Source organism: Pipra filicauda, unplaced genomic scaffold (genome assembly GCF_003945595.2).
Source record: "Pipra filicauda isolate LSUMZ 115617 unplaced genomic scaffold, ASM394559v2 scaffold1_size10287979_pilon, whole genome shotgun sequence".
NCBI classification, from domain to species: domain Eukaryota; kingdom Metazoa; phylum Chordata; class Aves; order Passeriformes; family Pipridae; genus Pipra; species Pipra filicauda.
This window is the reverse complement of record NW_024104310.1, coordinates 4,625,246-4,691,465: the sequence shown is the minus strand read 5'-3', so window position 1 is coordinate 4,691,465 and position 66,220 is coordinate 4,625,246. Positions and strand designations below refer to the sequence as shown.

The 66,220-nt window shown below is 43.2% G+C and overlaps 2 protein-coding genes across 6 annotated transcripts; one reads left to right on the top strand and one right to left on the bottom strand.

Annotated features, from left to right (window-relative positions):
- Positions 1–11,204: 11,204 nt before the first annotated feature.
- On the bottom strand, positions 11,205–17,135 carry PTCHD3 (patched domain containing 3). The gene is made up of 4 exons (XM_027717424.2): positions 16,255–17,135; positions 15,897–16,018; positions 14,761–14,906; positions 11,205–13,118 (listed from the first exon to the last, which is right to left on the bottom strand). The coding sequence occupies exons 1-4, from the start codon at positions 16,984–16,986 to the stop codon at positions 11,488–11,490; spliced, it is 2,631 nt and encodes an 876-aa protein (XP_027573225.2). The 5' UTR covers positions 16,987–17,135; the 3' UTR covers positions 11,205–11,487.
- On the top strand, positions 16,664–38,477 carry LOC113986044 (highly reducing polyketide synthase cm3B-like). Of its 5 annotated transcripts, none has more exons than XM_039380751.1 (10): positions 16,664–17,230; positions 18,708–18,790; positions 20,983–23,512; positions 25,529–25,645; positions 27,253–27,321; positions 28,045–28,198; positions 29,095–29,255; positions 31,644–31,847; positions 31,945–32,126; positions 32,419–38,477. In XM_039380751.1, the coding sequence occupies exons 5-10, from the start codon at positions 27,261–27,263 to the stop codon at positions 37,972–37,974; spliced, it is 6,318 nt and encodes a 2,105-aa protein (XP_039236685.1). In that variant the 5' UTR covers positions 16,664–17,230; positions 18,708–18,790; positions 20,983–23,512; positions 25,529–25,645; positions 27,253–27,260; the 3' UTR covers positions 37,975–38,477. The 5 variants fall into 5 exon arrangements, with proteins under 5 accessions (XP_039236685.1, XP_039236684.1, XP_039236683.1 ...); XM_039380750.1 differs by having other exon boundaries at positions 16,664–17,389; XM_039380749.1 differs by having other exon boundaries at positions 16,664–18,790; positions 20,983–21,105; positions 23,430–23,512.
- Positions 38,478–66,220: the final 27,743 nt, after the last annotated feature.

Here is a 66,220-nt window from a genome sequence, read left to right as displayed (position 1 = left end):
GTGGAGTCTCCATCCTTGGAGATATTCAAAAGCCCTTTGGACATGGTCCTGGGCAACAGATTCTCAGTGTCCTGGCTTGTGCAGGGAGTTAGTCCAGATGCCCCCTGGAGGTCTCTCCCAGCCTGCTGTGATTCTGTGAGATCCACTGGCAGATGGATTTGACCATTTCCATCAGTTCAAATCTTGGACAACGTTTGACACCACCACATTGCATAGAGCCTTGGGAAAAAAAAAAAGATCAGTTCAGAAGCCTGTGACTTATCTCCCTCTTTCCCCTTTACACTCCTTTTGACCACCCTTTATGCTCTAAGGGAAGACCTACCCCAAACTTTTGACTGAAGTGCCCAGAGAGACAAATTTAATGATACTTATGTATAAGAAAGCCAATTCTGGAAATTCCAGAGTACTTTTAAAAGTATCTTGGTTAAAAGTGAGAACATCATATTCCGTTTCACATCTGAGTGTAAGACATCATTTTATACTTTTAAGAAACCATTTTCTATTGCAAACTTAAAGTGAATCCTATGCATCAGTCAAACACAGAATACAGTTTCCATGCATGCAGTCATTACCTGTGACTTTATATACCACCTGGAGTTCATTAGATGACCGTCTTTTTTACTACTTCAAACACAGACCCTCTTCAGTTAGTTTCTTCAGCTCAGATCAAATCATTACAGATTAGTCTAGGGTGAGAATAGTACTTTATATTAAATCCCTAGCAGAGATGACAATAGCTGATATACCTCACAGAGCAGACAGGCTGCTCTTTACAGCTGCAGTGTTAGTTTTACTATTTTGATAACAGCATGTGAAACAGCAAGAAAGCAGTTGACTTGTTCTTCTATAATTTTCAAGGATGGATTTAGTAGAGTGTGACATCCTCGATGCAAAGTTAATCACACACACTCCACACACACACATACACACAAAAAAATCCCATCCAAGAAACAAAGATTCAATAAATTTGAATGAGGCCTGATGACTCCCCTCTCTAAAATACCTGCTTTACCACTGGCAGCAGGAGGAATCCAGGGTAGTTGATTCACATCATGCTCTCTTGGAGACAACCAAACTGATTTTGTTGAATATTCACAGAAATTCAACCTGCATAGGCATGGATGGAAAATTTGTATCCTTCTGGCCTGTATTTGGCAGATGTCTGTGCCACAGGACACAGGGCTGAGTATGGGAAATGTCAGACAAAATTCATTATGGTGTTACGTCAAGTCTATAAGTATCAGGCCACAGCAGAAGAGTAGCTTGTCTATGCTTGTGCCACAGATGACAACTGAAGAAACCACCTGAGCCACAGTGATGGTTTAGAAACACACCCTTGCATCTTTAATACAAGAGTAAAGGAGGACTTCATCCACGTGATGGGTTTCTTTTCAATACTCAGAACATGAAGAAGAGGCTCCTGGGCAGAAATGCAATTTCTTGTTATTGATACAATTTATTGCCAAACCATTAGGAAAGCCAGAGAATGCAATGTTTCATATTGACATAATGTACCTTTATTTCCATAGGTGAAGTGAGGAGGAAATAGCTGGTTTTTCTGCTTTTTAAGTAGTAAAGCCAATAGGTGGTGGAACTGATAATTTCTGGGAATGGACAAAAGTAATATGATGGAAACACTATTGGAAAGATTTGATATAAAAATATTATGTATACAGGGAAAAAGTTGCACAGTCTGAGCTGTCTTTCTGTTGAGTAAGTATGTTACTGCAGAATCTGAAACTTTAAATCAAACTTCTAGCATGGAGATTCTAATCCTGTTCTCCATGAAGTAAATAACATTGGTTTTCGTAAGTTGTGGAAGCCTGCCCAGTGAGCATGCAGTTGTTCCTTTGGTTTCCAGGAATTTACCCCATGTTTTGCCTTGTAAAGCTTCTTGGCTCTGTATCCTGGAAGTGCCATAGGTAGCAGTGGTGATGACTGGATTATATTTCCATGTAATCACGTGTAAAGTTTGCATGTAGAAACTTTCCTCGTCTATTTTTACTGTCATTTTCGGATTAGCAGTTCTTTAGCTGTCAGCTAAAGGCTCTGCTACAAAGGCAGAAGGGTACAGGGCAACATTATCTGTGCCTTCACCTCCTGCAGTGGGTACTGAGGCTGGATGTGGCTATGGGGACAGTGTGGAATCTCTTTGTAGCCAAGATCACACTGAGCAAATTCAGCAGAATGAATCTGCTTCTTTGGAAACTGCTCAAATCCACGTGGAACTTCCAGATGAAGACACTACCCACTAAGCAGCACCATAGTTGCTGTGTCAGCATGGTTTTAAGGGAGACCTATTTGAGAAAAGACAAGTTTTCAAGATAGGACTAGTACGCGTATGAGAAATATTTTTTGCCAAAAAATTTGTTCCCAACAATTTCAATGAATAAGGACTTCACTTGCCTTAAATGTTATTTAGAGAAAAACCTGTTTACAGTTTGCTGCCTGAAGCTGCATTCCAGCAAATTGAAGGCCTTAATAAACTGGTTAGACCTGCTGAAGCTAAGATTTTTACTCACAGCTAATGGTGTGAGTGAAAACTCCCCTGGACAGCTCACAAGGTTTAAAAACACAAGAGATGGCCTGTGATTAGCAACAAGGTATTTTTTTCACAGCAGCACAACAGCAAATAAAATAGCTCAGGTCTTCAAACATGAGGTTATGTTTTTAAAAAGGGGATTTAAAAGGGGGATTTAAAAAGGGAGGAGCTTAATGGTAAGCTCCTCATTAGCTGGTGTTTAGACTAGAAATGAATACGCAGCAATTCCCAGGGCACTCTCTGGTGGGAAGAAGATACTGTGGAAGTCATATATTTTTCTCATGTAGCCACAAGACATTTGGAATTCGTGACATGGGGGCAGAACACACATATCCAAATGTCGCTGGGTATCCATCGAAGGGTCTTGGCTTGAAAGGGGGAAGAAGGACAGACGACACATGAGGATGGTGAGACAAAGAGATGTCTGTCTGCTCAGCGCAGTAGGCAGCCTTTTATTAGGTTCTCCTACTTCTACTTTCCCCCACACACAACACAAACATATTTCCACAAAAACACTGAGGAATGCGCACCTGCACTTCAGCCACACAGCTCAAGGCTGTGTCCATGGGAACTATTTAGTTAGCTTCACTGCTCCCGTGGAAAACGGCCCAACACCCCGCAACACTCCACACTCCTCAAACTTCATTTGTGGGGCTGTGACTTCGCCCCACATCCAAATATTTTGGGGGTCATAAAGTCAGTAGTCTCAGGGTGAGGGACAGCGGTTTGTCATAACTTGAGACATGTATCTCCTCAGGTAGACAGAAGGACTTAAAATACATGGAAACACTAGAGTTACCGAACACTAGAGTTAAAGGTACCATGATAGGAACAGTTTTGATAACTCTTGTTGACATTTATGAGTGAGTACTATGGCTATATTTCATAGATTATATGCTATAAATACTAGTGTGGTAAATCAGAACAGATAGTCCATACTTTGGTTGCAAACCCAGCTCAGTTTTTTTGGTCTATTTACCAAGCTGATCATTCATCAGTTGAGCAGTCTTCATGAGTTTACTCAGAAGACTGACTTGGTTAAAAATCAATTGGGGTTAATTAAATTTGCTTCAGAGGATGTTTACATCACATCAGCAAAGAGACTGTTCGATATCTGTGCTCCTTAAATATATGCAGAATTATGAAGAAGTGAAACCTCCTGTTTTTATCATCTCTATGCAAATGAGAAGCAGCTGGTGAATTTGGGAACATATGGGGCAGAGGAGGGATAGGTTTATGAGAAACAAGGTCTCTAATGACTTATGCAAATACAGACTGCTCCTCCCTGTAGAGGAGGACTGGAATTACACCTCTTTTCTCCACTTGAAATGAATACCTCAAATTGTCCATAGAAAACACAGCTGAGCAGCTGAATAAAAGAAGTCAGTTGCTCTCTCTGGACTTGCCACGTTACCTGCCCATGAAATGTCAGCTTTGTTGGTGCTTTTCAGAAATGATTGATTTTAGCACTGTCATGGTTTAACTCCAGCTGGCCACTACCAGATAGCCACTTGCTAAATCCTCCCCACTTCCTTGGTGGGATGAGGATGAGAGTCAAAAAAAGGTAAAACTCATGGGTTGAGATAAAAACAGTTTAATAATTGAAATACAGTAAAGTATAGTAATAGTAATAATAATATAATTAATAGTAATGAAAAGAGGAGAGAGAGAGAGGGAAATAAAACCCAAGAAAAGCTAGTCACACACAGTACAGTTCCTCACCACTCTCTGACCTGTCCCATCCCTGAGCAGCAATCAGTGGCTCCAGGCCAATCCTCCCAGTTTGTATACTGAGCATCATGTTCTAGGGTATGGAACAATCTTTTGACTATTTCAGGTCAGCTCTCCTGGCCGTGATCTTCTTGTGCACCTGCTCACTGGCAGAGCATGGGGAACTGACAAGCCCTTGATTTAGAGTAAGGACCAGAAGCAACAACAAAAACATCAGTTTGTTATCAACTTTATTCTCATACCACATCCAAAACTGTACCAGCTACTAAGAAGAAAATTACCTCTATCTCAGCCAAAACCAGGACCAGCACGCAAAAGAAGGAATGTCTATCTTCATCTTTTAAATGTCCCAGTTGTGTTTCACAGCTTGAATCCACTGGTAGAAACCAAGGAAAAAATAGTATTGAATTTAAACCAACAGAAGTGGCTTCAACACTGCCTGGGATTGCTGCTTCTGGGGAGACCAATGAGCAATGAACAATAAACTTGAGGCTGTGTGTTTTTAGGCAAGAAATGGCAGAAAAAACCCCAAGAATTTGTAGAAACAGGTCCTCAAAGAGAGGTTAAGTGATATGTAGACACTTGGCACACTAACACTGGATATCACAAGCCTGTCTGACCTGGGATGTAATCCAGACTGGCAGCCCCTCTGTGCATCATTTGCTCTTTCCCTGAATCATTTATCTGAGTGTCCCAGAGCCCATTCCACAGTACCCATGTGACCACAAGAAACTCGTGGCCTGTCTGGACATATCTGCTGCTGAGAAGTTCTGAATCTGGAACTGTCAAAGGCTCTTTCATTGCTAGTTCTGGACTTCAAAGGCAGAGGCTGCAGCGACAAGAATACAAAAGCTAAATAAAACCTGGCATTTTTCTCAACTTAAATTCCATTACTATATTTGTCAAACAAAGAGAAAAAACAGGTGCAGCTACTGTGAAGAAAATGAACTCTATCCAAGCCAAAAGCAGCCCAACTGCTGAACACTGAAATAAAACTTATTAAACAGTTAGAGATGCTTTTATGGTACAGAACAGAAACCTGAAAGCAGTGCCTACAGTAATTGTAGCATCACCTACATTTGTCTCTTGAAAATTTTATTTCCCCCTGTAATTTTTATAGTGTTCACATAACAATGCAACTAGACCAGATAAACATGACAATATGAAAAAGGGCTGACAAGAATCAAACCAGTTAGGCCAAGGGCTAACTTCATGTGCCAGGGTTTGCACTGTGAGGAACCAGCTTTGCTGGTCATGGCATAGGGCTGTATGCAGGACCAAAGCTGAAAGCAGTAGAAGTATCACTTCTCTTCCAGTTCATACAACAAACTGTGACCTGTATCTTTATTTGTGACATTTCTGTAGAAGGGTGGGACAAGGAAGTGGTTTTGCTTGTACTCTAAAGGCATCAAGCTTCCCCATTCCTTTCAGTGGGGAACCCCCAGTACCAGAGCCATTCCTCAGAAATGGTACCTCCCGCACCCAAGGCTGACACCCCTGTGCTGGGCAGCTGGGCAGGGCAAAGCACTGTAGGAAGCCCTCTGCCCATCCTGCTCTGTCTCCAGGGCTGAGCACAGTGTCTTGTTTCCATTGACCACAGGAGGTCCATGCAGTACTGCAGTGGCTCAAAGTCTTCGAACCCTCAAAGTCTTCAAATCCTCAAAGTCTTCAGTCTTGGCCCCATGAGTGCCCTCAAGTTTACCCTGTCCCCTAACTCTTCCCAGCTGTTCTTTCTTTCTTACTTTCTTTCTTTCTTTCTTTCTCCATAGGAGCTGAGCAATGGGCTGCAGGAGGCAAAGACAAACTCCTCAGATAAACTTGTTTAGTCATGCAGCTTAATTCTTAACTCACTACTTGGTGACAAGTAATAAAGAAACCCTTCAGGGTTTCTATAGGCCAGTCTGACAAAGGCAGTCATGCACAGTGACACGACTCTAGTCCATGACATGACCACAGCCAGCAGTTCTTCCAAGTTTCTTGCCTTACAAGTTTCTAAGCCAAAGCCTGTGTGCCCCCTCCCTTCCCTACTCTCCATTGTTCTCACTCAAAAGTAAGCTTTGCGTGGGCCTGATGGGCTCATTTGACCAAGAACTGCACCTGGAACAAGCTTCCAGATTCCCTTCAGGGCATGGGAGGGATAACAACTTCTACAACAACCACCCACACATAAAGTCCAGTCCAAGCACACAGATAGGCAGAGGACTTGAAACGAAAACTCTTCTTTCTTTTCACTGAATATAAAAGGAGCATAATGTGATGCGCTCAATCATGCACATTTTCTCTTCCACCTCTGGGAAATTCTGTAGGCTTCTGCTGTTCTCCTGAACACCAGCTGGTGAACTATTTTCTGCTGACCTGTCCTCAGTAGAACCACCCATAAAACCCCAGTGAAAATGTCTCTGGAAGCCCTGGAACTCACATATTCCCCGTGGCACAGCAAGATTTTACTTCCTGCATGGTTCTGGACTGTCATGTAAGGAAAAGCAAATTCTTAAAATCTGATTTGCATCTGAAGCCTTAATCTGTTGGTTATCTGTCTAAAATGTATTTGGTTGACTTTTCTTTGTAAAGGACAAACCTCACAGAATGAAATGTTCAGAATGCAGTAGAAGGGCAGGTCTGTGAGAAAGGAGAGAGACAGATGAGTAGAGCAGCTTGCACTGCGAGCCACGTTAAACACAGCTAAAGCCATTTCCGACTACCAGCCCAATTGTCTGGAAAGATCTGTGCGATGGTGTCTCAGCTGCATGGCCAGAAGTCTCTGTCTTCCTTCAGCTTTCCGTGTTATCTTTCACTCGTGTTTTTTCCCAAGACTCCTTCATTCCCATCCCCTTCCCCAGGTGCCCTTAGCCCCATCCCGTCTCCGGGACCCCGTGCAGCCCTTGCCGCTGCCGGTGGTGGGTTGCGCGGGTCCCGCGGGGTCCCCGCGGGGCAGTGGCGGTGCGGGGCCAGCAGAGGCCGGGGCCAGGCCAGGCGGACCCCGCCGCGTTCCCCGCTCGGGAGCTCATGGATGGAGCTCTAAACCAGAGGGGGACGATGTCAGGTTTGCCCTTGGACAAGCTGTGGGATGACGTGCCCAGGCTAGAGGGATGGGATGCTAGTGAGGGAGCTCTCTGGTGGCTCTGAGATGCGCTGACCGCACTGGAGCACACTTGAAATCTTACGGAGATAAACCAGGGGCTCCCGAGGTAATAGATGCCACCAGGGAAGTATCTCAAAGGAATTAAGGGGTGCTCCTCTGAGAAGGTGACATGGCCAACAGCCCAGATGAAGTGCCTCTAGACTACTGCACGCAGCATGGGCAACTGACAGGAGGAGTTGGCAGCCACTGTGCTGCTAGAAAGCAGCAACCCAGTTGCCATTATTGAAACATGGTGGGCCAAATCCTATGACTAGAGTGCAGCTTTCGACGGCTACAGACTGTTCAGAAGGGACAGGAGAGGAAGGAGGGGTGAAGGGGTTGCCCTCAACATCAAGAGTTGGATTGAGTGTGAAGAGCTGTCTCTGAAAAACAGCCGTGAGCAGGTTGAAAGTCTGTGGACAAGAATCAGAGATTGAGGTAACAAAAGGAACTTCCTGGCTGGTGCCTACTCCAGGCCACTTGATCAAGGGGAGCCTATGAAAAAAAACTTCTTGCTCTGGCTACGGGAGGCATTGTGCTCACAGGCTCTTGTTCTGCTGGGACACTTCGACCACCCCTACGTCTGATGGGAAAGTAGCACGGTGATCTGTAAGCAATCCAGGAGACTCCTGGAATGCATAGAGGATAATCTCTTGAGCCAGCCAATAGATAGCTCTATCAGAGGGGATGCAATACTGGATCTGATGATTACCAATCCAAGTGAGGTAATAAGCAACCTGAGCTGCAGTGATCATGCATTGGTGGAGTTTGCAGTCCTGAGGGATATCAGTCAGGCAAAGAGTAAAGTCAGGACCCTGAACTTCAGGAAAGCAAACTCTTCAAGGAGTTAGTCAATAGGACCTCCCAGGAAACTGCCCTCAGGGACAAGGGAGAAGAACAGAGATGACAAGTCTTTAAGGATGTCTATCATACCTGCAAAAGCTAGTGATCCCCAGGTGAAAGAAATCAGGCAAGGAAGGCAAGAGACTGGCATGGCTGAGTTGGGACTTGCTGGTCAAAATAAAGGGCAAGAAGCAAATGCAGTGGAAGCAGTGACAGGTATCCTGGGAAGAGTATAGGGATGCAGTCTGGTTGTGTGGGTATGGGTTCAGAAAAGTGAAAGCACAGTTGGAGCTGAACTTGGCAAGGGATGCAAAGAATAACAAGAAGGACTTCTACAGGTATCTTAGCCAGAAAAGGAAGGTCAAAAAAACTGTACCTGCCCTGATAAGCAAGGCTGGCAAACTGGTAACAATGGACAATGAGAAGGTTGAGGTACTCAACTACCTTTTTGCCTTGGTCTTCAATGGCAACCTCTTTTCCCACACCTCCTGAGTGGGTGGACTGCAAGATGGGGACTATGGGAGCCAAGTCCCTCCCACAGTATGAGAAGAACAGGTTCACGACCACCGGAGGAACTTGAGCATACATTTATCTATGGGACCTGATGAGATACATCCCAGAGTCCTGAAGAAATTGGTTGATGTAGTTGCCAAGCCACTCTCCAGTCATTTGAAAAGTCATGGCAGTCAGGTGAAGTCCCAAGTGGCTGGAAAAAGGAAAACGTTGCACCCCATCTTTAAAAAGGGCAGAAAGGAGGACCCTGGGAAGTACCGACCTGTCAGCCTCACCTCTGTGCCTGAGATATCATGGAACTGATCCTCCTAGAGGAGGATCCTCCTATGGAGGACAGGGAGGTGATTTGGGATAGCCAGCACAGCTTCACCAAGGACAAGTCCTGCCTGACCAACCTAGCAGTCTTCTACAATGGAGTGATGACATCAGTGGACATGGGAAGGGCTACAGATATCATCTGGACTTCTGTAAGGCCTTTGACATTGTCCCCCAAAGCATCCTTCTCTCTAAATTACAGAGAGATGGGTTTGATGTGTGGACTACTAGGTGGATGAGGAATTGGTTGCATCCATGGTGATAAGTGGGGTCCCTCAAGGGTTCATACTGGGGTCAGAGCTATTTAATGACACAGACACATCAATGACATAGAGAAAGGGACCGAGTGCACCCTAGTCGAGTTTGCAGATGACCAAGCTGAGTGGTGTGGGTGACATGCCTGAGGGATGGGATTGCCATTCAGAAGGAGCTGGACAAGCACAAGAAGTGGGAACCTCATGAGGTTCAACAAGGCCAAGTGCGAAGTCCTGCACATGGGTTGGGGCAACCGCTGGTACCAATACAGGCTGGAGGATGAAGGGCTGAGAGCAGCCCTGCTGAGAACAGCTTGGGGGTACTGGTGGATGAGAGGCTGGACATGAGCTGGCAATGTGTGCTTGCAGCCCAGAAAGCCAACTGTGTCCTGGGCTGCATCAAAACAATTGCAGCCAGCAGGCTGAGAGAGGGGATTTCTGCCCCTCTGCTCTTGTGAGACCCCACCTGGAGTACTGCACCCAGCTCTGGGACCCCCAGTATAGGAAGAACGTGGACCTGCTGCAGTGAGTCTAGAGGAGGGCCACAAAGATGATCAGAGGGCTGAGCACCTCTCCTATGAAGACAGATGGTGAGAGACGGAGTTGTTCAGTCTGGAGAAGAAATAGCTCTGGGGAGAAAGGGACTAGTAAGAGTGATGGGGACAAATGTTTTAGCAGGGCCTGTTGCAATAGGACAAGTCGTAATGATTGTAAATTAAAGACAGTTTATTCAGATTAAATACAAAGAACTTCTTTCACAATTAGAGTGGTAAAAGCCTGGAACAGGTTGCCAGAGAGCTGGTAGATACCCCATCCCTGGAAACGTTAGTGGTCAGGTTGGATGGGGATCTGAGCAACCTGATCAAGTTGAAGATGTCCCTGCTCATCACAGGGGGTTGGACTAGATGACCTTTAAAAGGTCCTTTCCAACTCAAACTATTCTGTGACTCTATGAAATAGAAGGATCCTGCCCTGTCTACTGGTCTCATGCAACTGGCCAGAAATCCACAGGGGACAGAGGCAGACCCTGGCTTTATCCCACTTGTTCAATCTCTAAGAAAAAATATCTCCACAGCAACAGATTCGGACTAGAGCAATTTTTCCAAAATTACAAACATCAGTTACCATCATTCATTTGATTTCCAATTGGTTGTTCCTTATATTGGCAACAAATTATGAATTGACTTTTAACCCACTGTCTTGCCCCTACAGATTAGAAGACCACCTCATATTATTCAGTGAAAGTTCCTCTGCTCTATCAACATGTCACAGGATGGGCTGTCACTGATGAATACGGTGGAATTTACAAGTTTACAGTTTTAGGACTGACCTGTTTAAACCTGAATTGCTTTTTCACTTTGCCCTGAAACAGGACATGATTCTCCCTAGTGAATCCTTGTCCTGTCGTGTCATGGCACAGCATCTTCCATGGTGGTTACTCAGGAGATCCATACAACTTCAATAACCTACAGCACATCCCTTTGCAAACTGCAACCAACAGAAGCTACACACAATCTTCTTAAAGGTACCAGATGTTCAATCTTAGCTAGAAAACAGGACACCAAGAAAAGGTTTTGAACAGAAAATGTGAGCCAGTTTGTCTTCCCCAAGGGTTTCTTGTACTGCATTAGGAGCCTAAGCAGACTTTGTCTCCTGAAGGCTTAGGGGTCACTGCAGTCTGAGATAGTTGTGACCTCTTGTAATTTTGCTGGAATACATCCAGATTTGAGCCTCTTGGGCAAAAATTGTCTTCTGGCTCAGTGTTGGGCTGAGTTACAGCCTCAAGGGAAACAGACAGGCAATGAAAACCAGTGGGAGTTACTCTTCCCTGCTGTCAACATATCCTGACAAACATGTAATGTAGTCCATTAAGCTGATGCAGTGGTCAGTGTTTATAATAATTTTAATACATTCAGTAAACAAGTAACACAAAAAAGAAAATTAACAACATTAAGGTGGTAGTCAAGAACACACAAAGATAAGAAAATGCAAATCCATCCTGTGCGTTTTCTTATGTTATTTTTCTTGCCTGGCTTTGATGAAGCCTTTTTTTTCCCTGATGTATTTATTTTTCTCTCCTTTATTTTCTTCATGTCATATATTCCCTGACAGTCACTGCATTTGGAACTTGCATATAATAAATATATAATATTTTATGTCTAATTTATTCACGGACAGTCTTTATCATTTCTAAACCTATTCTCTAGCTTTTCAGACATGGTATTGTGAGGTGATCGGTTGTTGGATTTGGCATTGTGAGGTGATGTGCCAAATTTTCCAAAAAATGTTAAAAACACTGGAATGAAAACAAGACCATGAAGAGCGCCAAACAAAATGACAAGAAACATGATCTTGAAAAAGGTCCTAAAGATGTAGGTTTTTGCTGCAGCCAGGACAACAACTCCTAATATAGTAGAAACTGCACCTTGTAATACCGGGTAACCGAGCAGGGACAGCGCTTCGATTGCCCTTTTATTGGCTGATGACTCTCCACTCGTAACAAAGGCATAGGAAATATGAGCAGAAAAATCTACCGAAAACCCTATACAAATGACCAGGTTGATCATGGATATGGAATCGAGATTGACGTTCCAGAACGACATGAAACCCGTCACACCAACTATAACAGAAGCTATTGCAAAAGTCACCCACAGGCAGCACAACGGGTTGGGAATGAGCAGAAGGGAGACAACGAGCATTGCCCCGGCAGCAACGGCAACGTTCTGAACGGTGTTCTGCACTATTACCAGGTACTGGTCGTAGTAGATGAATGCCGGGTGATACACCTTCAGTGGAATACTGCACTGCCTGGCTGTCTCTCTTAACTGATTGAGAAGATTCTTCTCATCAACGGCTGAGGTCACGTTCACTGTCTGGAGGAAGAAACGTGAAGCTTCTATTTCATCCTGAGTCTTGTTTAAGTCCCACGCAAAACTGGAACGAATGCTGAACAGTACAGGTAAGTTATTAAAGAATTGAGTCTTATCGTTTATATTTATCGAACTGCTTTCAGCGAGTACTGTGTATACTCTCAGCCAGGACTCTGAGAGGTTCTTATCAACGTAGGAAATGTTCTCCAAATTCTGTGCACAGCTCTCAATGCCACGACGAACCGCCTCATTCCAGTAATCTACCCTCTCAGGAATGACAACCATGACCCTGGGTCCATACGTCGAGAAGTATTTCTCATCATCATCATAGTATGGAATAACGTAAGAGTCATCATTAGCCAGATTTCGAAGATCGATGCCTTCCCTGATCTGAGTACACCCATAAACACTGCCACCCAAATACGCTCCGTACAGCAACACCACGAGTAGCTTGACCCATTTATTTGTAAAAAAAGGCCCATAATACTCTTTAAAGAATATGCTCATTGGATGTTCCCCTTCTGGCTCAGAGGACTGCCTGGAACAGCTGCCGACACAGCAAGCGTTGTACAAGCAGGAGTTCTCAGCCTGATCTTTATCTACTCCCACACGCATACAAGTCAGCCAGTGTCGGTTTCCTTGCTCCCTTTTATGATTTAATACAAGAACTGCCCCAAAGAAGGTCAGGGTATATACATAGCAGAAGACAAAAGCAGTGCCTGTATAGAGGCAGAAAGCTCTCACGGAGGGAAAAGCAGTCCAGGTGCCAATGAAGAAGGCCAAAACATCCGTGAGAGTGGTGATGGTCACAGAAAGTGCTGCCTCTGAGTAAGTCTCAGCCAGCAGAGATTTAACACTGGATTTCTCTTTTTTCCTTGAACTTTGTTCCCAGGAAGCGATCATGATGAACATGTCATCAACGCCAACCCCTGCAAGAGGAGAAAAGGGTAACTCTGCATTGCAAATGGCAGCTTCCACTAACACCCAACAAAACTACAACATTAATCACATCTAAGTCCACATAAAATTTTGAAAAAGAAAGTTGGGCTATTAATATTGCTTTAGTGGTGATACAAGTTACAAGAGAATCAGGAAAACAGATCCTGTGTGTGTAGCTAAACGTAGTACCTTTCAGAAACTCCTGGTGACCTGATGGGTTGTTGATCCCTTACCCTACTCTGCTGAAAGTCTGAGCACACCTACTCCATCTCTGAAAAGTTCTTGTATCTGCTGTCCACATGTCCACTGATGCAGACAACACACATTCCAAAGCATTATGTATTCTGAAGCTCAGCTATCCTTACCACTGGAAGTGTCCTCCATTATCCCTGGAATCTCCTTCATCACTGCAGCAACTTAGACCAATAATTTCTTGCTCTGCCATCAGCACAAACGGAGAACAGTCGCGATCCCCATTTTCCAGTGGCTCACTTTTTTACGCTCTTTGCCCTCCACTTCTCTCCAGTTTCTCTTTCAGCACTTATTCACAATTCATTATTAATTTTTCTTCACATTTATACTGATCCACTCACAAATATTACCCACCAGAATCCTCCTAAACTCTGCCAGAAAGACTGGATACTGGGCTTGGGGGTTTTGCTAAGATACCAGTGTAAGTGAGCTGAAATTTGAAAAGGTACTAGTGGATGGCAGTGAGCCATGCTGCTTCCAGAAAGCAGGCAAGTACAAAGCAAATCATCTGATGTACTGAGAAGTTGTTTGCTTTAATGCAAGGAGGACAAAAGTCTACATGTTATTTCTGAAGACCTGAAGGGCTTCAGCCCTTTCCCAGGTATACAAAAGGGTTTTTCTGACCCTCTTCAGAGCCGCTGCAATTGATGAGCAAACAAAAACAAATACAAAATGCATTGGAATTATGCAGGAAACAAAGAAATGATGCGTGCCCTAAGGAGCATTTGCATTAGACAGCTAAGATGATGCACAGCCTCTATCAACCTGGAAATTCCACGAGCTTTCCTCAGCATGAGACCAAGCCCAAGCAAACTTCACATGAATTTATCCCATAGGAGAGCAGATAAGGATTTTAAAAGAAGTAATTTACTTGCAGCAACATTATCAAAGGGCATTTGGAAAGTTCAGCACTGCCTGTCAAGCAGTCTGTGCAAGAGTGATGTAATGATATCAACTTCCTTGGGTTTTTGTGGGGAGCTGCTTGCACAAATGGTGCATCACTTGTGTAGCTGAATGAGACTGGTTAGTACACAGTCATTATACTGCAGAGGATTAATCATCATGGCTACAGGGACACTAGAACAGTGCCAGAAGTATTAATCTTACCACTCTCTCATTTATAGTTTTCACACCAGAGCACTGGAACTAGAGCAGGCATTGTTTTCTGGGAAAAGCTGCCCTTGCTCCAGAACACAGCTGAGCTGAGCTGAGGGGCTCACCTGCCTGTAGGAGCTCTAAGGAGGCTGCACCTCCAGGTATCTGCTCCCCTCACTGCAGCACAGAATGTTGTATGATCTGATGCTCACATCATAAAAGACTGACACCATTAGGTTGTTTTAACTTTGCTTGTCTTTGATTCAGACTCACTTTTCTACTTACCCAGAATCAGGAACGGTGCGTTTGCTACAGTGACCACAAACGGCGCTCCACAGAAGAGCATCAATCCAAAGCTGCTAAACACAGCTAAGCCGGCAGAAACCACTCCACAGCAGGCAAGCCAGACATTATTTCTTATACAGCTGAGTCTGAAAATATTTCAAGGAATATCTTCATTACGTGTCAAATGTTTCACCAAGGTGTTTGGCATGACAAGTGCACAGGTACCAATGATACCCTGTCTGAAGAGAACTCCTTACGAAAGTTGCTAGGAGGGCTCCCAGGTGTCAGCATTGGAGAAGGTTAATTTCTCTAGGAGGTGCTAATGCATTATTACCACTGGCCAGCTATATTCAGAAGAGTAAAGATGTGTACTGCTCTTTGCATCAATAACAACAGAGATGCAAAATGAAGATACATTAGCTCTATCAGTGAGACTAGACTTAGGGTGACCCAAAAAATGAGGAATTTTTAGAAGCTCTTTGCTTTTACGTGGGTTCTTGGTGTATCACATCAGTGTAATACAGAAGCACCTCCCAGGCAGTAATGCCACACAGAGAAACTTTCTCTGCAGGCAGATTGGCTACCAGCTTTTTGCCAAGACACCCCTGAGGGCTGGCTCAAGGATTCCCCAAGAAATGTTCTAATGGGCATGATGCTTGATGCAAGTGCTAAACCAGACAGCCCACCATGCAAGCAGACCTTTTTTTCTCAATACAGTACACAAACACTGCTGTACAGCTCACCTTCCAATACCACAAAGAAAGGGCAGGTGAAGTTCTCTGTGGACAGCAGATAAGGCTCTAACTCTTCTATCAAGCAGAACACTTAGAGCTGTACCCAGATTTGCAGTAATCTATGAGGCTAGTGCTCATCCACCTGAACCTTAACTAAGCTCTGAATGCTTGTTCAGGTCTTCATCTGCTACTTATCATGAACCCCATCTAAGCAGTTGGGAAACATGCCCAGGTAGACAAGAAAGAGCAAAGAAATACATTTTGCCTGTTATGAAATGTCACAGTCTGCAGCTTCAAGAATGCTTTCACTCGACCAGAAGCAGAAACCAGAGCAGAAACCGAGGCAGGTAAAGAAGAGCAGAAGTCACTGCTCATTGAGCCATAGCTTAGAAGGCATTTTACCTTAAGCAAGAGAAGATTGCAAAGTTTATTGTCAAGAAATACGTTATGGAGAAGAGCGGGATCACGCTCTTGGTATTTCCTTCAAACTCCTGTTGTCTGGACAGCGACGTAAAGTAAGTCACCTGCCATTAAAAGAACAAGGAAAGAAACGATGAAGCACATTTTTTTCTCTTTGGTCTTTGTACACACGCACAGGCAAGGCTAAACATCACGCTGGCACTAAAGCAGTGCCGTGGCCCTCGCAAGCCGCAGGCCACCCGCCTTCTCCCCGCACCGTCTCCTTTCCTTTCCACGACGGGGCTGCCCGGACATTTCGGGGCTCGGCGGCTCCGCACGGCCGTACCCGCCCCTGCGTTACCTGAATGGAGCTGAGGTGCAACTCCCTCAGCTTCGACGAGATGTTCCGCAGGAAGCTGTGCAGCCACTGCCGGCTGTCCTCCGCCTCGGGGCCGTCCTCCCGCAGGTAATACACCAGCTTCAGGGCCCGCGCCGACAGCAGCCGCCCGCCGTCCGCGTCCACGCCGCCCAGCGCGGCCCCCAGGAAGACGCTGCCGTTGACGGGGAACTGGAGGCTCCCCGAGACGGGCGGTCGCTCATCGCCCCTCGGCGACAGCAGCGGGTTGGGGCTGGCGCAGCTGCCGTCGCTGCGGGCGCAGAGCCGCTCGTAGTCGGGGTCGCGCACGGTCTTGTCCAGCCGCAGCACCTCTTCCCACGCCGTCGGGTCCAGCACCGAGGTGCCGTTGGTCGCCACGGCGATGAGGGCGGCGTAGGCGCCCTCGGTGGGCAGGCGGGGGGCGGAGAAGCGCTGCGAGTCGTTGGTGGGGAAGTGCCGCCGCACCAAGTCGCGCTCGGCCTTGGCGGGCCCCCCCGTCGGCGTGAACTGCTCCTCGATGTCGTTCGCCTGCCGCTGCGGCAGGAAGAGGAAGCCGGCGCCCAGCCCGCCCGACAGCAGCAGCGGCACCAGCACGAAGGGCCAGGGGCAGGCGGCCACGCCGCTCGCCAGCCCTTCGAAGAGCCGCCGCAGCGGCCGCTCCAGGCAGTCGGTGTTGCGGCAGGAGCAGCGCTCCGCGGGGTCCCCCGGACCCGCCATGGGCGAGGCGGGGGCGCGGGCTGCCGGCAGCAGCTCCTCGCCGCGGGCGCGTCCCACGCCGGGGGCCGCCGGTGTGTGCTCTGCCGGCGCCGGAGGAGAAGAGAGGGAGCGAGTGGGAGAGGAAAAAAAGCGGAACGGAGAGGACTGGAGAGCCGCCCTCTGCACCCTCGAGCCGCGGAAGCAACGCGCGGTTTTCCGTTAAGGGCGCGGCCGGAGCCCTCCCTCGTCATGACGGGACGGGCAGGTGGGCAGACCAGGCTTCTCCGGACGCGACGCGCTCCGCCCGGTCTCGGGTATCCATGTCCTCCCGTCTCCTGGCCCCTCGTTTTCCATAACACTGTAATCTTGCAAAAAGAAAGTGATTTTCTGTGTATAATGAGCTGAACAAACTCTGGGGAGTCAGGTGAGTGTTGAGCTTGTTGCAAGGGGAAGAGTGAGTTACAGCAGGAGGATAGAACACAGCTGGCATCAAGGCTGTGTCATGCACGGTTGTCTCATGAAAGCTCACAAGTAGTGGAAAGCTGGGATTACAAGTAAATTTGGAGCTACTGCTTGGGATCTAGTGCTTTGAACTCCCTATAATAAACAGGATTAATGTGATCCTTGGGTATATGAACAGAGAACAGGCCTAGGGAAGGGACTTCCACAGTATATAATGGAATTAATTAGACTGATGTTACTATATTAAGTACAGAACTAGCTTCGTAAGAAACAGGCTGCAGAATTAAAAGGTGAGAGATGAGGTGTAGGTAGTGATCCTGAGCAGGAGACCATTGCACATTGAAGAGTTAAGGAGATCACATGGCAGTGAAGGTGTGCTGTGCTGTGTGCCCAGCGTGGCCCTCACACCGGTCAGTGCCCACAGGATAGCCTCAGCCAGCCTATGGTACCAGAGGAGCCTGCAAGGCAGCTCCCACATGGTACCAGCAATCAGAAAACCTAGGCTTCTGTTTCTTGTCTCCCCCGAATCTCCTTCAGTCATTACTTCACCACTAAGGGCTGTTCTTCCATCAAAGAGCAAAACACAGACATTGATGATGTATATCATGCCATGTTTGCTCTTTTGGTAAACAGGTTTACAAAACAGGGGAGTGAGAGCTGAACTAAAAGACTTTGAAACAAGGGTTAGTGATTGCCATTGGCAAGTCACAAGAATATCACTGGTGTGATACATCAGAGCTTTGTGCAGTAGCAATGATAGAAAGGATACTTCCAAGTCCAAAAAATACTCTGCAGCCTGGTGTTCTTGACACTGGTAAGTGACAGTGATTTGAGTGGCTTCTGGCTGAGAAGAACAGCTCAGATGTGGCAGTGCTGGAGAGATGTCCAGCCAGTGAGCTAATACGTCCCAGGCAGGCCCTTCTTCTCCTTGCCTTTCTTTGAAAGAAGCAACTTTCTCCTTCCCTGCCAGTACTTGTAAAGAAAAGTTGTAGGTATTTCTTCTCTCGCAACCTGAGCAGATAAGCTTGGCAGCTGTGGGCATAAAGCAGCCAGCCAGGCTCTGAGCAGCGTTCTATGTCTCCTACTGTGCTCAGCATTTAGGGCAGGTTGGATCCTGGTGAGTCCCTTTTCCATGCACAGGTGTTCTGCGACAGGTACGTCAGTTCTGAGTTTCTGTGTGGGAGATGGGCCCTTAGAAGCTATTTCCTGTAGCTTCTAAGTTGTTGAAACCTCAGTTTTAATTAGTGTGACTCCAAAGTAATAGATTCTCCCATGCTCAGGTCTCAGTTTCCTCGAATGGATTGGCACCGTGTTAGAATAAGAGCTGTTCACAGAGGAGGAATCTGTCAACGGAAAAAAGGGGGTAAGTTACTTGATGCCATGTAGACCTTTGATGTATTAGTGTCAAGGACTTGCCCAGCTGGAAAAGATAGCCTCTCTTACCTAGAGATAATTGCAGAGAAGAATAGACCTGTGTCTGGGAATAAACTATAGAGGCACCCCTATCCCCATAGCCACACATAGCAAGAAGACTTGTAGGATAGCCTGGCAGTGGGTCATGTTGTGGATGATTCACTGACATTGCAGCAGACATGAAGAGATGGTGTCCAGTTAAAAGCTTTCACAGCAATAAAGGGTTCTTGGCTTCTCATAAAGGGTTATTAACTTCTTTAAGCTCAACAAGAGCAGGAAGTAAAATCTGACCACTTGTCCTATCCAGTTTCTTTCTGGCTCCTCTGGAGCTGGAGACAAGCTCTGGTAATAGTCAGCAGGCAAAAACTGGCCTAGAGGCAGGAGCTACCCAATACATGGGAGACAGGTCAATGCCTTTAGGTTGAGTGCCACATTTTGTGTTTCCCAATGCTAAAGAAATGGTGACAAGAAAAGCTGGTATATACCTGACATGCCTGGAAGAGAGCTGCGAGGGATAGCTAATAGGTTGTACTTGCATCTTTGCAAGCTGTGTGGGGACCCAGCAATACAATCAATTAATTTCTAATATCCCCAGTGGCCTCATCTCTAGGTCGTGTCAGAACGTGTCTAGCACAAGTACACTGTCCAACTCAAGCCCACATAAAGCAGTGAGGGTGGTAAACACCAAGAAAAAGGAGAAACAAGGCCAGGGTGGGAAGAGAAGGATGGGAAAAGTGCACACTGGAGCAGAAGGAGAGAAGAGAGAAGGGAACACCTGGGCAGGGGCTGGAGTCAAGGTGCTGCTGGAGCAGGAGCTGAGAGATGCAGCCTGGAGGAGCTGCTGTCAGTGAAGGAACCAGCACTCGTGTGCTGTCCCCAGTCTCTTGCACTGGCCACTGCCTCAGCAAAGGGGCTGAGCATGGCCTGGGGGTGAGGGGACTGAGGAGCAAAAAGGTCAGTGGGGGGAAGAGGTGTCAGAAGGGAAGTAGATTTTTTTCTTGAGGGTTGGTTGGCTTTTTCAGTCTCCCTCAATACCAGAATCTGTAACTAAGAGATTGTTAATCGGCAAATAAATTAAAGTCATGGAAATTCTCTGAAGGACTAAACAAGTTTTGTCTGTGATAGTATCTTCCTGGAATTTCTCTTGCTACAATTTGTGACAGTTGGTCCTAATCCTTTCCCAGGACAAGGATATTTGCACTTTCAAATTCTCGGTCAGAGCTAAGATGGCTTATTTCTGCCTCACTCTTTGGAATGCCAGGACAGAGGGGCATTTCTGTATCCAGGTTGCCCATGGAAAGTGCTATGTCAATTGTGTGAGATGCAGTGGACCCTGGAATAAAAAAACCCGTGGCATCAAGAAGTCTTTTATCCCATTTTTTCCACCATAATGCAGCATTGGGTATGCCTGTGCCATATCTGAAGGAAATTTGACTAACCTGATCTTTACAGTGCCCATCATAGAACCTGACAGCGATAGGGAAGTTGTCTCTGATCCTATCCTATCCTATCCTATCCTACCCTATTCTTCCCGTATTTGGATGAGGCAGGAGTACTCTGTGGGCTGCTTAGCTACTGCCTGTGTTTGCATGCCTGGCTGAAACAATAGGACCTTGTTACCTGTGCGAGGCAGTGAGAGCCTGTGGCCCTGAGGTTACCTGACTGCAGATGACTTGGCAGATGCAGTGCCTCAAACCCCTGAATGCAAAGAGAGCAGTCTAATTGTCAAGCTGGGGGCTGTCATGTGGAAGATATGTGCCCTCTGTGCCTTCACTAACAGGTGTGCAAGAAAGAGTCACGTTACCTGGGGCCTTCAGGAAAATGTCCACAAAGGAATAATGAGGGTGAGGTTGTGATGAGGGCAGCTCAATGGGAGGTGAATTCCTGGTTTCCTCTAGGTTGACTTGTCTGTTTAGAATATAAGATTCTAAAGAAAACCCAGAAGCTGTTCTGGCACCAGGACCCGGAACTAGCAGATGTTTATTCATGTTGAGGGCCTGCTTTTCCTTCTCTTTGGGAGCACACAGTGACACTGAAACTGCCACCTTCTCAGTGCTGGCAGGATGAGTGGCTGCTGCTCCTCTGCTGCGTGATGAGACTGGTGTCTGTGTTCATTTGATTTTTCATTTTTTTCATTTTTAGGAAGAATGAAGTTGCCCAAGTCTTTTCACTGTCTGGGTGATACTGTGGATAGAAACTGGCTGTATATTACTGCGATGGACAGAGTTTCATCTTATCAGTGTAGGATACGTGTAGAGAGGCAAGGTGAGCTGTCAGTTTTTGTTACTTTAGCTCCAGGAATATTTCTTTCCAAGCTGATGTAAAGAAAAATTCCTGTCTCCACCATGATTTCAGAACCATGAGGTTTTCCATGAGGACTACATAATACCCTGGAATGCAATGATTCTGATGTAATGTGAAGCTGCTGGAGAACCTAATCAGTTTTGTACTTGTACATCCTTCCAAAGTGTCCATAACATTTCACTTTCTTTAAGGTACATAAATGATTTCCCCACTGACTTCCATAGAACCACAAAAGGTTTACCTCTTTAATCAGTGTGATATTAATAGAGAGTCTGTTATCTTTATAGGCTGCTTATTTCCTCTGTACATGTTTATAAGCTGCCTCATAAATTGGTCAGTCAGGTCTCGACATCTTCAGGAACTGTAAGTGCACATTATTTATGGAGAAAAACCACAGAGTAAAACTACAGTATCTATCACTCCTGCTTTGATCAGCCAATATCTGTTTTGAGCTTTGTTCATAGTTTTTATTTAGTTTTTATTTTAAACACTACCTTATTGTTTTGAATATTTACATGTCAGAGAATACTGATCTGAGCACAAACTGAACTTTGATTTGTTAGAGCTCAAATACACAAGAAGGATCTTGCAGGGATTAATGCAAGCATTTATTCAGTTATCTATGGAAGGGATGACCTTTGAAATTTCCTTTAACTTCATTTACTGGAAGGTAAATTTTATACTTCCTTGAGAGGGAAATTTTCTTCCAACTCATGTAATCATTGCCCATCTACTCCGGTGTTTCTGTGCCAACAAGATATCAGAAAAGTTATCTCCTTCTTAGGAAATCTAGGCTCTCCTGGCATTTATCTATGTTTATTATGGATGTACCTATCAGAGTATTATCTTCTGTTGCTGCTGCAAACATGTAAGTCTGCTTGTCTGGCCCTACCTGTTCCTAAACTGTTAAAGGATCTTAGACACTCATCTGCCACAGAAGCAAATGCTTATACTGTCACCATCTAGTGTGGGTGGGCAGTTCTAGTCGAAGGGGTTTCAATTTATGCATGCTAGATTTAGTACTTAAATCTACAGCAAACTCCCTTCTCGTGGTTCACATGCCTGTCTGCCATTTCCATAAAGTCTGTTTAAAAGAATACTGTGTTCTAAGGGACTTCTCTGACAGTAAAGCAAAAGTTCAGCTGTCCAGATTCTTCTGGCTCATTCTAAGGTTACAGGATTATAGGGACAAGTTTTTAGGGAGAGACAAATTGACAAGAACTATTTCAAGTCCCTTTGATGTATCATGTATTATTGTGAATGGGCAAAGTTTGAAAAAAAAAAAAGAGTCAATAAGCAGAAGAACAACAAACCAACCCATTCTTTGTGACTAGTGAGGACTTATTTGATGTGGAACAGAACCTCAAAAGGCAGGCAGAGCAACTCTGTGCAGAAGACGTTTACAGCAGTATATTACTGTTTCTATCACAAAGTCTTCTTGAACATCTGTAATTACCTGTCTCCCTTTGTGATTCCCCTCTCAGAGAGTTCTTGTCATGTGAGATATCATAACCATGGTGGGGAGTGCCCTGCTGAAGGATAAGTGAGGTAATTCTCCCTTAGGAGCATATTGCGTCAAGTGTGTCTCATCTTCTTTGTGCTTTCTTTTGAAGCAACATGATATCTGTCTCTGAATGGGATTTTCTCTGTGATTTTGAAGGTTCTAAGGGGTGGTTCTGATTCTCCTTGGGTTTTTTGTCGGTGTTTCTTTAGATCATGCAGAAAAATATGCATGTGTCAAAGATTAGATTATGATTCCTTGTAGGTTAATTTTCCTTGACACAGGGTGTAACAAAATGCCATTTCACTTGAACTTGACACTGGTAAGTGACAGTGATTTTAGTGGCTTCTGGCTGAGAAGAAGAACATTAAGCTCAAATGTGGCAGTGCTGGAGAGATGTCCAGCCAGCGAGCTGGCAGGCCCTTCTTCTCCTTGCCTTTCTTTGAAAGAAGCAACTTTCTCCTTCCCTGCCAGTACTTGTAAAGAAAAGTTGTAGGTATTTCTTCTCTCGCAACCTGAGCAGATAAGCTTGGCAGCTGTGGGCATAAAGCAGCCAGCCAGGCTCTGAGCAGCGTTCTATGTCTCCTACTGTGCTCAGCATTTAGGGCAGGTTGGATCCTGGTGAGTCCCTTTTCCATGCACAGGTGTTCTGCGACAGGTACGTCAGTTCTGAGTTTCTGTGTGGGAGATGGGCCCTTAGAAGCTATTTCCTGTAGCTTCTAAGTTGTTGAAACCTCAGTTTTAATTAGTGTGACTCCAAAGTAATAGATTCTCCCATGCTCAGGTCTCAGTTTCCTCGAATGGATTGGCACCGTGTTAGAATAAGAGCTGTTCACAGAGGAGGAATCTGTCAACGGAAAAAAGGGGGTAAGTTACTTGATGCCATGTAGACCTTTGATGTATTAGTGTCAAGGACTTGCCCAGCTGGAAAAGATAGCCTCTCTTACCTAGAGATAATTGCAGAGAAGAATAGACCTGTGTCTGGGAATAAACTATAGAGGCACCCCTATCCCCATAGCCACACATAGCAAGAAGACTTGTAGGATAGCCTGGCAGTGGGTCATGTTGTGGATGATTCACTGACATTGCAGCAGACATGAAGAGATGGTGTCCAGTTAAAAGCTTTCACAGCAATAAAGGGTTCTTGGCTTCTCATAAAGGGTTATTAACTTCTTTAAGCTCAACAAGGGCAGGAAATAAAATTTGACACACCAAGATCCTCCCAAACCACACCCTTGCTTCGCCCCTCTTTCCCTCCCCCTCCCTGCCTGGGAGATGGAGTTGAGAATTGGAGGCACAAAAGGTGAAAATCACAGGTTGACATAAGGAAAACTTACTGAAAACAGCAATGAAATAAGAAAATGAATAGTAACATCAACAATATTAATAACAAAAGTGTACAAAGGGAGGGTTGTTTATATGTGGAAAGTTCACCAAGCCTGGGACAATGAAAAACAGTGGCAGACAGATCCTACGCCTGCCACGCTCCCCACTCAGAAGAGAGGCCCTTTCCCCCACCCCTGGTAATGGCATAAGATGGTATAGAATAACACAGTGTTTTACCATGTCCCCTCCTGCTGATCTGGGCTGGAACCAGGACAGCTGGAGAAAGGAAGACTTCCCTTTGGTCATAGAGGGTTGGGTTAGAGATTGGCTAGACAGACTTAACACCCGTAAATCCATGAGCCCTGATGGGATGCACTCAGGGGTGCTGAGGGAGCTGGGAGATGTTATTGCTAAGCCACTCTCCAGGGAAAACGTTAACCATATATGAATGCAACACTGTGTTTCCATTACGAAGTCAGAAGAAGGGAGAGATGAGTTTGGTGAGTTTGAGGTGACATCAGATGAGGGAGAGTGAAAAAGGCATCTAGTACAGACTACTGGACTTGATCCTTTCAGAGGTTACTTTTGGATATTCCACTGTTTCTCTGGCCTTTAAGAAGATGGCAATTTTTAGGAAGAAAGCTCAATATTGCTTTTAATGTCCTGATGTAGTCAGAAATGTTTTGGGGACTTTTTGTCTTTTGACAAGGCTTTTTGTGCTTGCACACTTAAATGCTCCTGCCTGCTGAAAGAATACAGCTGTGGAATCAAACATGAAACTCAGGTTGTAAGAGAGTTTGTGCTCAATTTTCAGAAACGATACCTCCAACAAATAGATGAACTTTAAACATTAGTTCAGATTTGTTGATATTAAGAGCAAACCATATTGGTTGTTATTTTAAAGACAGAGTTTTTAAATCATATTCTTAAGATCATAAAATTTTACTGGGCTATTTGATGATGATCAGAGGGCTGGAGGACCTCTCCTGTGAAGACTGGCTGAGAAATCTGTGGGTATTCAGCCTGGAAAAAGAAGGCTCTGGAGAGATCTTATAGCAGCCTGCCAGTACCTAAGGAGGCATAAAAGAAAGCTGGAGAGGGACTTCTCGGAAAGTCATGGGTGATAGGACAAGAGGCAATGGCTTTAAACAGAAAGAGAGTAGGTTTAGATTAGGTATTAAGAAGAAATTCTTTACAAGTTGCCCAGAGAAGCTGTGGATGCCCTATCCCTGGAAGTGTTCAAGGTCAGGCTGCATGGGGCTTTGAGCAAACTGGTCTAGTGGAATGTGCCTCACCCATGGCAGGGGGTTTGAAGTTAAAAGATATTTAAGATTCTTTCCAACGGAAACCGTTGCAAACCGTTTTGTGATTCTATAGTTCATAACAAGGTATCTCAAGGTAATTGTTGCACTAACTGTACAACATTAGATAAGACAGAGATATTACTCTTGACCTCGTGTAAACCTGATAACCTACAAGTTTACTGCTTCAGGGAAGTAGTTTTGAACGTTAGTCAGGGTCACTGACTAGTCGCATTTGCTTTCATTTCTTTAAAAGGCGTTAGCATTTCGTCATGATTTAGCATGTATGTTTGGATAAGAAACCGCACAGAATCCTATATAAACTACTTCCAGAGACTCAGCCTATTACTCCACCCTGCTGGGATGTTATAAGGTAAGAGCTACATGGCTCACTGGATAACTCTCTAGATGCCAAAGACATGTTTTATGTTATGATTGGAAAATCCTTATTTTTCTATTATTTGCTATTTGAGTGCTAACTTAGGAAGAGTGCTTAAAAGTACCTTTGTGATAAAAGCATCTTTGTTGGGCTTTGCAGCTTTAGCTTATCAATTACATTAAAATAAGAAATAATAGAATCATAAAAATCATAGACAATTTTGAAAGAACTAAAAGGAAACAATTGTTATAGCATTTCAGAATTTGTATTATTGGTAAAATAGAATTTACTCCTAGAGAGCCAGATTCTGATCTCCTTATTCTTGCTAGGTGTCTTTTTATCTTTTTCAGTCTTAGTTAATGGATCCGGGAAGTAAATTTTTCAAAGTGTGAACCTGAGCAGTTATTCTTAATTTCACCTTTCAAAACAAATCTCCAAGAAATGATAACTGAATAATATGTGGGGCTGTCAAACAGTCTCATCTTTGCTTCATTGCTGTCAGTCAGTGACTGAGAAGGGCTCTTTGGGATGTTCTGTGGTATGACTGAGATGAGAATCTATCCCACTGCCAAGAATCCCCCCCAAAACCTTTCAAAAGGCATCTTCTCCTCTTTGTGAGTTGAAGCAACTCCAGGAAAACTTGTATCATCTGAGATGGGCATCCTAGTGAGTTCTAATTGGTTCAGTTGAGCTGATTTTTATCTGACAAGTTCCTTTCCCAGAATTAAGGAAAAATAATCATCTGTCAATTCTACACTGGGGTATTTAATTTGATCCCAAAGAATTATTTTTTTTGGCCATCTAATTGGTTGAAAAAATTCATGTATTATTGTGAGTCGTTTTGCAACAAAAATCTTTCCCTGTGGAGCTGCAAATGAGCTGAAAGCCAGTTACTTGTATGGCTGTAGTGGGGCTACCTGGAGAGCGTGCGTTGTCAGGAACAGTGAGATCATGTGGCTCTCAGCATGGTCTGTGGGAGTCAACCTGTGCCTGCAGATGAAGCTGCTTTAGACAAAAGCTAGGCAACCTTGGGATCCAGGGAATGAGGTGTTGCTTTTCAGGCACTTTTCTGGAGCATGGAAGATGCACCTTTTGTTCCTTCAGCAGCTTGGCATTGGTTGCCTGTTTCCATGGTCTGGTTTAAGGTGGTAATTTGCAGAGTCTGTGTGGGAGATGTGCTTTGTGAATAGGATAGAGACAATAGAGCTGAAAGTCTGACTTGGCCAATGCACTGTCCACTTCTGTAGAGAAGAAGAAACGCAGAACTAATCTAAGGAAAGGCTCAAGAGCAGATCAACTGGCAGGAGTAGCAGAGGTTAAACAGTAAAAAGGAAGTGTCTGTGAATGAGGGAGTTTGGGGAATTAAACGGGGATTTTCCTCTGAAGGGAGGGACAGCAAGAAAAATACAGCACAGCTCTGGTCCCCTGTGGGGAGTGTCGTTGTCATCACAACCAACAATAGCTCATTCAAGATGAATGAAGCTTTGAACAAGTGTAAGTGGTATATGTGTTTGTGAGAAGTTCACCTTTTAAGCTAAGATTTATGTAATGGGAAATGCCTAATTGTTTGATCTGACTGACAGTGCACCTATATTGTGCAGCCCAGAAGATGGAGATTGAGACTGCAGACGAAGTTGCTATTGTTGGAATAGGATGTAACTTTCCTGGAGGTAAGTTTGGGGTAAAAGCAAAGCCGGCTGTGAGTGAACATGGAAAAGCAGAGTAATTAATTAGTGTTGAAATGGAGGAAAACAACATGTTCCTCCCTTAGTAGAATGTGTTGCTTTGCTACTTGTAGGATCTTTTTAAAAGGTCGTGCTGTGGTGGAAACTAGTTGGTTCAAATTAGTCTGCTGACAGACAGACAGACAGACCGACCGATCTGCAGTGCTGGCAGTGGGCGGGGCATTGAGCTGCACATAAAACTCCTACAAACGAACTGGATGGGTCTGGGATGATTTGAACTTTCTGCAGGGGCACTGTCTGGGGGCCTCTGCATTGGTGCAGGACTCTGCATCCATATGGACAGGACAGATCGAGGGCCGAAGAGTATCACCAGCTGTGCCTGTAATATGGATAGGTTGGGTTTTCCTAAAAGAAAACTTCCTGCTTTGTAGCAGTATGTACTGTGGGTGCAGTGAGACAGTAGGGAAATGGGGAGAGAGGGTGGTTAAGGATTTTGTGGGGTTCCTTTGCTTTTAGACAAACAGTGAAGGGACCAGTCATGCTTTTCAATTTCCTCTCACTAAAGAATGATCTGTTCTTTCTCTGGCAATTCTATGTAAGCAACCTAGATTTACCTGTGGGAGTTCCTTGTAGCTGATTGTGCATTTCTGAGTCTGCGAGGGGAGGGGGAGCCCATAATTTAATCTGTTTTAAAAACTTTGACAACAGGAGATGGAATTGACAGTTTCTGGAAAGTGCTGGAGGAAGGCAAAAACTGCACAGTGGAAATCCCCCCTGAGAGATTTAATGCCAAAGAGTGGTATGATCCAGATGATAACAAGCCAGGAAAAATATGTACAACGCGAGCTGCTCTTCTCGATGAGTGAGTCTGCTGCTGCCCTGTGCCACTGATTTTTGTTGTACTTCGACTATGGGTACAGCTGTTCAGAGGCTGTGACTGATGGGAAGAATAGCAAATTATTATGGTCAACAGATTTGTCTTTTATTTGAATTCTACATTCACTGTAAATGCTCAGGCTGCAGACCTTTAATGAAATGAGAAGTTGACATGCACAAAAAAAATCTTATTGGCTCCTGGGATTAACACTCGGTAGGGTTGAATTGTAGGGCACAGAATTACTTCAGTGATTAGTCCCATGTTAGATATTGAATTCTGCACTGAAATCAAGGGATGATAGAAGGCCACACAAATGTGATCTTGGGGTACAAGATTAAGGTTGGACTTGGTCTTTTGTAAGCGTGGGCCTACTCTGAAGATGTTTGTAAAGAAACACACACACACAAAGTATTTGGAATTTGTTGTTAGAGAAGTAGGGGTATCTCTTGGAAACACTTGAGCTGATGCTCTAGCTATTGGTTGTAAACTGTAAAGCATGGGTCTGTATTGGCTTAAAATAAGGTAGAAGACAATATTTGTTTATAACTCATTGGCTAAGACCACATTACAGGAGAGGGAGACTCATTCTGCACATTTCATAATCTGAGGAGTCCTGTTGGTACTAGTGGAATAACCATGCAAATAAAAGTGTCTAGGAGTGGGCTCTTACCTCTGCAATGTATAATCATTGATAAAAACACATCTTCTGTGGTGGGACATCAAACATCCTTGGCCTAGACACATTTTTCCTAAATTTCATAAATGGGGATTGTGGCCTAAACAACAGTTGTTGCTTTGCTTTTTGTGAAATTGCGAAAAATGTGTACTGTGAGTCTAGAAGGAAATATATATTGTACTATTTTCTGGTCTGTGCATTTTAGATTTAATTCCTTTGACAACCACCTGTTTGGGATTAATAACATGGAAGCTGAACGCATGGATCCTCAGCAGAAGTTACTGATAGAATGCACATACAAAGCCCTGGAGGATGCAGGAGTCCCTGTAGAAGCTGTCAGTGGCACCAAAACAGGTGTTTTTGTTGGTAAGATGAAAATTTCATGTCAAAGAAAGTGTGTTGGAACCTCCCAAAGACTGGAGCACTCCTTCATAAACTTTCCAGATATGTCCAGCACTGGAGATCTAAGGCTACTGTGCTATGCTACTCCTGGTTATCTTTGGAGAGAATTACTAGGCTCTAGAAGTTCATGATACAATTCCTGTATCTCTTTTAGGTGCTCCTCTTCCTGTCTTCAGGTACTGAAGTGGAAGCAGGAAACAATTAAACTGCCTCCCCAACCCTTCCCGAGAATGATAGTCCCAAGCCAGGCTGTGATGTCCCACCCTTAAGGGGAAGGGAACACCCAAGATTCATAAATGCTCCAGTCTGCAAAAAACCACAGTTTTATTAGTAAATTACAAAGCTGGCATGGCAATTGGTATGTCAGTCCCTGACCTACTATATAAGCACATGGCAGTGGTTTTGGTTAAAGGGGTAGGGTGAAAGTGAAGAGAGAAAGGAAGAGATGAGTTAAAGAGGGGAAGAGAGAAAGAGAGAGAGAAAGAGAGAAAAAGAAAGAAAGAATGAAAGGAAGAAAGAAAGAAAGAAAGAAAAAGAAAGAAAGAAAGAAAAGAAAAGATGAAGAGATCACCAGTTGTGGTTCCAGCATCCAGGGTCCTGGGGGTGCCCCCCAGGCTTGGTGGGGGTACCTTTTTATAGACAGGTTTCCCCACCCTGAAGACAGGTTTCTTGCTTTCCATGTGAAGTAGTTATCATGAGCAGTCCGTTCTTTGAGATCTTTCTGGAAATGGGTTGGAGGGTTTGTGAGTCTTGGGTGGTCTTGATCCCCCCCTGCACTAGATTGACCTTTGGTCAACAGTTCATGCCCACTTCTGTGCTGATGCTGTCTTTTGTTTGTTGATGGGGACAGAGTGGTTGGAAAGTGGCCCAGTGGAAAAGGCCCTGGAGGTGCTGGTCAAAGTTGCTGAACATGAAGCAGCTGTGTCCAGGTGGCCAAGAAGGCCAATGGTATCCTGGCCTGTATCAACAATAGTGTGGCCAGCAGGTCTAGGAAAGTGATTCTTCTCCTATACTTGGCACTGGTGAGGCCACACCTTGAGTACTGTGTCCAGTTCTGGGCCCCTCAATTCAGGAAGTACATTGAGGCAGATCCAGAGAAGGGCAGGAAAGCTGGTGAAGGGTCTTGAGGGCATGTCCTATGAGGAGAGGCTGAGGGAGCTGAGGTTGTTTAGTCTCGAGAAGAGGAGGTTCAGGGGTGATCTTATCGCTCTCTACAACTACCTGAAAGGAGGGTATAGCCTGGTGGGGGTTGGTCTCTTCTCCCGGGCAACTAGAGACAGAACAAGAGGACATAGTCTTAAGCTGCACCAGGGGAAGTTTAGGTTGGACATTAAGAAGAAATTCTTCACAAAAAAGGTGATTGGATATTGGAATGGGCTGGAGAGGTAGTGGAGTCACCATCCCTGGAGATGTTTAAGGAAAGACTGGGCATGGCACTTAAGTGCTACGGTCTAGTTGACGTGGTGGTATTCGGTCATAGGCTGGACTTGATGATCTCAGAGGTCTTTTCCAACCTAATTGATTCAGTGATTTTGTGATTCTGGGACTGTGTCTCAACAGACTAGAACAAGGATGTTTATCCCAGAAAAGTGCTGCTCTACCTCTGCCCCCTTCTGGCCCCCTTCTCCAGTCACATCTTGTTCTTTCGACAGTTCTTGGTTATTACCAGCAGGCCCTGTGTGGCTCCATGGCTCTCTGGCTATCGGTGTTTGAGATGAACACATTAGCCCCTTATCTTCTGGGCTTCTGCACAGGCCTACACTTTTTTCCAGTACACTGGTTTCCAGTATAATCTTGGTTAAGGTGTTGTGGGGGTTAAGATCCTTTTAAACCAGTGGAAATCCTCCTGTAGGCATTAGAATGGTACCATGGTGTACTTGTCCAACTGCTTACCTCAGTACCAGGAAAAGTTATGGAGGAGATGATCCTGTGGAAGGACATTTTACAAAACAATGCTAAAATAACAGCACATTATTGCTACTGTAATCTGTGTGTCTTTAAAGAGGAGTTTTCTGGGGGAGTTAGGCTGATGTACCTATAGGGATAAACTCTTTAGTTTACCTTTTAATCTGAGACATGCCCTTCTCCACAGAGGATACTATTCCTTGCTCTCTGAATAGAGGTGCTGCATTTTCCACACATGCCCATGCATTTGGGGATCCAAGGTACTTCGAGCATATGTGTTCACAGAAAGAGGACACAACTGCTCTCACAGGCCAAGGTTCATCACAGAAGCACTGATGCCACATGGTTTACTATTAAAACTGAAAACCAAAACACACCATCAGGTTTAGAGCTGTACATCTCTATTGTTGGCCTGGGTTAACTTGACACATATCTTATATTTTACAGGACTTATGAATCGAGACTATGAAATCGTAACAAGCACAGCAGTGAGTGCAATAAACCATTATGATGGTACAGGAACAGCCATGAGCATTGCTGCTAACAGGGTGTCATTCACATTTAATCTGACTGGACCGTCCCTGACTATTGACACTGCCTGTTCATCTTTTCTTTTTGCTCTGCACTACGCCTTGCGAGCCATTAAATCAGGTACTGGGTCTGAAGAGACGCTGGACAATGAAATTAGGATTGCTACTGTTTATCACCTGGGCCATCTCAACATGAGTATGTTTCTGTTTTACTACAGGAGACTGTGAGGCAGCAATCTGTGGTGGGGTGAACTGTATAATGGATCCCCGCACCTTTGTATCTCTCAGTAAAGCAAAGATGATCTCTCCAGAGGGCATAAGCAAACCCTTCTCCAAAAAAGCAGATGGCTATGGAAGGGGAGAAGGCTGCGGTGTTGTTTTCCTCAAACCACTGAAAAAGGTAAACTTTCTTGTGAAGCAGCCTAAAATAAGACTGGTTGCTTGCCTGTATCTTGTATCTTCAGCTCTAATAATTACTTTTCCAGAGAAGATTTTCCAATTCATGTTTAAGATTAATGAAGGGTTTCTTGAGCATTAAATATTTATGTTCTTCCCCTACCATGGGACAGGGGTCACACAGTTAGAAGTTAGCATCATACTCTGTCTGTTCTTGGCTTTGTTGTGTTGTTTTGTTCTGTCCTCCACAGAGAGAGCATGAGTTAATTAAAAATAATTTAATTTTTATGAAACAGGCAAAGGAAGACTACAGCAAAATCTGGGGTGTGATAAACATCAGTGCAGTAAATCAGAACGGTAGGTCCACGACTCCGATCACAAGACCGTCTCCAACAGAGCAAGAGAAGTTACTGCGCAGCATTTACGGAAGTCGTGTCGATCCCTCAGTTGTGCAGTACATTGAAGCGCACGGTACAGGAACTGCTGCTGGAGATCCTATTGAGGCTGAAAGCTTAGGTAATGTCATTGGTAAAAACAGGTCTTCCCGAGCTTCCATTCTGAAAATTGGTTCAGTGAAAGGAAATATTGGGCACACCGAATCAGCTGCCGGAGCAGCCGGGTTAATCAAAGTGCTTCTGATGATGCATCATGGAAAGATTGTTCCATCCTTGCATTACTCAAAGGAGATGAGCAGCATCGATACAGAGAAACTAAACTTTGCTGTTGCCACAGCTGTAGAGCCCTGGGAAGAATCCAGTGAGTATGGAAGAGTAGCTGGCATCAACTGCTTTGGGTTTGGAGGAACCAATGCTCACATTGTAGTCAGGCAGGTCAAGCAGCCAGAGCCTCTTCCTGCCTTTAAGAGGCCCCTTGAATTATTTCTGCTGTCAGCAGCATCCAGTAAGTCCCTTCAGATGACAATGGCTGACACAGCTGAGCAGCTGAGCACAAGAAACTCTGTGACTCTCCCAAGCCTGGCCTATACCTCTGCCTGCAGAAGAAGCCATGCCAACTACAGGTACCGGAAAGCGTTTGTCACAAATTCCCTCCAACACTTGCAGCAAGAGCTTAAGTCAGCCAGCACTGACCCTGCCATGTCCAAGGTGGAACCACAGCTGGTGTTCGTGTTCTGTGGCAACGGCGTAACGCTGAAGGAGTTCAGCGAGGCTCTGCTGAGCTCAGAGCCAGTGTTCAGAGACAAGTGTAAGGAAATAGAAGACCTTTTTCGGCAACACACTGCCGTCAGCGTCCTGCCAGCAAGGGATCATAGCCCACAGGATTTGTTGAAGCCAGAGCTCTCCCAGCCCTTGCTTTTTACCCTGCAGGTTGCCGTAGCTTCCCTCCTGAAGTACTGGGGCATTAAGCCTGTTGCTGTTGTTGGCCACTCGGTGGGGGAAGTTGCCGCTGCGCATATTGCTGGGTACCTTTCCCTGGCAGATGCAGTCCAAGTGATTTATCACCGGAGCAGGCTGCAGGCAAAGACTGCCAGTGGCAGAATGTTGGTGGTTGGAAACATCCCCGTTCAAGAGATTGCTGAACGTCTGCATCCCTACTCGGGAAAGGTCTGCATTGCTGCTTTCAACAGCCCAGTTTCCTGCACCTTGTCTGGGAATGTAGACTCAGTGGAAACTGTCCAGAGAGAGTTAGCTCAAGCTTTCAGACAGAGAAACATCTTCCTTCATGTTTTAAATGTCCCAGCTGCGTACCACAGCCCCAGCATGGATATGATACTTGAGGAGCTGGAGGAGAAGATAGAGCCTTTAGGAAAGCAGAAGGGGGAAATTGAAGTGATTTCAACGCTGACAGGGGTGGCTGCATCTGAAAATGACTTTGCTCGTGGCAAATTCTGGGCCCGGCATACTCGTGAGCCTGTTGCTTTCAGTCAAGCCATCCAAAGTGCAGCTAGAGACAGGGAAAACGTGGTGTTTGTGGAAATAAGTCCTCACCGAGCATTGCAGCGAAGCATAAAGGAAACTCTAGGAAAAGGCACAAAGGTGTTCTCCTCTTTGGAAACTGATGCAGAATATCAGACGCTCCTCACCTTGGTAGGAAATCTGTTTGAACTGGGATATAATCCCAAGTGGCAGCACTTCTATAATGGGTATCAAAGTGTTCCGGTGGCCATTCCACGCTATCAATTTGATCGCCAAAAACTCATGGCTTATCTGGATTTCCGTCAACAAGCAAACCAAAGAGGTGTCAGCGCCAGTCATCCTTTGATTTATGGCATAAACAGTGACAACATGGAGTTTGGCTGCCTGCTGTCTCAGGACACAACACCATACTTATACGAGCACAAGAACAATGGGGTGGCCTTAGTCCCCGGTGCTTTTTATGCAGAGCTTGGTCTGGCCTCTGTGATGAGCAGCTCAAGGCCTAAAGTACCTCTGAGTACTTGCCAGCTGAGTATTGTTTTTTCTGCACCCTGTGTTCTCACTCAGAGTTCCCAAGTGTTGAGTATCAAGCTGAGTCTGCAAAAAGATGTGACAGCCTTTGAGATCCTCTCTTCCTCCAATGCAGTTTATGCTGCCGGCCAAGTGGCAAAGGGGCCTGAAGCTGTGGTAGAAGAAAGCACCATCTCCTTCCAAGACATCTATCAAAGGTGCAGATCAGTGATTAGCAGAGAGGAGGTTTATGAAGCACTGTCTCAGGTTGGCTTTCAGTATGGCTCCATATTTAGGCAGCTCAGTGATGTGCATTATTGCCAGGAACTAAAGGAAGCTATAACAAGCGTAAAGGTGAACAAGGAGACCGTCAGAGAGATGTACAGCTACTGTATCCACCCAGTGCTGCTGGACTGTTTTCTGCAGATGACTGCTGTCTTGACCTCAAGGACATTCCAGTCCAGAGCAGGTTTTCCTTCAGGGATAGGCAGCCTGGTGGTGCTCCGGCCGCTGGAGGAAGAAATGATGATATATATGAGAACAAGCAAGTCCACTGGGAACTGCCTAGAGGTCTGTGGATGCTTTTTGGACAAACATGGCTCTGTTTTGGCTGAGCTCAAGCACGTTGCCATCACTTTCATGAAAGAAGCGTCTTCCAGAGACAACGAGTTCCTGTTTGAAAACAAGTGGAAGGAAGTCTCTCTTTCACAGACAATTGGACATCTGGGGGTTAAGCCCAGAGTCCTAGTGTTTGCAGACAAATTTGGGATAGCTGAGCAGCTCAAAAAGTACTTGCATCCTGCTTCAAGATATGTTATGTATGAAGATTGGGAAGCCCTCTTGGAAGGCCGCACAATGAATAAAATGAGAGCAGAGGTTGAGGATTATGATGAAATTCTCTTCCTATGGGGAATTCAAAAGTTAAATGAAGATTTCCCAAGCAAAGTGGTAGATCAGTTGGCAAAGTGTTGTGAAGCCTATCGCCAAGTAGTGGTGGCATTAAGAGAGAAAATGTCCCGCTGTTCAGTCAGAGTGATCACTTACAGAACAACAGAGAGATACGTAGACCACGTTAACTGTGGGTTTGTACTGTATGGCATGACCAGAACTTGCGTTGTTGAAGTTCCAGAAATCACATTTCAGTTGATTGACCTCAGCTCTTGCAGTTCCCTGGACATCTCAGTGCTAGTAGATGTTCTTGTCAAATGCAGAGGTGGGGATTATCCAGAAGTTTGCATCAGCCAAGGAAGAATTTATGTGTCTGAAATCAGACACACACCTTTTATAGATGCAGATTACATCCAACCTGTAAGATCTCTCCAGAAGTCACAGACGTTCACTTTGTACACGTCTGATCCGTACACAGCGAAAGACTTGTCTGGTGAACTATCCACCAGCACTGCTACTCAGCTTGACAAACAGAGTGTTGAAATTCAAGTGGATAAAATTTGTGTCCACTCAGAAGATTATTTTCCCATTAGTGTTTCTAGTTGCAACTTTGGTAATACACTGTATTGGAACTCGCAAGCAGGAGACAAACACAGACTTTTAGCTCTTGATTTCAGTGGCACAGTAACAGCAACAGGAACTGATGTGAAAAAAGTGAAAGTGGGAGATCACGTGGTTTCATGTTATCCCACTGCTGCATCATCCAGGGTTCGGATTCCAGGAATAGTTTGTTTCAATGTAAAGAAATTCCCATTCTTCCAGAATGTCCCTTGTGTGTCCTACTTCATCATTGCCTGGGAAATCTTCACTCAGAGATTACCCAAGGGGAAACATGGCAGAACACTGGGGATTATTACTACAGAGCCATTATCGGTTTTGTGCCATGTTCTTTGTGCAGCAGCAGAAGAGATGGGTTGGAGAACAGTCCTTGCGAGGCCCACTCCTGATAGGTTCCAGTATATAAACCTGTGCAATGCCCTTGTTGTTCTTCCTCCTGTCAACAGACTGTCTTGGGAGGATCTGGCCCACATGTACTTTCTTAAAGATGTGGTGATCGTGTGTGGCAATCGACAGTCTGAATGTATCCAGAATGTCAGTGAAATTGGTCATGAAAACATCAGCTTCCACATCCTTACCCTTGCCAGCGTTTTCCAGAAAGCACCTCTAAAGGAATTGCAGAAGACTGTACATGTCTGGGTCAGTTCCATGGATATGAAACGGTTTAGACGTCTCTCAGGTTCCGTTTTTCAGCAGGCGGAGAACTTTGAAAGGCTAAACTCTGTGATGTCCTATTTCACGTGCACTTCTGTCCCCCTTGCTGTACTGAGAAGGCAGAAGGACATCAGCATGCTATCAGACATACCGTTGTACGAACCCCAGAAGCAGCTGTTTAAGCAGAATGCTGTTTATGTAGTAGTGGGAGGGCTCACTGGACTCGGCTTTGAAACGGTGAAATTCATAGCCGAGAATGGAGGAGGGTGTATTGCAATACTCTCCAGGAGAATTCTGAGCAATGAGAAGCAAGAAGAGATGAAGGCTTTGCAGCAGCAGTACAAAGGGAGCAAAGTAGCGTTTGTGCAGTGTGACGTGACTTTGACCGGTGATGTTGAGAAAGCTTTCAAGTCCATTGCAAACACCTTTGTGGGGAGTCCGATCAAAGGTGTATTTCAAGGTGCTGTTGCTTTACACGATGGCCACCTTGAAGTTCTGACCTTGGCTGACTTTGAGAAAGTGCTGAGCCCAAAAGTAGCAGGGACTCTAAATCTTCATTGGGCTACCAGAGGCCAGGAGCTTGACTACTTTGTGTGCTACTCCTCTGTTGCTTCCTTTCTGGGCAATGCCACCCAGACAAACTATGCAGCTGCAAACTCTTTCCTGGATCTCTTCTGCCTTTACAGGAGGAACCGTGGGCTTTCAGGCCAATCCATTAACTGGGGTGCTTTGAATCTTGGCATTCTGCTCAATCAAAACCACATCCAGAGCATTCTGAGATCCAAGGGCATAGACATTCTGCAAGTGCATGAAATTCGTGAGTATCTCAGGAAAAGCTTACTTACGAATAACCCACAGCAAGCTGTCGTCAAATTGAACTTTCAAACTTTATATCATCATGTTTTTACTCGAATAAGTTCACTCAAAACTCGCTTCATATCACTTATGTCAGAACATGTCAGTAACAAGCTTGAAACCCCTGAGGAAACTCAAGTCCCAGATACTGCCTTTCTCAAATCGGAAGACTACATCACCTCCCTGGTGAGTGACCTCACTGGACTGAACCCCGAGGAACTAACCATGAATACACCACTTTCATCTTTGGGCATAGACTCTATGTTAGCTATGACAATTCAGAACCGTGTGTTTCAAGAGAGAAAGGTGGACATACCTCTTCTGAAACTGCTTGATCCTCACACAACTCTGTCAAGTTTAGTGGTAGTTTTAGAAGAAACAAGCAATGCAAATGGAGTAGTTGAGAAGAAGAACGGTGCAATCGAAAGTGTAGAAAATGAGAGCCGGCTGTAGGAATCTTGTCCTCCAGGAATTGTGTGACTTTGAAGATACCCAGACCTTTGTAGCATCTCAGAAGATGTCGTTGCAGATGGGTAGAACATCTGGTGATGCTGAATGTATTCTTCTTCAATGACCCAGAAGACTCCACACCAGGTTCTTCTGTCATTGCATTAGCTGTATTAATCTCAGTCAATAGTTTGACTTGTTAGCGTTTGCACCTCTAAATTATGAATATACATGTAAAGCAGCATGACTATTTTTGTAATTATTATAGTCTTTTTGTATTTTTCCTTTTTAAAAATATTTTCAAGTTAATTTCATTATCAAATTAATTTCATTGTGAATTGTGTGTCAATAGTGGTATCTTTTTGAAAGTCTTTTAGATATTGGGAATTTCAAGATTTCTTCTCAAAAAATAAAGCTTGATATTTTTCCTTATGTTTGTAAACATAGGGAAGAGCTTATGGTTGTTTTGGAAGTGATTTGGAGTTGATTTAATAAAAAAAATACATATATTTTTTGCATCTCCTTTGTCCAAAGTAGAGGGAAGCTTCTAAGGACTTTTTGGGAAATTTATAGAGTTTGAGCTGGAGGAGACCTTTAGATAGACTTAAAACTCATGACTGCTCTCCTAAAAATCCACATCCCATTGATAATGTCAGTGGACAATATCTATCAGGACAGACTATATGAATTCTGAGCTCAGAAGATTGTCTTAAAAACAGCTGGAATCAGAATATAAATACACCTTACTCAGCAGAAACTGGAGCCCCTCCAAGATCACTGGGCCTGGCACTGCTGGTGATGTGGATGGACAATGTAGTCAGGATTTAAGCCTGGAACGAGGCTTAATCCAGGATTTAAATGAAAATATTCTGTTTATATAGTATTCAGATGAAAGATAGCAAATATTTGCTGCCATTTAGGTTCCCCACTCTGCAAGTGCAGTAAAGTGTTTGCGCAGCTCTTCATGTTTGTCTGTCCCCAGTGCAAGCATAAAAGGGATTTCATATATTCAATTCTGGTTATTAAATAAACCAATTGCAGACAAATTACTTAAATTTACTTAAATCCTAGCAGAGATGAGAATAGCTGACACACCTCACAGAGCAGACAGGCTGCTTGTTTTTCAGCTGCGATGTTAATTTTGGCAATTTTGACAACAGCATGTGGATCTGGAAGAAAGAGGCTGACTTGTGTCATTTTCATGGTTGGACTTAGCAAAAGGTGACATCCTCAGTGCAAAAAAAAAAAAAAAAAAAAGAAGAAAAAAGAAACCGTATCCCAGAAAAAACCATGAAATTAATTTGAAAAGCTGCACTGTAGAAAGTCTTTGAGGCCAGTAATCTCTCATTCGCATCATATGCAGCTCACATCAATCGTGTATTTCCCTGACATGGACTCTCCCAATGTCTTATGACAGACTGCAGTCTGGGAGACAAAATGTGGAAGAGACTGTGGATTTCAACCTGCAGAACACTGTTGCAGGTAATCTCAAACGAGCTGTTTCAGGAATGTCAGTATGGTTCAGAGACTGTTTGAAGGAGATGCATAATCTGGAGCCGTACTTTCCTCTTTAACCAAGGACTCTTATTAATTCCCTGTGAGCCAAACTTACTGATAAGAGACAAAGTGCAGTGGAAAATAGATGCTGATATGAGTATACGTAAATGAACCTCGTAAAGATGTCTAAGTTATGTTCATTATGCATGACTGACACTCTAAGCCCTGCAGCTATGATATGAGTTTTATGTACAGAGTGACAGCTAGTGGCTTCAGGGGCTGCAGTTGTGAAGTGAAGTGTATCTCACTCAGGTTAGTATGTGTCTCAAAAAAGCAGACATCCTGGAGGTACATCAGACAGAAAGAGTCAATTTTCTGGTAGAGAAGGATTTGGAGGTAGAAAACACAGATAAGGTGTGATGTGAAAGGAATGGCGGAATAGGGATTGTGTAGGGCCGCTACGGAAATGAATGCCTCAAGCTGTCAATGGTAAACACAGCTGAGCAGCTGAATGCAGGAAATCAATTGCTCACTCCAGACTTGCCAAGTTACCTGCCCATAGAAATGTCAAGTTTTCTGGTGCTTTTCAGAAATAGTTGCTTTTAGCACTCAGCAGAAGAAATATCTGTCTTCATCTTTTGTCTCAGTTGGGTTCTACAGTTTGAATCCACTACTAGAAACCATGGAAAAAACCCCTGAATTTAAAGAAATAGAAGTGGATTCATCACTACCTGGGATTGCTGCTTCTGCAGAGGAGGTCACTGAACAATGCAAAAAAACCCTAAGGCTGTGTTGTTTTTAGGCAAGAAATAGCACAGAAATAGGAGAAAAACTGAGAGTAAACATGTCTTCAAAATTACATGATATGGAATAGATACTTTGCAGAAAATAAGGGATACTCCTCGCTCACTAACACTGGACATCAGAAGCGTGTTTGCCCTGGGATGTAATCCAGACTGGCAGCCCCTCTGTGCATCATTTGCTCTTTCCCTGAATCATTTATCTGAGTGTCCCAGAGCCCGTTCCACAGTACCCATGTGATCACAAGAAACTCGTGGCCTGTCTGGACATATCTGCTGCTGAGAAGTTCTGAATCTGGAACTGTCAAAGGCTCTTTCATTGCTAGTTCTGGACTTCAAAGGCAGAGGTTGCAGCGACAAGAATACAAAAGCTAAATAAAACCTGGCATTTTTGTCAACCTAAATTCCATCACTATGTATGTCAGTTAAAGGGAAAAAAAAGGTGCAGGACATCTGAGCACTATCATAACATTTGTTGAACACTTAACAATGCTTTTATGCTTTGCTTATACCTTTATGCTTCCCTTCCCCTTCCCCTTCCCCTTCCCCTTCCCCTTCCCCTTCCCCTTCCCCTTCCCCTTCCCCTTCCCCTTCCCCTTCCCCTTCCCCTTCCCCTTCCCCTTCCCTTCCCTTCCCTTCCCTCGGAGACCACGTTGGGTGAACCATTGTTGCCGCGTTTCTCTCTTGGCTCCTGCCACAATCCGATGGTTCTGCACTTCTTCCTTGCACTGGCACTGGTCTGGGAGCCCGTCAGGTGGGTAGAAGGACGATGGAGTGCTGGCTCCGGGAAACACAGTTCCTGAAAACATTTCAGCTGTCAGCAGCCTGCTCAGTTTCCTTTTTTCCCTTTTTTCTTTCCATAAGGCTCATTTTCTGTTTTTAATTCCCATGTTTATTTGCCACTGAAGTCTTGGCAGTGCTTTATCTGATGGCTCAAGTTTGCACTAACAGTCATGAGCACACAAGCCAGATGAAAAGTAAATACTGAAATGCTGGCTGGGATCGGAAATGTCAAAACCAGGGAAGCAAAAACAAAACTGGAGCCTGACAGAGGCTTACAACTATGAAACCTCTAAGTGAAAGCTGGACAGTGTGTAGGAAGATAGGAGAGATTTGTTCAAGGATTTTTATTTCTGTTCACTATATTGAACAAAATCAAAGAAAAGATGCTAAGTGATAGTCTAAAGCAGGATGTATTTTCCTGAAACCGTTCTTGGCAAACACTTGTTTAGCCTGATCCTTGAAAGATTCCAGCAATGACAATTCCACAGTACCCTTCAGCACTTTGTTACACTTAGTGTAAAGAAAGCTTTTCCTGATGCATTGCACTGCTTCTTGATACTTCCCTCTTTGCTGTAATTCTGTTTGTTTTCATGGAATACTTTGGTTCTTTCTTTATGTGGCTCTTCTCAAGCTTTGAAGCTCTATGTTTGGTTTCTTAAAACTCTGAGGCAACTTGGTTTGTTTCATATTTATCACTTGCTGATGACTCAGTTCCAAAATCCATTCAATTTCCCAAAATTATTTCACTAATATACATTCATTATGAAACTATTTGGGTTGCATATTTTTAAAGCTGCTCATTGATATGAATATTCTGCTATGAACTGGAGGCAGCTGTCTGTGAACCACATTGATAAAATTAATACAGTAAAAAGTATAATTTAAGAATTGACCTTGGCTGTTTCACAGTCTGCACATGCTTACATTTTCCCCTAGTGATTTTCCTGATATTAGTTATAAATTCAGGGCTGGGTAAATGGTTTGGCAAAATATTCAAAGCTTCATGACTTGGCTGACTGATGAGCACCAAAACCAGATGTTCATCCTGATGTATCAAAGAAGTAGCAAATGTACTTATTGCACAATGAGCAAAAGCAACTGAAATAATTATTTTTTTACTGTACTAAAAAAAAAAAAGGATAAAGTGGGAGATGACATGTCTTCTTTCCCCAATGACAAGGTGAAATTTTTAAAATTTCTTCTTTTTCTAAAAAGCAGAGCAAAACACTCTCTTTGGCATTACACGAGAAAAAGAGAGAATGCTGGTTCTTTTTCCTGCAGTTGGCTCACAAAAGCAAAACAGAAGACATGCATGGAAAACTTCTAAATAACCTACTTTCTGATGGACATGGAAATACCTGGAAATTGCTATGGTGAGGATGGAAGTCTAGTTTCAGATAGAAAGAGGAGTGAATCATGACCTTAAATGTGCAATAAGTGGCTTTGATGCTTCTGCTTTAAAGGAAAGGACCTAAATCACCACCAACTTAAACTGAAATCAGAGGACTGTCCACATCAGGTCATTCAGGAATGAACATGCCACTGTCTGCTAGAGGCTGCTGGGTTCAACACAGGGAGGAAATATCCATTTTTTCCTTGTCCTCCAGGCTTTGCAATGACTTTGTAAGCAACACTTGTAACCAATTGCTACTTAAAATTTTCAGCACATAAGCCTCTGGGCTGAGTATTCTTTCTGCTTCTTGTTATTGTCAGTCTTAATCCTACCATATTGTTAAGGGACCATGTCATGGCTAAGGGCTCTGCTGTTATTAAGCACTGTGCCAATACCGCTCAAAAGCTACAACGCTCAGCTTTCCAAACACAGTGGTAAATCTTTGAGTAATGTTTTCAGTCATGCCAAAGTGACTTGGGGCCCTAAGCCAGAACTGACTTAGAGATGTACATTTGTATTGGCAAAAGCACTTATGCCTTGCTTCATTCAGCCTCACTTAGTGTCTGTCTGTGCTTCTACATGCCAAAGGGCAAGAGACAAGGAGATACATCCTTGCAAAACTTTCAGTTGATCCATCTTTTAGCATCCTGTTGAGTTACTTTCATGCAAAGTCAAGCAGCAAGAGCAATGTTAGAAATACACACACATATCCATCTCTCCCATACAGGAACACTTAATTCTTTGTGAGATTTACAGTGAGAAGAATGAATGGTTTGGGACAATGACTTCTGGCTTTCTCCTGCTTAATTCCTGGTGCCTAAGTCATTTATTTACAGAGCAGATCTCTCAAAGCTGACAGATTCTGATTGCGCTAAGCTGATGAAATATATGCACTTTCCTGCCAACTAAGGAGGTATTTCTCAGATAATCTAGCCTGCTGGCAGGACAGTGTCTCTCAAGAAATGTTTCCCAAAGGCATTCCAGCTGATTTGGTGCAGGAACTTCCATCAGCTCCAGGCGGCAGCTGAGACAGTGCAAACTGGCACCATTGGAGCCACACCGTGATTTGATGGCCCCGCAGAGCTGGTGCCTGTGGCAGCCCCAGGGCCAAGACAGAGAGGTTCAGCTGGGTCTAGGGGGATGCTGAGACCAGCAGCTGGAGAAACAGCTCAGCTTCACTGTCTTCAAATGTCTCCTCCCAGACCATGCCATGGGGCCTGAAGTCCCCACAGTATGCTCCCCCAGTAGGAAAGGAAGGTGCATGGGGATTGTTAGCAAAGAAGCAAGAAGTGGGCTTCTGATGCTGTCTTTAGCTATTTTCCAAGAGTAACTGGATCTGTTTTGCTTCACAGCTGCACATACTTCAGTGTAAGTTTATGTGCGAACATTCACTTATGAGTAAGAATTTCCTATCTTGAATTAATTAAAGTTACTTAAAAAAATAAATCTCCTTAAATTAAGTCAAGCCTCTTAATTTTGCCCTCACGTAGCTTTGTACCAGAACTGCTGGAAGTGTAAATTAGACCAGATGTAGTCAACTCAGTACCAGTGTGTGTGTGATGAGGAAATGCTCCTGTGAACTGATAATCTGAGGATTTTTCAATATATTTCTTGTCAGCAATCGCAACGAAGCACTTCAAGGCAGCAGCACAGTTGGACAACAGAATCCATAAACAGCTCGCCATGGCTAGTGATTAAAATAGAAAATGGCTCGTTTAACTTCAAGCACAAATCCCACCACAGAACTTGGCCCAAATCTGCAGGGTTTTTTCCTGGGATCAGGGCAGCAGTCATGGCAATGCCTGGCTTCCTGCTATAATAGTTCGTCAGAAAATAATTATAAAAGTCAAATTGGTGATGCTTACAAAGTGCCTGTAAGGACACATGAAGGAAGGTATTCTTCTCTCTCTGCTACTTACTTCTGTACACAGGGAGCTGTTTTTTCTCAGCCCATTGACTGGTCATTCTTTTACACAGAAACAAAGACAATCCAACTCTTAGTCTAAAGATAGAAAAAATTCTGGAAAAATGCAGCAACTAATATTTAATAATCTACTAAGAGCGGATTTTCTTTGCTGGTCTCCAAAGGAAAGAGAGAGAAGGCTGAGGAGCCAGCTTCTCTGGCCAGATTTAAAAATCAACATACTCTTCACATAGGCATTTACACTAGCAAATATTCCCAGGTTCATTCACCATGTGAACAGATATGTGATTTGTACTTACAAATTCAGCCCTTATAAATTGCCATTATGCATGCACATGGAAATGCAAGCCATTTTCAGGTGTAGATGGTAGAAAAGCTGCCTATTCATCTCTGATGGGTGAATCACTCTCAAGCCTGTGCACTGATAAGAATAATTAGCAGTAATACACAGTGAAGGGGCAGGGAAGATAGTAATGTGGAAAGAGGGCCCTTCACTTTAGCCCCCGGGAAAATATAAATAATTTGTTGTCATGATTAATATGAAGGCTTCTTTGGCTGATGTCTTCAAAAGCAGAGTTATAATACTTACGGAAAAACATGTGCCATCTTTTAAATTTTCTATAATTTAGCAAAGCAGAGAACTGCCCATTCCCATTTCTCTTCATGTATCATTCTACCTTCTTTGCTGTTTGCTAAATTTTGAATTAAACTCAAATTATCTGACTTGAAGCAAAAGTCACCTTGGTAGTTATAGTAAAGAAAGACTCTCAAAACCAAACAAAACTGTCCCTGTTCCAAGAGGAATTAACAGAAGGCCGAATGAAATAATGACTACAAATTATCTTAAAGTGACTAAACATTAAGAAATTATCAATGACAATTTTTTCTGGGCTTCCTTTTAGCTGTTTGAGGAAAAGTTATTCCAGTCCCTCTTACAGAAGAAACTTGTTATCTGTTGTTTGGCAGCACCTAGTTGGAGTTCTAGATGAAAGTCAGGTATTTATTTTCATTTTAAAACATGTTTTTGTGGAAGATGACATTAGAGGGTAGTTTCTCCTCAGATTACCTTCATGTCCTTTTTCTGCCGTAGACAATCTCCCTCAGCTCCTCTTCTCATAAGTCTTGGCTCTCACTTTATGCCTTCTCTCAAAACAGAAGGTTTTTTCTTTCTCAACTTTCCCTACCATTCTCCAGTTAGCTAAATTGCATAGTAACCTCTTGGGATTATACTAGTCACAAAATTTACAAGCCAGAAAGTCTAAGGTGCTTTTTCATTATAAAACTGCAATTTTCAGGTAGCTGAAAATGAATTATCAGTGTCATCCAAAAGTCTGAAATTCTGAAAATAGGAACTTCCCTCTGCTTCAGACATCTCCATCACCCTGACTTCCTAATTCACTTGATAAAGGTTCCATTGCCACCCACTTGCCACCCACAAACTGGTGATAGTGGCACCTCAAACCTTGCCACCATCACATCTTTGAATTGAAAATCAAGAGGCAGAGCTGAGATGGAGAGAATGAAGAAATACCTGTGAAAGCAAAAAAGATTTGTCCAGCTAGGTTTCACTTCATTTCCTACGCTGAGATTTTTAGGAGGAAGTTGTAGTTCCCATTCTCATTTGCCTGATAAGGTCCCTGCTGAGCCTCCTTTTTTTCCAGGCTAAACACCCCAACTCCCTCGGCCGCTCCTCACCAGACTTGTGTTCCAGACCCTTCACCAGCTTCGTCGCCCTTCTGCTGGACATGAAAATGTTGTATATAACTATCCTGTATCTAGCGTCCTTTAACAGCGAAGTTTGTCCATTCCAAAGGGGGAAGGCTCTTTCCGATAACATCCCCTGGAGCCGTTCGCGCCTGCCCGGGGCGATCCCGGCACAGTACCGGCAGCGAACAGCAGGGGGACCCCGCCCGCCGCCGAGGCGCGGGATGCGTTCGGTTCCTGGGAATTTCCACCTCCGATCCCCCCGAAACAGCGCCGGCCTAGAGGTGCTGCGGCAGAAGGGCGAGCACACAGGAGGATGTTCATCACTGATAATAATCAGTGCTGATGGTGGTGTGAGCACGTTTTGCTGCCGCTCAGGGGACCTGTCAGGTTTACGTTGGACTTGATCTTTCCCAGTCTGAATGATTCCATGATTCTGCACCACTGACAGCTGTGATACAGCCCGTTTCAAGGGCTGTATCACAGGCACCTGTGATACTGAGGGTGGGTTTTGGGAAACAATAGGGCTCTGGAGAACCTTGCTCTGGCTGGTTAGAAGGTCAGCAATTTTTTGCTTGCCAAGGATGGTATAAAACCTTCAGCAGATCCCGTAGTGAAGTTCTTGCTCAGGCAATGCGTAAAGTGCTTAGTTAATGTAAAACACATATTTATAGTGATTTTTTAAAGTGTACTCTAATTTAATAGTTAAGATCCTGGTTAGTGATGACAGGAGTAAATGGATGATAGTGCACAAATATAAGCAAGAATACTATAATAGCTGTGGAGGAATTATGAGGACCCTGAGTTCCCCTAGCATAAAGTTTTATTCTGAGGGAAGGGTTTGGTTTGTTTGGGGTTTTGTTTGGGGGTTTTTTTGTTTATTTTTTCGTTTTGTTTTTTCTTTATAGGAAGCATGGAATTCAAAATGGAAAATCTAAGATTAAATCTAAAGCTACCAGCTTACACGTGAGAGGTGAAAAAGTGTCATTCTTCATAGTAATACTATTCTACATGGTAACCAGCAATATTTTCCATTCCTGTTTTTCTTTTCAAATTTTTTTTCGGGTGCTGCTGAACTTCTTGCCCTCTTCAATGCTTTGCTTTCTGATACTAGAAGCACTGCAAGCTCATTCTTCTTGAAAGGGACTATTTATTCAGTAAAGTTTTTGTCAGACCACTTAGGTAACTTCAAAACCAATTCCCAGTGCTTTCCTTTTGTTGCCTCTTTGTGAGAAGCATCTGGATTCTTGGACTGAATGAATATTATATAGATACTATACATTGTGCTGCCCTATCAACATCAATTGCTGCAGCTGAATCACCGATGCTATACAGATGCAGAAAGAAAATGGTCTTGACGAATAGGATACATGGGATTTTTCCAGTACAGTATTTAGAAAGACCTGCCACATGAAATCCCCGTTAGCAGCACGACGAAGATAAAGGCAAGCTACATAAAGTGCCACAGCAGCAAATGTGAATCTCTCCCTTTTTTACTAAATTCTTGTTCGCTGCAATCATCACCATGCCTAAGTGAAGAACAGCAAAATGTATTGGTTTATCAGGTATAGGAAAACTGATGACTGATAGAGAAAATCAGCTTCACTCCAAGGCACATATGGGAAGCACATACTGTACTGAATTTGTCTGCTTTCCCTTCAGAGAATGACAAGTATTTAGCACTATATGTCCCCTGGGTATCAGTGTTGAACCATGAGTGTTAGACACATAGAACATTTCAAAGCTATTGTACTGTTGACACAATTACAAACACACTTGATTAAACCATCCTACACTATGAAAAGAGGCTAAAAACAACAGATTCAGGGTCAGCTTTTCTTCTTGGCACAGACCTGTTCAGATGGCTTCAAGCAAGTAATTTTATGGGCATAATCTACGAAATAGTTGAAGTGGTGACATGAACTGTGTTGTTGAGCGATTAAATTATACTCTGTTGTTAAATTATTTTTGCTCTTCCCTCTTTTTTTATCCTAGTCCTAAGCAGTGGGGTCTGCATGATTAGTACAAACTAGCAGGGAGAACTTTGCAATACGGAAGTACTGACACTGCTCAAACATGCAGTCATATATTGAGATTATTCCATGCTCTTCCCACTAAGAATGATAGCACCCAGCCACGTCAAATAAGCCCCACATGGCCTATTGCTAGTAAAAATACTCTTTTTCCATTAATGGAACCTTCCAGGAGGGAAGGGAAGACTCAGCCCACAATATTGTGTCTTGAGGTTCCCACTGACAAAACATTTTACCTAAGTATTTTCAGACGTTTGATGAGGATCCAGTGTCAGATGGATTGGAAAAGGAAATGACAGGAAGATCGTGAAGATTTTTGGGACAGACCTGAAAAATGAAAATGTCTTTTCCAGATCTTTCCAACATTCCTCAAGTTGGCCAAAAAAAGGGAAGGCATTTTGCATCTAAAGGCTATTTTAGTAGAGAATCCAGAAAGTGCTACTCGGGGAAAAACCTTACCTTTGAAAACATCTTGGCTATCAAAGGAACAAATTAGACTGTCACTGAACTATTAAATTATTTATAATATGAAGGATACTATTGAAAGGGGTATTGGAGATGATGGATTATACCTATTTGCTACACAGTGGCAAAATAGATGCGTAGTAGTACAGTTTCTAGTGTGCCTCTTTTTTATTTCTAGAGATTTATTGGCAGGAGGCCTGTAAAAATAATGGAAAATCAAACAAAGCAACCACTTAGTTAAAAAATGATAGCATTAATGCTCTTAATCTGCTCAAAAGCCATATTTTTATTTTAAATAATATTAGTCACTTTTTAAATAGGGTATTGTATACTGTGTCTGAGGTCAGAGCAGGTACATGGTGTCTGCATAACTCACAGGGTACAAAGCTCTCTCTGCTATTTCTGGGTGCTCAGAGCACCACTGAACCAAGACTGCATATTTATAATGCACGTTTTCTCCTCGAAGCTCATGTGTATTTCTGATTACAATTCCTACAAATTACTTGAATGTCTGCGTGCAGTTTAAAGTCATGTGTCAGAGTCAAGTCTTTTTCAAGGAGTGATTTGCAGAAAATAAAAATATACTAAGCCCTTTAATCTTAAATCTTATCCTCCTAGCAGAAGAAATAGATCTGAGTAGAAGAATGCTAACTGCTCATATGAAAAACTGGAAAATGTATAAGAGGAAAAAAATACATCAACTGCTAATACTGGCAATCTAAATCTTTTGGACATTCTAATTCTGAAAACTAAAAGAATATGAGTTCTGCTGATGAGGTATCTCCACTGATGGAGAAAGAACAGCTGAAAATGTATGAAAATTTACAGAGTGCAGTCTAAAAATAATTTAACAGAAAAACAAGTTTTGAAAAGCACCATTTCAAAAGTCTGTTTTTACAATGAAGGATGCAAAATTACTCATCAAGTGCTTAATCACAATCTTCTATAGTTTCTTGGCTATGGTAATATGAGTATTACCATCCAGGCTCGCTTAGTTGGCTCAGCTCTTCCCTGGATGGCTTAAATGATTTACTATCCATCCTTCTGAGAACACAGGCTCCAGGAACACTCGTTCCAATCTCTAGGACATGCCTGCTCTGTGCCTGCTCTAAAGAAGGCTTTGGGGTTTTGTTTGTTTGTTTGCTTGTTTGGTTTTGTGGTTTTGTTGTTGTGATTGTTTGATTTTTTTTTTGTTTAGTTTGGGTGGTGGTGTTTGGTTTGGTTTGGGGTTTTTTGCTTTCTTATCCTTTGTATCAAACTCCTGACAAAAACACACATGTAGGTTGTGAGACAGCTGTTGCTATTTGGACCAGTTAAATACTAGACACATATAACTCCTGCTGAGTGCTGAATATTCTCTTCCATCAGGGAAGATGAGAGTAAAGAGATTGAAGAGATTGAATAAGTTTATCAGCTTTTACAATGGATAGTAGGTCAGTGATAGCTGAGCTAGGGACAGCATGAGTTTAGTAGAGCACATAGATTTTTTTTTTGAGAAATCAGTGCAACATGTTTATACATGTTCAGAAGCAACTCCATTGTCTTCTTGGTCTCATTACCCATCCTTTGGTAAGTTTGTGTAAGATTACAGAGTTCAAGAGTGTTGAACTCAGTCTATCAGGTTAAAGCTTAAGCAGTCCCTACTCTGTGCCTGCCTTTCCCTGCCTGGAGAGCCTCCTAATTGTCTCCAGACCACTAGTGATGGGATTCTGCACCCTCCAGTTGGAGGGATTTCTACCCCTCTCTCACTCTTGGTTTAGAGTGCAGTGCCTTTGTTTCAGTCCTCTTCTTCCCTCCAGTTGGGCAGGAAGTGTGAGGAACAGAGGGAGCAGGCAGCTTTCTTTAATTGGAGCATGGGTTTATATTGACAATAGCAGCATGATAACACCTAAGATAAAAGGATTTTACGTAGCAGAGCTTTATATCACATACGGGGGCACCTGCCATCCTGATCTCAAGCAGACTTCAAGACTATGGGCTGTTTCCCTGCTCCAAATCACTCCCCTCCTCTGGCTCTGCCTGCCTGCCTTGCTGTTAACAGTCTCTCACCTGCTTACAGCATATGTCCTTGGAATTTGCTGTGTTCATCAATTTGCTGATCTCTTTCTTCTGTGTTCAGAAGAAAAGCTATTCCAGTTGAGTTCAGCAGTGGCTTAAGGGTAAAACACACAAGAGAATACCCTTTTTATCAATGGTCTTTTAGATTTGCAGTCTTCAGCTGCTATCATATGTCTGCTTATTCTTCCAATGCGTTACATGAAATCAACAGATTTATAAAGAAATGCACAGGTCATAGGCACACAGTCGTACCCTATTCAGAAAATAACAGAGAGCAGCTGTGATACAGGGAGAGTTAGTAATGCTAACCTGAAATTGCTGGATCATTCTCTTGTCATTCTTTAGCTTGACAAATGAAATAAAATGACAACTCCTTTTGTGTTTTTCATAGTTAAGACTTTTCTCTTAAATGGGTTTTTTGACTTAGAATGCCAATCCCAGATCTTTACTTTATTAGAGAGAGAGAGAAATTGTGTGTTGAAATAGAAGCAGACAGGTAAAACAACCAGAAGCTCTCCTGGATCTGTAAGTGTTATGTTGGATTTTCTACTCCAGACTCTATGTTTGGCTAATATGTTTGTATGTAGCTATAGAAATATAACTTATGTATGTATATACTTATAGAAATAATCCTTTATTCTGTACAATTTGAGTACATTCACTGTTTTGTCTGCTTTTCATCTTTTTTTTCATGTATTAGAGATGCTCAAGATCGTACAGTCAGAAAAGCTAGCCTTTTTTACATTTTATATATGTAGCATAGGAGTGCCAAAGTCTACAGCAGTTGTTCCATTTGTGCACATTAAAGTTTGCAAAATATGTCAATAACATTTTCTTTGATCACTGTAATACGTTTTGCATACACACCGTTTGATACCAGCAACAAACTACACTGCCTTTGTAACCAAGGGACCTTACATTCAGTCTCTAAGCAGTTTGTCTTTCAATAGGCAGAATTAATTCAAGTTACTACATGACTGGAAAGTCTTGAGAGAACAAGCTTAGGAAATGGCACAGGTGATTTGATAGATTGGGCTCTACCACCAGGGCAGAATGAATGAGCATCCCAGTTCTATACTGAGAAGCCTCGTTCTGAGGAAGGCGCTCACTGTATTTTAGATAATATGCAAAACTGAGGCCCTCACTGCTTGTAGTCATCAGAGAACTTAAACTACTTTTGTAGTGTCAACATTAAAATTGTGGCCAAGAGCCACTCATGTCATTACTTTCCACTTACTCAAGTCCCCCAGTGTTTCAGTGGTATATGAGACCCTTCTCTGCTTCCAACTCTCAGCTCATATTCAAAATCATTCATTGGTAACAAGCTACTGTACTCCTTCTTGGAGTGGAACTTCTAACTCTTGGGGCTACTATATAACATTTAATACTTTATCCTTCAGCATCCTCTGAAAGAAGGAGACAAAGAAAGCTGTGGAGAAGGAGTACATGATTGTATGTATATTTAAAAGCTTGCTGCGTAACTCCAGAGGTGAATGCCTCTCATGGCTAGCAGCAGTTTAAATCTCAAGCAGAACTTTGCAGGAGACTCACTGTTGTGATACAAGCAAATTTTCTGAAACTTTGACATTTCCCCTTCCCTTTCCTCAGAGGATAAAATAGGTCAGTTCTAGGTATGAGTGTGAATTCTGTGGTTTGGTCACTTTGCACAGAATCCTGTTCCTTGGTATCACTGGCAACCACAACACACTGCCTTGGTTATAAATCTATCTTCAATTTAGTTTTTATTTCTTTGTACCTCTGCAGCAAAGCCCTTCCTAACCTTAGACTAACTTTCCAGTGTTTCTGGAGTTTATTCTTCTAAGGTCAGCATCACCACTATGGAAATGAAGAGAAAGAGCGGGACAGAAGGCTGGTAGCTGGTGATTTTCTCTTACTGGATGTGAGAGGGAGGAAAGCAGTGCCCTTTGGAAGTTCAGTGGCCTTTGGCAGATTGTTGCCTGTGTTCTCTGTCTTTTTTTTTAAAGTTATTGTAAATGTTTGGATTTTTCAGGAAGAGAAGATTGGATTCTTGTAGGTATTTTCCCATTGTGTGCATTGAGTTCTGTGTATTTCAACCATATCTTACTGAACCTTTGGACACTGTGTCCTCCAGAAAAACATAATCTCACAGGAAGCCCCTCCAAGCATCCAGCAATAGTGAAGTTTCCAAGATTTTCAAGAAAGGCAAGAAGGAGGACCCTGGAAACTACAGCCTGTCAGTCTCACTTCAGTGCCCATTAAAATAATGTAAAAGATTATTCTGGAAGTACTGAAAAACACCCGGAGGACAATGCAGTCATTGGTCACAGCCAACATGGCTTCATGACAGGGAAGTCCTGCTTTTTGAACCCGATTTCCTTCTATGACACAGTAACCCACCTAGCTGATCAAGGGAAGCCAGATTTTGGACTGCAGCAAAGCTTTTGATACTGTCTCTCACAGAACTCTTCCAGACAAAATGTCCAGCACACAGCTGGATAACCGTGTTCTGTGATAGGTGAGCAACTGGCTCATAGGTCAGGCACAAAGAGTTATAGTGAATAGAGTAACATCAGGATGGCACCCAGTCACTAGTGGGATTCTGCAGGACTTCGTTCTCAGCTCAGTTCTTTTCAACATTTTCAACTAACTACCAGGACACAGGACTCAAAGGAATACTAAGGAAGTTTGCTGATGATGCTAAACTGGGAGGAGCTGTCGAATCCTTCGAGGGCAGAGAGGCCCTGCAGAGAGACCTTGACAAATTAGAGAGATGGGCAATCACCTAACACATGAAGATTAACAAGGGTGAGTGCCAGATTTTGCACCAGGGACAGGGCAACCCTGTTGTGTGTATGGAGTGGGGAACAAGAGGCTGGAGAGCAGCACCATAAGGAGGGACCTGAGGGTTCTGGTTGATGGCAAGTTGAAAATGAGTCAGCAGTACCCTGGCAGCCAGGAGGGCCAAACTGTGTCCTGGGGGGCATCAGGCAAAGCATCACCAGCTGGTCGAGGGAGGGGATTGTCCCACTCTGCTCTGCACTGGTGTGGCTCCACCTTGAATATTGTGTGCAGTTTTGGGCACCACAATATCAAAAAGACATAAACTATTAGAGAATGTCCAAAGGAGGGTCACAAGGATGGTGAGGTATCTGGAGGGGAAGCCTCATGACGACTGGCTGAGCTCACTTGGTTTGTTCAGCCTGGAGAATACTGAGGGGAGACCTCATTGTGGTCTTCAACGTCCTCAGGAGGGGAAGTGGAGGGGCAAGTACCAATACTTCACTCTCGTACCCAGTGACAGGACTTGAGGAAATAGCACAAAGCTAAGTCAAGGGAGGTTCAGGTTGAATATCAGGAAAAAGTTTTTCACGCAGAGGGTGAACAGGGCACTGGAACAAGCTCCCCAGGGAAGTGGTCACGGCACCAAATCTGGCAGAGTTCAAGAAGTATTTGGACAATGCTCTCAAGCACCTGATGTGATTCTTGGGTGTCCTGCTTAGGGCCAGGAGTTGGCCTAATGATCCTGATGGGTCCCTTCCAACTCAGTATATTTTATGATTCTATGAAGTTTTAGTTATCAGGTAACTGATATTTAGGGGAAAACAGTTTCATTCTGCAGGTAGATATTTATTTCTCATTCCCCTTCTAGTCTCCAATTCTTTCTAGTTATTTCTTTATTTCTAATGGAAATAAACATGGAGTAGCTTTCTTGCAAGAAGAAGTAGCAATCCTTAGCAGCAATTACTTGGTTGGAAACTTAGATGGATACTTAGGAACCTTGCTTAAGTTAAATCCATGATGGAAGACATCCAGGAAAATCTATTGGCGGCTCAAATTGTACTGAGTAGTGTTAGAAGATTTAAGTCTCTCCAGAGATGCTTAAATCTCAAATAGATTTGACAACTGCAGCATCTGCTGCAGCTCTTGTTAAAATAAAATAAAGTAAAAGAACAAAGAGAGATAAGAGTCAAAAGAAGGTAGATACTAATAAACCATGCTGAAGTGTAGTATCGATACTCAAATGAAAGGTGAAACTGTCAGCATAGACTCTAGAAAGAGAACAAGAGATACAACTAAAATCATATCAGAAACAAATTTCACCAATGTCAGTCCCTAGGCAAAGATTTTCATATAGCAGGTCCCTGTACAGGTGCATGAGGTATTGGCAACAGAACAAGAAATGTTCAGCTGTGACTCTATTTCACTGAGAAGGAGAAAAAGTTATTGATACAATGAACATAATGAAAACAGTTATGTTTCAGGACTGCCATCCACGTTTTTTGTGCATCTGGAACATATTTCTCTTGGAGCACAAGTAAAGATAAATCCTCATTTGAAGCCCAAAGAACTCAACAGAAGTCTTCAAATTGACTTCAGTGGGTTTTTGACCAAGTCTGTGATTGGCACACCATGTAAGCAGAAGTAGTAAATGAGAATCAGATTAATACTTTTGGCTTCCACTGTTGTAGACACCTTTCCTAGCATTTTGTATGGGGAAGCAAAAACATTTTTAATAAAATATTTTGCTTTCTTCCAATGCTCATGAGGAAACTGCACTGCTAGTGACGAAAACAACATCAGAACCTTATAAACAGCAAGAAACAATAGGGCCTTGGAGGGATGTAACCCTACCAGAGCTAACCCATCCATTTAATTTATACCTGGATCATTTGCTAATCTGGAGCCAGAGTGCCCAATGCCAGGCATTAATGAACCCTCAATGCCCAGTCATGGGGAGGCTGCCACAGGGACTTAAAATACCAATTTCAGGAGCTCAGAGGTTTCATGGTATTTTTCCCCATAGTTTTACCTCATTCAGCAGTGCTTAAGTTTCTTTTGGGCTTTCCATGAGTAGGCATTGACCCAGTATTTAGGCTTTAACGAAGAACAGAAGCATTAAATGCTATAAAGTTTTCCAATAAAGAAGCAAGCCATTACTGAAATTCACTCATTTTATCCTAATAACATTGTATTTCCTGCCAATAGCTTAAAATATGCCGTTATTCTGCCTGAAAAGAAAAAGGTCTTAACTCTAAAATAAGACTCTGGAAATGATATAATATAAACATGTGCTGACATTAATTACTGTAATATTTATGTATAAAACAGATGGTAGTGCTTTCAAAAATGTGTGAGCAATGATCAGAATGAATTCATTAGGCATTTATACTGCTGTCATGTACTCGCATAGGTGTTGCCTTGGATCCTGCTATATGCTAAGGGGCTCTTTCTTTTTAAGTGAGGTTTTACCAAACAGATGGAAAACATTATTAACTACTGTTTTCCTTTCTTGTCAAAGATGTTTTGTCTAATCATCACTATAATTACACATCCACATTGTAGTAAATCATGCTGTATAAACATTTAGAACAGAGTGGATTATTAGGGTGAAATACAAAGTATTCCAGACATTAAAACAAAACAAACATGGACTGGGCTCTGCTGAATAATAACAATTTTTAACATCAAGGACAGACAAAACATAATTTAATAGCTTTGGCTTTTCTTTCTTCCATTTATGTCCCATTATTCTACATACAGTGTATCCTGGGTGTTTTCAAATGCTTCCCTTCCCTTTCTTTGTGTGAATATTTTAGTGAGGAGACATTTTCCTTTACACAGGAGCTTCCTGACACACCTTGGTGCCACTGTTTTCTTCTTTCCATTTAAGACACAAACACAAAAGCATTCAGGAGCAAAGTGGACGACAATGAAATCTAATGTTTCCTGAGATAGCCATGAAATTTCTATTCTAGCTGAAGCAAGTGTGTTTGATGAGGGTAACCAAGCATTCTGGGACCAGAGCTGCAGTACTCACCTTGTCCCTCTGCACTGTAAGGTTCAGAATCACTAAATATCCACATGAACAACTGCCTTTCTGTCAAGCTTGTGACTCCACTCGAAGGCTGCTGCAGCCCCACTTCGGGTAACAGCCACAGCTTGGGAATGGCTGGCACGGCCGGTGTTCAGCACCGTTCACAACACACGGCTGTGCTTTGGGGAGTGCAGTGGGGATGCATTTGGTTTAACATCTATGGTGTAGTTGCCTATAGTTGTGCTAGTCACCCTTTAAAGTCAGGAGCTTTTATAGGAACTTTTAAGAAATAGGAGCTTTTATGGCACTGGGTTAATTGACTGTACTGACAGGGCGAATTCTGCTCTGGTGCCCACATCTTTCTTCTTCAAGGCTCTCTGAACTTCTAGGATGTAAAAGGTCTGGCTTGAAACTAATATCTTCCTATGATCACAAAGGTTTGTGAATGTTGTCTTACAATGTCAGAAAATTGAGTTATTCTCCTTCTGTAGACATTGTGAAAGGTGTCTGTTCACTTGTGACAGACAAAATTCAAATTCCATCAGAGGCCAGAATGTTTATTGTGTCTTACATATGGTTTCCACTTGGAAAACAACAACTGCCCTAGGACTGTGTCCAATTTCAGGACAATTTTCACATCTTTTTTAAGTGTCAATCTGCATCAATATTTTCCCCTTCTAAGTTTGTTAAAGGTTACTGCACCAGCTGTTTCTTGCAAGATCAAAAATTTATGATAGCTACAGGAGCTATGGCCAGACACTAAAATACAAAAAGATTTTATTGGTTTTAGATCTTTTCTGCATACTTGTACATCCAAAATAGAATTGTGCAGTGTCTTGCTATTTCTGAAAAGACACTATGGCCAACTGCAGAACTAGCAGAATATGAGTTATACTGGGCAAATGAAGGTGATTTATAAGGGAGCTGAAATAGTGAGAAAAGAACTGAAAGAGAGATATAAGTAGCTTTTATGAAAAGCAAACTAACTATATTCAGTGGTAAAAAATGTCTGTCTGTACAGAATTAATTTAACAGCTTGATCCCTTGGTCTTGGTCTTCTCTTGTTCAATATCAGGAACTACTTAAAGGACAAAAATCCTGGAGTATTTTTTTAAACTAAACCAAAACCAAAGCCAAGCCCCAGGAAAGCCAGATTTAAATTTCATCATATTTCCAAATATATCAGTGTAATTTTCCTCCTTGTATCAATCCCGGTTTTATTCCTATTTAAAAAAAAAATTAAGTAGTACAAAGCAAAGTTTTCCTGCTGCAGATCAATATATTTCTATTTACAAACATTTACATAGGATGTTGCAAGTTCATAATGTCTTGGTTTTTATCAGCAACACCCTCTTTGTTGTAATTCCATTTGTTGCCTGAGGAAAACCAACGTTCCAGAGTTGGGTAGTTCTACAAGCTGATAACAAAGTCTGCAACAAATCATGAGCATTAGGGCTTGATTAGTGTCTGCTACAATACGAAAACTCATGCAAATTGTTACTACATCAAAACATGTTGATCATCAGTAAATCCGTTCTACCTTTCCACAGATGCAATTTTTTACAACTCCTACAGGACATACCTCAAACCCCAACCTCCTCATCTCTCCCACGTGGGTGGCAGAGGGTTTAGTGAGCTTAGTTTTGCTGTGTTGAAATAACCCCGTAGTACGACCATGCCATTAGCTGGCAAGGCAGTAGTTGCTCTTTCAAAGCACATTAAGGCCACTGCAACTTTCCTGGCTCAGGAGATTCGTTTCCAGCTGCTGCTTCACCCTGCCAGTACCGTGCAAGGACTGCCCATGTGCTCACCCTCTGTGCCCCATACTGCCCCGAGGTATGATCACAGAATCACACAGAACATTCTGAGTTTGAAGGGACCCACAGGGATCACTGAGGTGAGGCTGACCAGATGACAACTCCCTACTTAAGTGCTGGTGCATGGTTAGGATCAGTCTGCTTGCAGTGGTGCCTGTAGGGCTGTATGAGAGCACACTCAAACCTTTCAGTAAGCACTGTTAAGGACTACCATGCCACTTATCTCTGTCGACAGCAATGCAGGGACCTGGCACATTATGCCTTCTAGAAAAAGTGGATATTCAGGATGCCTTTGTGAAGAACCACTGAAGTCATTAAAGGAAAAGCTGGTACAGAAATCCATGCCATGTGAAGGCTCTTTCATGCTATGAGAATGTCAAAGGTAAAAACAGATCTCTGGCTGCTTTGAAGCCACCTGTTTGTATTGGAACAGGCTGGAGAATTTGCAGAATCACCCTTATACCACATTTTAAAGCTGACATCAGTGAGCTATCAAAGCTATCAAGGGCACTGAGACTGATTGATAACAGCAAGACCTCGTTCCTTAGTGGAACATCTTTGATACAAAGTTTACAGCAGAAGGAAAAGTCAGCTGTAACCCTCAGCTGTACACCCTGATGGGGAAGCCTCCTCTGGTAAGTACTGTTCTTGTATCACATACTGGAGCAGATGGTCTGTAGAGCCTTGTGGAGCACTCATCTAGTAACAATATTCCTTTTACTGTGGTAGAAGGATTTCTATGATGCTGCTGGACTTTTCTATTTCTAAGGTCCTAAGACGTATGATGATGATGATGATATATGATGGTAAATATTATAAGATATGATAGCCTTGTCAATGTTGAAAGTGTATGAGGGAGGTAATACTTAAAAAGTTTTGTGAAAATACTGTCTGGCTTTTCATTTCCACAGACCTGTCCTCATTTCTGTCTGTCATCCATAATAAACCCTTACCATCAAAATGTAGCTGGGGAGGTTGATCAAGAGAGGTTGTGGTGGAAGGAGCTGTTTAAGACACTGCTGCTCAAAGAAAGCAAAAGTCCTCAGTCACCCAGCCATGTGTCTCTCAGTTTGCCATGGATGACACCTCAAATTGGTCATCTCTGTACTATAGGAAGAAGAACCTGGCAAAGTTTCATCCGGTAATCAGAATTATCTGAGCAGTGAGGGGACACACCCAGTGGGTGCTGCAGAGGTGAGCTTGGCACCCACTGCTGCTGAGCTCCACTGCTTCACTATCGTCAGTGAGCTCTGCAGGCAGCAACACTGCTGCTACCAGGTCAGCACCAGAGCCCTTTGCTACAGCTGAGGACCTCAAAAGCAGGATTGAAGAAAAGGCAAGTGACCTAAAAATTATTTCCATACTAGTGTCCAGTCAAGGTACTCTTTCCTAGTATTATCATTACTATTTTCCTAATGTTCCTGCCATTGAGTGGTATGGGCTAGTACCACTGAGAACAACACTACAAACCCAAAACCTGGTAGGTTTGCTCTATTTGCAAAACTTTTGGCAGACTGTCAAATACATCGCTAGAAACTGACAGCTCCAATAGTATTTTCTCCATGCTAGCCAGTGAGAGATCAACAGTAATGTAATTATCAGAGTAAGCAGAGATCATAAGAGAGTACTAAAACAAGGGAAATGGTGAGTTTTGCCTGCCATTCCTGTTGATTCTGGATGGTTTCAGCTAGTAATTTCATAATACATCATGAATTTCCATAAGGCAAAGGGCCCAGCACATGCAAAAAGAACGTTTGGAATGCTTAACATAGGGAAAAATTTTGATCTATGGAAATACAGGCTGAGACTGCAGTAGAGGACAATTAGCCATCTGGACTCAGGTGTTACAGGTTGTCTGGAAAGCCCAGTGCAGTGCAGATAACTGTAACCTCCACACAGGAGCAGACAGGCCCTGTGGCTGCCCCAGTAACCTCTTCAGCTGCTGGTAACTCTCTAGCATCAGTAAATTGACTCCAAGCTTCTGCCAGAGTGAAATCAGACACATATCCTGGCAAATGAGTTCAGAAGTTATCTGTACTTCCACTGTGAGTATACCATGACTGCAGGAGTCTAGCTTGATTTGCAGACAAAAGGAGACAAACTAAGTTACACAGTACTAGACTTACATAGCTGCATTTCAGTATTTGCACCAGTGTGTTCTGATGTGCAGCAGAGACACTGATTTTTCCCGGATGCCAGCCAGTGGAAGCACTGCAGGGACAGGACACAATCAGGGAGAAAAAAGGGCTCTTATTGCCCTTCAGCAGCCTCCTCCAACCTCCTGTGCTCAGCATGAAGTTGAGAGCAAAAGGTGGAAGACCCTCTAGTGTTTCTCTGTTGAGAGGACACTTGTCAGGAGATCAGATTTGTGCCAGGGCTGAGAGGAAGCAACTTAACACAGATCAGTTCAGGTCACAGGAAACAATTTATGAACCTATCATGTTCTGCTTTTCACTAGATTGAATGCTGAGTACACAGACAGTACCTGGTCAGGTTTCTTCACCAACACACATATTACACACCACTTGCTGTGATGGATGGTGACACGCCAGGCAGCTGGATTTCAGATGTGCAAATGTATAAAGCACAGATTAAAAAAAAAAAAAAAAAAAAAAAAAGATACTGTTTATACAGTGAAAGGTTGAAAGGTTCCTTAGCTAGGACTAGAAAGTCAGAGTTTTAAAAGATAGGTTAGAAAAAGCCACATTACAATGTTTTTGATAAAAAGAAGTATCACAGACTTTACAGAATTAGGAGGAAAAGCCCATGTACTTTTACTGAAATATTTTGTGTTGCATTTAATTTGTAATAAAACTAGAGGAACTATGGAAAAATGTCCATCCAGTCCTTGATTGCTTACTTAAGAATTTATATACAAACCATGTCTCATCTCAGACATCACATCTGTGGCATGATCAATATGCATGTTGAACCAGCTTTGGAAGAAAAGTGCAAAGTTTAAAAGCTGTAAAAACAATAAATAAAACATGACACTACCAGAAGATGACAATGCTTATTTTACTTTTTATCTATTCCTCAATTTTTCTCATTTTTCCCCTCAAGAGTTCAAAAAGTTCAAGCAATTTCTATACTTTTAATACTCTTGAAGTCCTACTGTATCAGAAAATAATCTGTGATCCTTTACAGAGGCTTATTAGTTCAAAGATTCTGAATTTTGGATGCCTCCTAAACTTGAAATATTTAAATATTCAATGCAAAATTCTTCTTCTGACATCTGTTAGTAAAACAATAGTTAATGATCTAGTTCACAGTGGTGAGAAGTGTCTATGTTCTCAGCAAGTCATCAGACTTTGTCAGTCTCTGAAGAATTTTTAGAAAAACTTTTCTTTCTTTCCTTAAACAATCTGGTTTTGACTTGGATTGTGTCAATCTCTACACCACCACTCAAGAAAAATTAAACTAGACAACAAGTTTGGAGTTATATATACCCCCAGAGTAATTTAAAAACAATGGAAGATTGTATCACCTGTGGATATATGATCTGATGGTTATGAACTCCCAGGACACTGCAATGAGCCCAGTAGTGTATGTGATGTCTGGAGAAGATGTCAACCAGTACCCAAAGCTGCTAGTTCCTGTTTCATGCACACAAGGGCATTATAAGGCAATATAATTTTGGTGATGTAATGTTTGCAATTTTGTATCCTGTTTCCATAATGTTGGTGGGAGGAATTCCTAGACTGAAATTACCTTTGTGTGGTTGAATTAATATTTCCCATTAAAAAAGGTTGTTTTTATCAGTTGTCTGCAGAATCTAATATAGTGGTACTACTACAAGTAGATGGCTATCCTCCATGTTACAAGACAAATTCTGACTTACAGGTTCTGTTTATGAATGAAGACAGATCCTGGTGGTACCTATTTGCTTGTATAAATATTTGCACAAATTTTCCAAGAAATAAAGCTGAACTAAAAATGGAAGAAAACAGGTAGAGATAAAAACTCCTTTTTTTTCTTCTTCATTTACATAAATAAGATGGAGAAATGCAAGCTACTCTAATAGTAGCTTGCAGTGGAAATGAAGGTACTTTCTTACTGACTGTAGTGGGTTTCTGTGGCTAGGTCTTGGTAGCAGGGGGGCTACAGGGGTGGCTTCTGTTAGAAGCTGCTAGAGGCTTCCCCTGTTCAGTGGAGCCAATGCCAGCCGGCTCCAGGATGGGCTTCCTGCCGCTGGCCAAGGCCGAGCCAATTAGGAGTGATTGTAACACCTCTGTGATAACATATTTAAGAACACAAGGTTGTTGCACAGAAATAAAATTCCAGCCAGGGAAGAGCAGAGTGAGAACACAGGAACAACTCTGCAGACACCAAGGTCAGTGCAGAAGGAGGGGCAGGAGGTGCTCCAAGTGCCAGGAGTGTTGCCCCTGCAGCCCGTGGTGCAGACCATGGTGGAGCAGCTGTGCCCCTGCAGCCCATGGAGGACCACTGGGGTGCAGAGACCCACCTGCAGCCCATGGAGGAGCCCATGCTGGAGCAGGTGGATATCCGAAGGAGGCTGTGACCCTGTGGGAGGCCCAGATGGAGCAGGGACCTGCAGCCCATGGAGAGGGAAGCCCACGCTGGAGCAGGTTTTTCCCAGGTAGGACTTGTGGTGCCTGTGGGGGACCCATGCTGGTACAGTTCATTCGTGAAGGACTGCACCCCATGGAGGAGTGACACACAGGACAGCAGTTTGGGAAGAACTGTTGCCTGTGGGATGGATTCACGCTGGAGAGGCCCATCAAGGACTGTGTCCCGTGGGAGGGACCCCACCGGAGCAGGGGAAGGACTCCTCTCCCTGAGCAGTGACAGAAACAACAACTGACCATAACCCCCACTCTCCATCCCCCTGCACAGCTGGGGAGGAGAAGGGAGAACATGGAAGGAAGGAGGGGTGGGGGGAAGGTGTTTTTAAGATTATTTTACTTCTCACTCTTTTGCTCTGACCCCGTTAGTAATAAATTCAATTAATATCCCCACTTTGAGTCTGTTTTGCCCGTGATGGTGATCAGTAGGTGACCTGTCCCAGCTCTTGTCTCAGCTCATGAATCCTTCACTTTTTTTTTTCTCTCCTCTGTCCAGTTGCAGAGGGGAGAAAGAGAGTGGCTTTAGTGGGTACCTGGGGTCCAGCCAGGGTCAACCCACCACACTGACACAAAGCATACCAATTTACTGTTATCTGCATAACCTGAAATCATCTAAATTCATACTGAGTGGGAACTGCAAGAGTGTCTCAAGTGGGTCTAAGACTGTGGGGGGACCCCCTCACACCCTTTGGTCCTGCCCCTCCACCTGTGCCAGCTCTGCTCATGTACTGCAGCCACAGGGAAGTGAGAACAACTTGCTGATCTGAGCGGAACTTTCCTTCTGCACAGTTTGTTTTCAATCACGAATTGGAGCTTTCCCAGTGCTCATAAACAGGAGGCAGTGGGGCCATTCACCTGTGAGTGGGAATAAAGTCCCCACTTTTGGCAGCATTGTGGTTTCAGAGAGGTTTCTGTAGTGTGTGTGCTCCCTGGGAGCTGTGCTGTGGAGGATATGACATTGTTTGGGCATCTAATAAAGTCACCCCCTTAGCTTTAGTCAAAATAAAATTGTAGACGCTATGCAAACTCTTTTCCTCATATTGTAGCCCCTCAATCATGTGACTCACTTGTTTTATTGACAAGTATATTTCTTTCCTGAAAAAGCATTACTGAGTATTAATGGATTAGGAAGGAAGCCTTGGTTTTGAGAGGTGAGAGAATAATAACACTGCATGCTTCCTGTAATATAGGTGGTTATAATCTCAACTTTTGTCCCAGACCTATTCAATCTCTTGCACAAATTAATAATTAAACCACGCTTTAGTTTTTGCTTAAGAGTCTATAACCCGTTAAAGCCTGTAGTTCCCTGTAACATCCATACAGAACGTGCCAGCTCCTTTCACGATACATCTGAATATCTGAATTACAAAGCAGGATGAGGTTTATTTTGTTTATACTAGTTGAATTAATGGGATATTTTTACTAATAGCCACACATCTTAATTTACCACACATTTATGAGACAAAGAAGAACTCCTCTAATTTTGTTTCTTGAAAGGGTAAACCCTGAAACCTCTACTCAGCCTGATCCCTCATCCTGGCGCAAGGGCCTTTCCATGGAAGCTGTGGGGGGAAAAATGAACCTTTTCTATGTTGCTAGTACAGTTGTAGAGTTACATTGGCTTGTACAGCTAATCTATTGCAAGTCCACGGAATTAGTGAGGGAATGGCTGAGAGATCTGGGCTGCCCTGTTCCCCCAGTAGTAATAGCTTCTGGCAGAGTGTGCCCCTGCCCTGTCTGCTCCCAAAGCACCGAGACCATGTGCAGTCTCCTTTTGCTGTTCCTCAGATGTCAAAGGCAGCACAGCAGGACCACGTCTTCATCTCAGATTAAGGAAGAGGTAGGATCTGACTGAATTTGGCTGGAATATGATCTTAGCAGACAATGCAACTTTAGAATAAAAAGAAGCCATGGAGTTGTAGCCAGTATTGCTTATGTCTATAGTGCAGGAATTGCCTTTCACATGTCAGCTAGTAGCCATCTGCCAATGTGCCCTTCAAGCAGAAAGCTTATGGTGTCTAAAGGTCAAAAGGAAGTTTTCTAATATCAAATTTCTTTGCCTTTGTAGTCTTTGTAAGACACAATGCAGCATACAGAGCTAAGGTTTCATGCTGTTTCTGCCTCACAGTAAGGTTCTATAGCAATATCTAGCTCTTTCATGATGCTTTCCATCACTAGAAATGTTCTGTAAAGGACCTTGTTTTCCTGTACTGAATTTACAGATGAATAAAGGAAGAGGACAATAACATAAATACATAATGATATTTTTATAGGTCATCCAACCACCTGACTCAAAACTGCATCCTGGGCACCAAATCACCATGATGTGATCCAGCCACTACATAACAGGGCCTTGCCTGTGTGTACTCATCCAGAGTGGCACACCTATTGTTTGTATGGGAAGTCGTATATTATGAAACATCCTGTAGCCATAGTCAGGGAGAGATTGTTTATTTTAAACAGAAAGGGTAAAATAATAAGCTCTAAGCAAATTTAAGAGCTGTTGGCTTGCATATGTATATAAAAGGTACTACTATAGAACCTGTGCTTCTTTATTTGGCTAGAAATTAGGTTGCTGCATAGATTTCAAGGCAGGAGGAGTTTCTGATCTGTTCAGACCCTTCTATGTGGCTTAAAAGAATCCTCTGGTTTCCTGACTAGCCTCCCCTCTTTTATCTCCCCTTCACAAATTGATCTCCATGGTCACTCTTGTATCCTGACCTCAGGTCATAGCTGTCCCCATTTCCAAGATCCCTTCATCTAGATAAGCTCTGCCAAGACTTCCCTGAGAACAGCTCTACACTAATTCTTTACCACATTCATGTTTCTTTGTACTAAGAAGTTGACATTTTCTGATAAATTACATCATCCTTCCTAGAAGAGTACAGGTAAATACCAGAGTATCTCAAATAGCTCAAGATGCTGACTGTTGGTTATCATTAATAAATTAATCTCCAGTTGTTTCTGTCTATATAAGTCCATGAACACATCCTGAATAGCAAAATATTATGTAAAAATATATCCCTATGTATAGCATTGAACATTCTCCCTTCAACACAACACACTGAATCAGACTAAATAAACAAAAACTTACTGAAAATATATGCTTGCAATTGCTTGTTCAGAGAGTCTTAAAAAAACTAAGCAACATAAGGTGATGCTCTGAGAAATCACAGCTGCAATCCAAAAAAACAGAAAGAGACAAAACCAACAGAAGACACTTCAGAATGTGAAGGAAGCAGAAGGCGTGATTTATGAGAGGAAACCGCTATGACTTAGTTCTGCTTATACAGAAATCAGTATGAGATTTATTAGTAGTTCTGCAGGAGCAGGACCAAACCCTGTATAAGTGGGTAGTGAATGAAAACAAGAGGTCTGGTACTGCCTGCTAACAG

Bases quoted from the DNA above. Each gene is read 5' to 3' on its own strand.
- PTCHD3 (XM_027717424.2), bottom strand. From the start codon at position 16,986: ATGGCGGGTCCGGGGGACCCCGCGGAGCGCTGCTCCTGCCGCAACACC. The intron at 16,019-16,254 runs GTAACGCAGGGG...TTTTAATGGCAG, and splicing joins TGCACCTCAGCTCCATTCAG to GTGACTTACTTTACGTCGCT. The intron at 13,119-14,760 runs GTAAGTAGAAAA...CTCCTCTTGCAG, and splicing joins CGCACCGTTCCTGATTCTGG to GGGTTGGCGTTGATGACATG.
- LOC113986044 (XM_039380751.1), top strand. From the start codon at position 27,261: ATGGAGATTGAGACTGCAGACGAAGTTGCTATTGTTGGAATAGGATGT. The intron at 27,322-28,044 runs GTAAGTTTGGGG...CTTTGACAACAG, and splicing joins AGGATGTAACTTTCCTGGAG to GAGATGGAATTGACAGTTTC. The intron at 32,127-32,418 runs GTAAACTTTCTT...TTTATGAAACAG, and splicing joins TCCTCAAACCACTGAAAAAG to GCAAAGGAAGACTACAGCAA.